This window comes from Mastigoproctus giganteus, chromosome 1 (assembly GCF_048544385.1).
Source record: "Mastigoproctus giganteus isolate SK-2022 chromosome 1, ASM4854438v1, whole genome shotgun sequence".
NCBI classification, from domain to species: domain Eukaryota; kingdom Metazoa; phylum Arthropoda; class Arachnida; order Uropygi; family Thelyphonidae; genus Mastigoproctus; species Mastigoproctus giganteus.
Genome location: NC_143575.1, coordinates 279,281,905 through 279,342,852, shown reverse-complemented (window position 1 = coordinate 279,342,852; position 60,948 = coordinate 279,281,905). Strand labels below are relative to the sequence as shown.

The window sequence follows — 60,948 nt, the reverse complement described above, 5'->3', positions numbered from 1 at the left end:
GGAGCAATAAAAAAAAAAAAAAAAAAAGCAACAAACGATTACCGCTGATCTAAATGACAATTTTCTTAATCTTGCAGCACCCTGAACTGACTTGGTAACTGATTTGTAAATTACTATTTTAAACTCTTTAATTCATATAATGAAAACTAGTTATATGTGATATATTTATTAAGAAAAATAAATAACAGCAGATAAAACTGCTGTTATTATTTTAATAATTTTTCAGTGTAAAATGATTTGCTTAAGATGCTTTGATTAATAAAATCACCTATACAAATACAATTGACTAGCTGTATATGTAGTTGGGCACAATAATTGGCTATTGAGGTCCGAAATAAATGGTTTTGTATTCTTTATCACAAATAGGAAATTGTAGCCTTGTTTAGTGTAAAAAAAATACTTTTAGTAAAACTTTTTAGTTATGTAAAATATGTTCATCACTTTGGGTACGTAAAACCAATTTTTGTCCTCTGCAAGAATAAACACTTCAGCTTCTGAAACTTTATGCACACGAATCTGAAATATTCTTGGTTTCAGTTTTATTTAACTTTTCTTCTAATAAACAAGCATCTGATTTCACAGCAGGACATGGTGCATTCCTCTTGTGTTTCTTCTTTTTGGCAATTAATTTTGGATGCAAAAAGGAATGATATATTGCCTAATGACAAAAGAAAAAACAATATATTATAAAAAGCCTTGCATGTAGTTAACAAAACCAAAGAAATAAGAACTTTATTAAAGTACAGAAATAAAATTTAAAATGAGAGATTAAACGAATAAAGGCAGAGAATAAATAAAACAAATAAAAATGGCGCATGTTTAGTAGCTTTCAAAGCTATGTTGCTCCTTTGTCAAGTATTTAAATAGCATGGCAAATAATAATCACTGTGTAATAGTACACAATATGAACAGAAAGTGTTTTTTTGTAGTCCCATTCACACAGTTGCCAAATCTTGTATTTTGACAGTTACAAGACTTGGTGAATGGGACTACAAAAAAATAAAATAAGTATACACACATATATATGTGCACATACGAGGTTTGGCAATAGAGTTCCTGGACTGTGATCATTCAATGAGTATGAAAATAAACAGAAGTGGTATGTTGTAGTTCAAACTTCCTCCAACAGATGGTGGTATAGAGATTGTCTAGTAAGCTGATAGGTTGCAAGTAACAACCTATTATGTTTCGTTAGTAGCAATAACAATCCACGTCACGATTTTGGAATGGAGCAACAAACGAATATTATTTGCTTTAAATTGGGAAAATCTGCAACAGAAATGCATGAAATGTTAAGAACTATTTATGGTGATGAAATGTCAAGTCGTAACTGTGCTTGAATGGTACAAGTGGTTCAAAGCCGGACAAGAGGATGTTTATGTTGATCCAAGTGAGCATCTGTCGATCTCAAAATGAGGACAGAGTTGCAAAATTTTGGTAAATTGTGGAAAGAGATCATTTGACTGTCATAATAAGCTGATGAAAATGAATAAGGAGATGATGCATAATATTCCACGTGAAGGTTTAGGGAAAAGGAAGGTCTGTGCAAAATTTGTGCTGCCTCATGGATGAGCAGATGCAATGAAGAGTGTCATCATGTGAAAACTTCATCCAGGCTTGTCAACATAATCTTAATTTCCTCTGCCTTGTTGTCACTGGAGATGTGTTGGATGTTTCAGTACATCCCAGAGATGAAGCATCAGAGCATGCAGTGGACCTCAAAATCACCAAGGCCAAAAAGTTTGGTTTACACAAGTCCAGGATGAAGACAATGCTGATCATGTTTTTTGATTCACAAGGAATTTGTACCTGAAAGGAAGAGTTAATGCTGCATTTTACGTACAAGTGCTCCAAAGATTACTGAAGTACATTTTCCGGATGAGGCTGCAATTTCAAGAGAAAGGCAGCTGGTTCTTGTTGTACAACAATGCCCCACCCATTCATGAAGATACATGATGAAACATGGCATTGTACAGATCAATCATTCATACTACTCTCCCGATCTAGCATCAGTGAACTTCTTCCTCTTTCCCAAGGTGAAACTGCACTCAAGGAAAAATATTTCAGGTTGTTGAGGATGTCAAGAAAAACATAACCATTGAACTGAATGTCATCTCTTTGGATGCCTTCACTAACTCTTTTCAGAAACCTTTAGAATGGTGTAATATGTGCATTCAATCAGATGGCGATTACTTTGAATGAAAATAAAAACGTTTTTTAGCTCCACTTGGTTCTTTTTACTGCAGCACTCCAGAAACTTCATTGCCACAGCTCATACATACATGAATGCATGCGCGTGCACACAAACAAGTTAGTATCAAGGGAAACAGGATAACATATTAGACATTGCATACTGATCACCGACAGCCAATGTGCCACAAGATAATGGATTCCATAAAAAGGGTATATGCAAATCCCCCTCCATTGTGATTAACAATTGGACAAGTCATGCACAAATGGAGTCCTTTCAACTAGGAATTAAGATGATAATTGAGTGCAGTCCGAGATTTCAATGTAAAAATTGGCACGTTGCTCTCTATCTAATAATGCTGTGCAACAGCAGAGTATGCAAAATTAGCTTGACAGATAGTCACCCTGTGCTCTGAAACAAGGTCACATGATCTTCAGACAGATTCACCTATATACAGTACACCCTACAACGTGGGTAGGGTGCTCTATATTGGTGAAAAATAAGTTTTCATAACAAAATTAAATTAAGAATAATTACAGATAAAACAAACTGCTGTTACTGTTTTCAGTGTAAAAATAGCCAATAATGATAAGCCATCAAAATCTCAAATAACTGCTTTGTATTCTTTATCATAAGTAGGAAATTGCATCCACAGAAACAATATACAAGACAGGTTCAGTTTAGATAATGAATTTATTTTGATCGTGCATGAACTGACAAAACTATTGTATTGGAATTTTTAAAATTTAAAAGTTAATTCCCTACACACAGCAAAATAAATCTCTTATTACGCATAACAATAACAATGCATAACTAACTCTTTCTGCAGTACACCAGGAAGCAACTAAACACACTTGTCTCTTCATCAGGTGTGTACTCAGATGAAGTTCTCATCATGCCACTACCAATTGCACTATCATCATATTCCATTTCACTTTCTAACGAATTTAGCCATGCTGTGGAGGTACAAGAATTGGCATACTGTCAAGAAGGGTTTTTTTTGTTTTTTTTATGAAAACCCCAAAAACGAGAGGTATTAGAACCTAGAGTACTTAGTACCGTGCATGGGTTGTGGAGGTTGAGAAGATAAAAGAAAATATTTGTTGACATTAGACTTGAACTTCTGTAGACTGTAATTTTCAGGAAATATGTATGAAGGAATGTTGTTCCAGAAAATGGCAGCTGAATGAATAAACAAGGAAGATGAAAAATTCATTCTGTGAGTTTGAAGTTGAACAGTAAATGGATGTTGGCTGGTGGCGGCACATGTTCGGACTGTTTTGAAAGAGAGAGCGGGAATTATACAAGCCAACTCAGAAGAACAGTGCCCATGGAAATACCTGTAGAAGAGGCATGCAGCAGAAACAGTACATCTATGAGACGGCGAGTGGAGAGAGACTGTTAGAGATGAATCATTAATTAACCTAACTGCCCTCTTCTGAACGGAATCAAGAAGCCTGAGAGAGGTTTAGGGTGCACCACCCCAGATGTGGGAACAATATTCCATGGTAGGGTGGATTTGCGATTTGTACAGAGTGAACAGCTGATTGGAAGAAAAGTAATGCCGAGAGTGAAAGAGGAAACCAAGTTTTTTTATATGCAGAGGAAGCAATATTTGTAATGTGCTTGTGCCAAGAGAGATTAGAAGTCAGGGTAATCCCCAAAAGAGATATATCATTTTGTCTAGAAATCGGAGTGTCACTAAAGATAAGCCTAGAAGCAGAAGAATCCTTTTTGCGAGATATAAGACAAGACTGAGTTTTAGAAGGGTTGAAATCAACTAAGTTGTCTTTGCCCCACTGAAGAATTACCTGAAGATCGGCATTTAAGGAATTGGTAGCAGATTTTCGAGAAGTTGAAGCTGATTGAGCAGGGCAAGGTTTCTCAAAATGGAAAGTAGAATGCAATGTGCTATCATCGGCAAAACTATGGATAAGATTTCCAGTCAACGGAAGAAGATCATTAATATACAAGAGGAAAAGAGTGGGGGAAAGAACTAAACCTTGGGGGACACCAGCATTAGTGGAGAAGTTAGAAGACAGGGCAATCTATCATCATCTTCAGTGAGCAGTCAGAGAGAAAACTGGATAACCAATTACAAAAAACAGTTAGCAAACCATAAGATGGAAGCTTTTTTAGAACACCTTTATGCCAAACACAATTGAAAGCCTTTGAGATGTTAAGGGCAACTGCTTGTGTTTCACTGAACTTTTCCATTAATTTGTCCATAAATGGGTAACATAGGCCAGAATATCACCAGTGGAACAACATTGACGAAATCCATACTAGCGATCTTTGATCAGATGGAAGGTTTCTAGGTAGTTTTAAGAGTTAGCGGTGAACTGATTTCTCTGTTACCTTAGAAAGAGTAGAAGTAATTTCAATGGGATGATAATTGAATGGGAAGGATTTGTCACCCTTTTCAGGAACTGGCTAGATATGAGCAAATTTCCAAGCAGATGCAAAAACACCTTTGGAATAAGAAAGTGAAAAAAAGTGGCAAAGAACAGGAGTAAGTTCAGGAGTGCAGGTTTTGAGGACAAGCAGAGAAATACCATCAAAACCCGGAGCTTTCTTAGCATCAAGGTTCGTCAAAATCCTTCTGGCATCCTTTTAACGGAAGACCACAGAAATCATTGAATGGAGCGTGTTGGGAATGGTGGGAGGTGTTTTACCAAGATCATTAATATATGAGTTGGAAGAAAAATGGGACGCTAGCAGGTCAGTTTTATCCTTTACTGACGTGACTAGAACCATCTGGTTTTGACAGAGGTGGGAGCAGAGATGGGCAAAAGTTGTCGCCAAGAACTTTGGCAAGAGACCAGAATGCTTGGCCACCATTAGGGCAAGAAGCAAGTGTTCTACTCTTAGCCTGTTCAAAATCTAGCTTGGACTGATTAATAACTGCCTCACAATTGTTGCAAGCTTTGGTGTAGGCAGAAAATAAAACTGAAGAATTGGAAACAAGCCAATGACAATATGCAACATTCTTCTCTTGAACCACAGCCATAGCACATTTATTAGAAAACCAAGATTTAGATAGTGGAGTGTGGAATAAAGGATTCCATTCCTACAAGAATAATTTCACTGACACAATCTGAGTAAATGTTGACATCAGAAGTTTGAAACAGTAATCCGACCAAGGTAAAGAAATCTCACAGGTCATCCCATTTTGCATTCTTGTAATGCCAAACAACATGAGGTTCGGAATAGCCACGAGATAAGGTTCAATTAGAGAAGAAACCTTCAACAAGTTGTGATCTCAGGTGCCTAAAGGATCACTCACTTCGACCGTGTACTTAAAAGGGTTGTTTGTGAGAAAAATATCAAGCATGTTCGCTGTACTGTTAGGATTGTCCGGTATTCTGGTAAGTAAATGAACAATATGTGTGAGGTCATTAGTAATTGCAAAAGCCTCAGCATCTCGACCAGCTGGGTCTGTGTGACTAGAAAACTGAAGCCTGCTGGAGTTGTGAACATTAAAATCGCCAAGAAAAATTACCTCATTGTTAGGAAAGTTGGACTGGAGAAAGTCAAAGAGCTCAAAGTGATGAGTGAATTTGGGAGATCGGTAGAGACAAGAGATGAATTTGACAGAATGAGGTAGAGAGAATTTAAGCCAGAGAAGATTGAAAAGAGGAGGTTCCAAATTACCAAGTCTCTGACAGGGAATATCGGAATGGACAGATGCACAAGTACCACCTTTGAGGCGAAAGGAATCATACAGCGAATAATTTGGGCAACTGAGATGAGTAGTGGTTGAATCATCCGACAACTGAGATTCTGTCAGAAAAAAGTATGCAAGTGGAAATGGACTCTGTTGAGATTAGAATTGAGACCACGTATATTTGTGAAATGAACTAGGAAGTGTTTGGGAGGTTTAGATCTTAATCTATTAGTTTGACAATTCGTGGTGTATTCAATAGTAAGAAAAGTGGGGGGGGGACATGCTGTAATGAAATTAATGAAAAAAAGTAATAAAAATTAAAGTAATGAAAATGTAATACAGTAATGAAATTTTTGGATATAATGTACACATGGTGAGAATATACCCACATCCTTGACACAATGTAGCCTCGAAAATATCCCTCACATATACAGTACTTGGACTCCCTCCAGTCATTATCTGGCAGAGTAGAGGTAACAAGATTATACACTAGCTGATCCAGAAGCCTCCTGAAGAGTTACCAAGAGGTTCGTTCTGGTGTACTAACTAGCAGCCGGCCTGCGAACACCATTTTAGAGCTGTATCCTTGAAATGTAAGGAAGTTTGGATCTCGCCACGGTGTTCATCATAACCTCAAAAGACATCAATCATACTGCACAATAGAAGAGATGGGGAAGGTTGTCTGGAACTTAGCTCTGGAGACTAAATATGGACTCCACCACTTCAAGCCTCCAATAAGCAAAGCAGTGGCATTGCACTGGTTGATGAGAGTCATCTACCACCTAGGATTGGTTTCATCACTGAATCCAGGTTGAGATAAACAATCTTATGCATATTCTTTGTTGAGAATCCAGTTACTTTCACATTGCAAAAGTAACAATCACTGTATTGGACTTTTCTCTCCCTCCATATCACGTTTATGGAAAATGGTATACATTTTTCCTTTTGTTTAATCATTCACATACATTTAAACAAGGAGTTTGAATAAAACTATGCCCATGCCTTATTCTGATCATCTAGAGGGAAGCCAAAGTATAACTGTTAAATTTTGTGACCATTCCTCATGAATGTATGCCACTGTGATTTAGTTAAGAAAAAGACGCATAAAAATTTTTTTTGGGATCATTTTTATACATTAGAGGCATAACGACAAATGTGTTTCAGTTATTAACTGGAATTCACCTGAAACAATATATAATCAAATAATATGAAGAATTATAGCTCAAAGGCCATAATTCTTTAAAACAACACTTATTTATTCTACATATTTAAATTTTCATATGGTAAATGGTTAAATTAAAAAAGACTTAGAGGGGAACAGGTATCCTGTGTGTTATCAGACACTCAGCCTAAAACACTGATGGATCCAATATCTCTCTATTACAGAAGATTTAGGAGAAGTCCGGTTGGCCTGCCTCCCTAAAATCCACTCATGCACACCTTCTCGTTGGTAAGCCTTGTTACGTCACTTAGGTGGCAATGAACGTGTAGAGTGGTTCTCTTCAAGACGCCTGGTCAGTGTGAAGAGGAAAAGACCAAACCCTCCAGCATATGACAGCACGACAAAACAAATGGCCCTCAGCACCCCAGCAGCTTTCATTCCCCCTCTTACAGCAGCGAGAGAATCAGAGTGGAAACAGAGGGTGCTAAGAATCTCTGGGTACGACCAGGCTGCCATGCGAGGAAACTGAACTTGGCCTGTTATAACGTAAGATCATTCATCAGTGAAGACAAGATATTAGAGCTGGAAAAGGAATTAGAAAATGTGAATTGGAATATCATCGGTTTGGCTGAAACAAGAAGAAGAAATGAATCACTTATAAGTTTATCAAGTGGAAATCTGCTGTACACCAATGGAAACAGTGAAAGGAGTGAAGGTGAAGTTGGGTTTCTGGTCCATAAAGATTTTAAAAACAACATTTTGGAATTCAAAAGTACATCACCAAGGGTGTCAAGACTAATACTCAAGATTTCTAAGAGGTACAAGCTAAAAGTTATAACGATTTATGCACCAACATCGAGCCATGATGATGAAGAGGTTGAGTCTTTTAGATGAGCAGAAAACCCACTACACTATTATTATGGGGGACGTCAGTGCTAAGGTTGGAAAAAGACAAAACAGCGCAGAAAGGGGAACTATAGGAAATTTTGGAATTGGTGAAAGAAATGAAAGAGGTGAAAGACTTGTGGAATTTGCAGAATCTCAAGGATTGTCAGTAATTAACACTTTTTTCAAGAAAAGGGTGAACAGAAAGTGGACATGGAAGAGTCCAAATGGATTAACAACTAATGAAATCGACTTCATCCTCACTAACAGAAGATATATTGTGAATGATGTTACCGTCCTGAATAAGGTAAATGTTGGAAGTGATCACAGAATGGTAAGATGTACACTTGATATAGATGTAGGAAAGGAAAGGAAAAAACTGACTTGAGTAAATAATACAAAGATCTTTGAGATAACAGAGGAGGAGAAAAAGCAGTATGTACTGGAATTTAAGAACAAGTTTGACCTTCTGCAGACTGCTCAGGACCAAGATATCGACGAGGAATATTACAACTTTCTGAAAGTGATAAAGCCCAAGAAACCTATAGGGAAAAAGAAATCCAAAGAAGAAAAAATTAGTCAAGAAACACTTGTTATGATGAACCGAAGGCGAAAAATGAAGAGCAAGATAAACACTGCCAAGGAAAAAAATTTAGTATACTGAGTTATGCAAAGCCATTAGAAAGAGACTCAGTGAGGACATAAGAAGATTTAACACAAGAAAAGTAGAACAAGCATTAAAGGAAAACAAAGGATTTAAATCAGCAGCCATGAGCAGTAATACAGAAAGACAAATGATACTGAAACTGAAGAATAGCGATAGTGTACTTATAAACACCATCGTTATGGTGTTTATAAGTACACCAATAATAGCAGAAGATTCCTAAAGAGAATTATACAAGGAGCGAGGGAATGATGCCAGCAGTGGTGAAGATGGATTGCAAAGTAGCAACACATACAGCATACCCAATATTCTTCCTGATGAGGTAGAACATGCATTGAAGAAAATGAAGAATCAGAAAGCCTGTTCTAAGAATTAAGGTGCGTCTTATACATGGGAGTGTCTTATACATGGGGAAATACGGTAATTTTGCTGGCCACCAATGTAGAAAGATTTACTAATTTATTTCTAGGCCATACAGCTTTTGCTACACAGTCATTTATAAACATCCAGTTTATAAATTTCATATGTCACAAGCAAGAATTTTTTTCACAAAGGAAGGTTGTTCCAGAAAACATAAGTTGAAGGGATAAATGAGAAAGAAAAAAGTTAGTTCTGAATTTGAAGCCAGACAGTAAATGGATGCTTACTGGTTACAGAAAGTATTCAGACTGGTTTGGAAGAAAGAGGGGAGCAATTATAGGTGCCAATTCAGAAAAACAGTACAACCAAGTCTCTCTGTCTCATGGACAGAATATCTATGAGATAGACAGTAAAAGATGGTTCATTAATTAACCTAACTGCCTTCTTTTGAATGGATCTTAGAAGTCTGAGAGATTTTGAGTGCACTATCCCAGATGTGGGAACAGTATTCCATGGTAGGATGGATTTCAAATTGGTACCAAGTAGTTGTTTAGAAGAAAAGTTACTGATAGCAAAAAAAGTAAACCCAGTTTTTTTATGCAGAGGAAGCAATATTTGTAAAGCACTTAAGTCAGGGTAGATTAGAAGTCAGGGCAATCCCTAATAAAGATATGTGATCTTATCTAGAAATCTGAGTGTCATCACAAATGAGTACAGGAACAGCAGACTTTTTTGCAAGAAATAAGACAGTGCTGAGTTTTAGAAAGATTGAAGTTAACTGATTTTTTAACCCACTGGAGAATTACCTGAAGATCAGCATTTAAGTAAGTGGTAGTGGATATTCAAGAAGTTGAAGCAGTTTGAGAAACCCTGATTCTAAACAATTTGAGAAAGCTTGGTTTCTCAAACTGTTTAGAATAAAATCATATATCACATTAGAGCAGCAAAGCAAAAAGTTCAAAGTGATGGAAATATTTTGGCTTGGGGAAGAACTTCCAGGGTCAGTTCTACAAATCAGCCTATTTGCAAAGCTTAAGTTCCCCATGTTTAAAGCCCTTAAAGGTCTCAATTAAACTAAATGCAGAGGATGTTTATAGTTGGTCACAGGACATACACAAGTGGGCATAAATTTAAATTGAGAGGGAATAACTGTATACTGGATGTCTGAAACTTTTCCTTTAATCAAAGGGTGACTAACTGTCAGAATAAACTCACACATACTCTTGTAGAGATGGAAGTTTATCTAAATTTAGGGAGTGATTGGATAAATACTTAAAAAAAAAAATCAGGTAAATGAAAGGAGGGAAGGCAACACATCACTTTTTTTATTTTTTAATTTAATTTAAAATATTTCTGTTTTATCATCTTTATTTTTTGGCTAGTGCTACATAAGCTTGCTTCCTTGCATCATTTTGCTGATACTAATACTATATAAAAATAGTCATATCATGGTTAAAATAAAATATTTACACCATTGTATTTTACCGTGTATCTCAAATTCAGCTTACCTGTACTATCAAGCCAAATGCAAAAGAAAAGAAATGCAAAATCATGGCTGCATCCCTATACCATACACATGAGTCAACGTAGAAAAACCACATACACATTAGGCAGGTATTCTCCATAAATATAACTGTATAAAAGATGAGTTGTCTCCATATGGTAGGTGTATCAACAGGATTCAAATAACAAAAGGTGAATATGTGTGCAAGGACAGCATCATAAAAAGGTTCTAAATATCTGCAATAAAGGAAAATGAAAATTATTTTAGCAACCAATAAATATTTATTGAAAGAACTCAAGAAAATGCACAAACATCTGACCATAAACCCATTTAGCTGATTAATCTGAAATGAGTATTAATAATTTTTTTGACGTAAATGAGAAATTAATGTGTACTAAAAAAAGCACATACTCTTGTTCTATTCCTTCCCACAACCTTCACAATGCAATATATTGTGTACTGATAATTTCTGATTGCTATTTATTCTTAAAATCTTATTGTTTTATTTAGAGAGGAATTTGTTTTATTTGAATTTGTGTGTTTTAAAATTTGATTTATTCCTATTCATACATTTGATATTTTGTCATTTTATACTTCTATATTTATTAATCTTGATATTATTCTTACTTTATACATAACAATTTTTTTTTTATATGTATAGTTCTATACTGTTTTTTGATCTCTTTTGTATATTCATACAATTTATACAGGGTCATTTCCTGTTTCGTATGAGAACTGATAAAAGGATTAACAGGGAGAGGTGGAATAATACCCAAATACATCTGCCAAGTGCAGAAGTTAATGATATTGTAGAACAATTATCTTTTATGGGCATAAAAGGTGATATTGTTGTACATGCAGGTAGTAGTACTACTATTAATAATAATAATGAACACAGACAATCTGAGCTCTTACTTTGTGGTTATGAGGTGACATTGAAAAGCTACAAATTAGAGCTCAATGTGAAAGTGTCTTGAAATCTTATCTTGTTGTTGTTGTTGTTGTTTGGTTTTTAGGAGCATTAGCAACTAAGGCCATATTGCTCCGGGAATATGCGGTGGTCATTCCCTGACCTTTCTGCATCCTCCGTATTCAGTGGTGACGGGCTCGAACCCCGGTCTAATCAAGAAGCGTGTGCTACGCACTGCTGCTCCTTCCCACCTGGCTACGGAGGCGCCTTTGAAATCTTATCTAAGTACAGTAGTGACAGGAGACATTTTATGGCCTGGCAAGAAAGCCCATGAAGTACAATATTTCACAGCATGGCCTGCGCTTGTTGACAGAAAAATTTGCTTTTATAGGGATGCACTTAAATACAAAATGCACAATATTTGCTGATACTAATTGAAGCAATAAGGGAGATGGATAGACAAAAAAAATTTATCACAGATAAAAGGCATAGATATATTTGATTCCTGTACTATTTCAAACTCCTATTGGGACAGTCAGTAATTTGGAAAGCTTTAAGGGAAGCGTAGGGCCTGCTGTAGATGCATATGAAACAGTGACTCATACAGCTGGAACTGGCTGCAAGACTATGGGCAAATAATGGAGAGCTACCAAACATTACAGGAAGTACACTGCCTATTGGTCACTGAAGTTTCTCACACTTATTCTTCCAGTTATGATAGCTAGGGCTGCTACTAGGAGTTTAAAACATCAATGGAGGTCTCATTTGTGAGCCAAGGGAACAAAATTTCAGCAAAGCCCAGTCAATCTGCAACAGCCAAATCCTCTGCTTGCACATTCACAATAATACTGTTAGTAATCATGGCTATACCCCAAGTGAAAAGTCAAAAACTATGCACCAAGTACATTAATGATTACAACCACGTGCCAACTACCAAAGTAATCAGGGATTGAGGTAGGATCCATATCACACAAAGGAACAGCCAACTTTCTTATCATGCTTATTGTAGGAGTGAAATGGTGAAAACCATGCTTATTCTCCAAAGCAAAGTTCCAGCAGCATATCGTCATCTCTTCTTTCATGCAGTGTGACACGCGTCATGGCAAGGACCAATATTTTTTTATATTTCAAGGGTTCAGCTTTAAAATAGTTTTTGCATGCTAGCTGCTAGGTAGTTCATAGGAACTACCTAGCAGCTAGCATTGGTAACTGAACCTATTGGTAACTCTGAGAGGCAGATAAATCAGTTAGTGGATAATTTTGCTGCCTGTACTCTAAGGAGTCAGCGTATATACATGTAGGAGCACTGCCAAGCCATGTTATGTCATTAAGATGAGTATATTCTTACTGCATGTCCCCCCACAAACTTTTACCTCATGTACATAAATGTATTGTGAATAGTCAAATTAACAGAACAAACTTCTCTGTGAAAAGGTCTAAATCTCTTAAAATCTTCCCAATGCATTTCACAAATATATGTGGCCTCAGTTCCAATCTCAATGATGTCCATTTCCACGTACAATTGCCAGGCCCTATTTTTCTGAAAGAATCACAATTATCAGTAGTCTCAACTACCACTCAACACAATTGCCCTAAAAGCCACAATTCAAGGGCTAAATTTAAAAAATGTCGGGAATTTTGCCTAGGAAAGCAATTGATGAGGGCTTTCTTAATCAATTTAGTACTGGGGAGATAATTCAAAGCTCACTACATATAATTTCTCTCAGCATTGCCTGTACCTGTTAACAGGAGGGACTGTTTTTGCAAAGATGGGATACACTTAAATAGAAGAGGTGCAAGAATATTTGTCAATGCTATTAAGGCACTGTTAGGTGGGTTGGAAAACTGCTAGTTTGGAGGGATGTGCAGACTAACAATTTAACCATTTTAGGAGTATATACATAAATTTACATTTTACAAGGTCATTTTCATATACAATTCAAACCAGGCATCTGTTAATGTTCTAAAGCATGTGCTTTAGAACCTTCCAGCATGTGCTGAAATGTTTCTGATTAATAGCAGATGCTGTTTTAATAGCTGGCAGCACAAATATAGCTTTGAAAATCAAAGGAGGAGGTCATGCCTATAGGCTATTGTTGTCTGATTTAGGTATAAAAAAGCTGAAATTCTCTAGAATTCAGATTTAGAAATTAATCAAAGTGAATTAAATGATTAATAGATAGATATAGTGATTATTAGTGTGGTAAAAAATAATAATAACCATGAGCGTTATAATTTTTTGTGATTTAAAAAAAAAATTGAAATTTTTTTATAATTTTTAAAATTTTCAGACTCAATTTTTGGCAATAATTTTGCTTTATATTGGGAAATCAGATAAAAGTAAGAAAAAAAAATAGCATTTAAAAGCATACAAAGCATACAGATACAAAGCTTTCATTAGCATTAGTAGAGGCATTTGATGCAAGAAAGCAAGCTTATGCAACATCAGCCAAAAAAAAAAAAAAAAAAACCACTTCACCATTCTGTTTCGTTCAAAATACCTGTCCAGCTGAGCCTTAAACTTATTTAGGCTATCAACCTCCACCACAAGGGATGGAAGTCTGTTCCACCAACCAACCACCCGCTGGCTAAAGGCAAATTTCCGCACGTCTATCCTACATCTGTCTTTCCTCAATTTGAATTTATGCCCTCTCAGGTGATTTTTCTGAGCTAGAGGAAGAATCCCATCAGCATTGAGCATGCTTAAACCATTCAAGGCTTTATACACCTCTATCAGATCACTTCGCTGGTGCCTAGTCTCCAGACACTGTAATTTGCAAAACTTAAGCCTTTCTTCGTAAGAGCACCCCTTTGTTCCATTCACTAATCTTGTTGCCCTTCTCTGTACTCGTTCCAGCAGCTCTACATCCTTCTTGAAATGAGGCCTCCAGACCTGTATACAGTACTCTAGGTGTGGCCTGACCATCGCCTTATACAATGGAATAATCACCTCCTTATCCCTGCTGGAAAAATTCCTGTATATCATTGACAATACTCCATGAGCTACTCTTGCAGCCCATCTGCACTGCTCAGAGAACTTCATATCTGCCTGCACAACCACCCCCAAGTCCCTTTCATTCTCTACCACTGTCAGTGTTGTACCACAGAGTTGATACGTTGCTCTGGGGTTGCTGTTTCCCATGTGTAGTACTTTACATTTGTCAATGTTAAACTTCATTTGCCACCTCTCAGCCCATCTGCTCAACCTTTCCAGATCCTGTTGCAGCAGCATAGTGTCAGTAGTGTCCTTGACAACACTGCCAACCTTTGTATCGTCTGCAAACTTGGACATTAAGCCTGATATACCATCATCAATATCATTTATAAATACAGAAAACAATAATGGACCCAACACTGAGCCCTGAGGGACTCCACTAATAACATCAGTCCACGATGAGCAGTGTCCATTGATTACCACTCTCTGTCTTCTCCCCCTCAACCACCCCTTTATCCATAGCAGCAATTTGCCTCCAATGTCACACTGCTCCAATTTGTGTAGCAGTCTTCCATGTGCAACAGTATCAAAAGCCTTTCTAAGATCCAAGTATATAATATCAAAGTTATTCCCTGCATCCAGTTCTTTTGTGACTGCATCATAGTATCCAATCAAGTTGGTCAGGCAAGACTTCCCCTTAACAAAACCATGCTGTGTCTGAGCTATAACTGAAGTCTTGTCTAAATGATCCTGCAGTGCTTCTTTAACCAGTGCCTCCATTAATTTTCCTGGAACAGAAGTTAAGCTCACAGGTCTATAATTACTTGTGTCAGCCTTTGATCCCCCTTTGTGAATTGGGGTCACATTTGCACATTTCCAGTCTATGGGTACCTCCCCTGAGTCCAAGGAAGCTCTCATAATTATGGCTAAGGGTTTGCTTACTTCCTTTGCTGCCTCCTTTAATATAACTGGATAGATCCCATCCAGCCCGGGTGCCTTTCTTGTGTTTATCTTCAACAGTTTCTCCTCCACTTTACTCCCAGTTATTTCAAGATTCTGTAGCTTACTGCTAGAGTTGAATACACCTCTGGCATTCCCCTCGCTGAATAACTCCTCATGTGTGAATGTCGATGCAAAATATTCATTTAGTTTGTTAGCTACCTGAGCAGGATCATCAACACTTGACCCATCAATATCAAGTGGACCAATCTGATTCATACCCTTCCTTCTAGAGTTTACATAAGTAAAGAACTCTTTGCTGTTTTTCTTTGCATCCCTTGCCAAGGATTTCTCGTAATCTGCCTTCGCCTGCCTAACCTCCTTTGTAACTTGGCTGCATATCAACTTGTATCTATCATAGGCTTCTGTGTCATGTGTTAATTTGTAAGTATCCCATGCATTTTTCTTCTCTGCCATATGCCTCATTAGTTCATCTGACATCCATTTTGGCCTAAACCTTGAACAATATTTCTTAGTTGGTATGTAAAGCCTAGTAGCTTCCAAGATAAGTTCTTTGAATGCTTCCCATTTTGAATTTGCTGTTGGTAACATCATCAGTTGGTCCCACTGTATAGAATTTAAATACTGTCTCAGTCCATCGTAGTCGCCTTTACGGAAGCAATAACCCTTCCCTTTACCCCTAATGGTAGTTACCTCTTTGAGTAAATCCCACTTCAGCACACTGTGATCACTGCCCCCTAGTGGTTCATTTATCTGCAGATTCTTAATGCATGAAGAATCACTGCTGATAATCAAATCAAGAGTATTACTCCCTCTAGTTGCCTCCCGAACATGCTGATGTAGAAAACAATCATCCAATAAATCCACAAAAGCCCTGCTAGTGTGTGAGTAACCAGCCCCCAAAATCCAGTCAATATCTGGGAAATTAAAATCTCCCATTATAAGACACTCTGATTTACTGGCCCACTCTATTTCCCTGTACAGTTCCTTATTATACTCATCAGAGTCATTAGGCCTATAGCACACTCCTACTCTCAATTTTGATCTCCCAATGTTTATATCACACCAAACTGACTCCACACTGCACTGTCCAGCGATGTCGACTGGCTTCACTTCCTTGGTTTTTATGTGTTTCTTAACTAATAGCATAACACCTCCCCCCTTCCTATCCTGTCTATCCTTTCTGTAGACGTTGTACTCCCCAAATTGCAGTTCCGCATCCCTTATATCTGTGTGACACCACGTCTCTGATATCCCAACAATATCTGCTTTCGATGTTTTGAGCAATACCTCAAATTCATCAAATTTATTTACTAAACTCCTAGCACTGGTGTACACGCAAGTATACCTGCACCTGTTTCTATTCTTAGCTACCCTAACACAACCCATGTGTTTACTTGTACCGCAATGGCTCCCAGCAGTCTCTGAAATACCATGCATCTTGTTTTTCAGGCTTCTGCTCATTCTAATAGAAGCAGTGCAAGAATCTCTTTCACCTCTGCCAGTGGCTACTGTCAATCTATTGGTCTTTGTCTCCCCCCAAGCTAGCAGTTTTCCGACCCATTCTTTAATAAAATAAAATTCTATTCACAACACTGACACTGTTATAAACATAATTCATATTGTTTACTAACCTGACAAATCCTTTCATGTTAGTTAAAAATGTTGTCCTATTATTAGCTTTCTGTCAATTTAAAACACTGCTGTCATTGGCACTTCTTTCCAATATCAGAAGACTGACACTTTTGTGGCCTCCAAACAAGAACCCTTTGACAAGGGTGTACAAACATTATAACTCATACCATCACAAAAATGCATCTGTATTAACACTAACACCCCAACCCCAAATAGCTTCCCTGGGCCATTACATCCTCCTCAAGGATATCAACAAAAGTCCTTGCATTACTTCTGACATCAATAATTTTTATCAAATGTATTCTGTCTCTATAAGAAGCATTTCTTCTATCTACCACAGGCTACTCTGATTAAAAAATTTCCTTCCAAGAAAGCTTGCAAACTCTCATGGCCCTTCTACATAATCCCTCCTACATGCCTGAGCATAACTACAGACATATTTGTATATTATCATCTAACCTCATGGCATATATTAGCATGTCCCTATACTTATCCATCAGGTTGTCAGTTTGTATGCAGTTCATTTCGTTAGTTCCCACATGAATAATAATATTCTTATACTCCCCCTCCCAACTGCAACCTTGAAAACTGACAGCCTTCTGGTAACATCATAAATTTTAGCTACCAGCAGACATATGCTAGTTCTATTCACCCTATCTTTATTACAAAATAATGTTACTCATTTCCCTAAAATACAGAGTCCCAAAATAAAACTAAACCCTTGTGAACTAGAACTATCTGCACTTGAGCATTTTCTACGGCCTCAATCAGGAGTCCATCACCTGACACATCATTAAATGCTTTAGTCCCTGACAACCTTCTAGGACATCGGCTCAATTCTTCAGTGACTCAATTTCATTTAGAAATGCATCATTTGAACTAAGATATCTGATGGATTGACCTGTGAATACACACCACTGGTTGTGCAGGTAACAAACCTATGATTCCCAGGAGTGCAGGTAACAAACCTATGATTCCAGGAGAATCACCCACAGGCATTTCCATCTTGAATCATAATTATCCTATATTAACGAATCTGAAGTCAACCTTGTGCATCATTAAGATAAGAATTAAGCTTACAAAATATTACAGAAAATAGGCAAATAAATTTCTAATCTCTTCTAATCCAAAAGAATACTGGAGCTTGTAAAAACACATCCATTACTACAACTGCTAACTTTTTATCAATAATTTCAGACTGCTAGCTTGTAATAAGAAAAAAAACTTTTAGCAATTTTAGTAGTAAATAGCTACTTCATTCAGTGCAATATTCAAAATATCCTAGAAGAAGCAGAGATCCACCATGTTGTGATATTAATAAGAGATAACTAAAAAACAAAAAAAAAAAAATTCTTTTTTACCAACTAAAACTAATAGTAAAAAGTATAAGTTAAAAACAAAAAACTAACTCCAAATAAGCAACAGATTTTGAACAAAAAATTACCTTTTTAGACAAAAGTCTGTTTTCAGGCTAATTATCCATATGGACATTAATATCCAGTGCACTAAACAAAATATCACAAAGTATAATGGATAGAGGGAAGCAAATAATGCTAAAGCAACAATACGGGCACCAATCACAAAACCTTGTGCAATTACATACACAATAGTTCCTAGCAATGACATCTTGTCTTTGTCATCCTGAGTAACACGCAATGCACGTTGGTATACACCCATTGCCCAAGCCAAGGCCGCAATGGATACCAAGACGGAAATCTTCTGATAGTGTCCTATAAAAAATTTAAATAAAATTATTTAAAAAGTCTACCACAGAAAAACTATTTTAATTAAAATAAAAATGCCAAAATTATTATTTTTTTGATCACAGATTATCTTTGTGTGGCAAAAAGCATCAAATTGCAAATTTTGGCCTCATTTTAGTAAGGATGTAGGGCTGCTGGAACAAATACAGAGAAGGGCAATGAGATTGATGAGAGAAACAAAGGGATACTCTTACCAAGAATGAGCTTCAATTCTGTAGAGTGCAGCTTCTGGAGACTACGCACCTGTGAGGTAATGCTACTGAGGTGTTTCAGGCTTTGAATGAATTGAGCAAGCTCAGTGCTGATGGGGTTCTTCCTCTTGCTCAGACCACACACACACGAAGGGGCATAAATGCAATTGAGGAAGGACAGTTGCAGAATAGATCTGTGGAAGTTTGCCTTTAGCTAGCAAGTGGTTGACTGCTGGAATAAACTTCCATCTATTGTTGTAGAAGTAGATAGCTTAAATAAATTCAAGGAAGAACTAGACAAAGTATTAGAGAAGGGAATGGATAGGTGAGGTAGGAAGGGTTTTTTTTTTTTTTTTTTGGCTGATGCTGTATAAGCTTGCTTTCTTGCATCATATGCCACTACTAATGCTAATTGGTCCCTAAAGCTGCTTCTGACTTTCTTCTAGTATTGATAGCCATGTAGGTCTGACTATGATGTGGTGCCACACCAGGCTGACAAGCAGAAGTCTAAAATGCTGCTGGAGTTGCTATTTAAGTCAAATATAAGTGACAATTTCAGCAATATCTGATCACTTTGCAGCAACCAAATCTTGCCTGTACCATTACCCTGGTGAACCTACATAGTACAGCCACCCTGAGTACAAAATGAATTAAAAGGTCACATAAATGCTTAGTATACTGCATAAACCAATACAGGAAGGGTTTAATTAAGTTGAAAAACCATATCCCATAGAGGAACCTACATAGTACAAAGCAATAGATTAGACCAGTGGTTACCAATCTTTTGTCACTCAAGTCACACTTTAAGTTAAAAGATGAATATTAATGGCACACCGAAATAGTGATTGAACTCAATGGAATTTTTCCTAATCTTGCGGCACACTTGAAAAGGATCGAAGCACACCGGTTGGGAACCACTGCATTAGACAGTACAAGATGTAGCAGTGAAATGAGCTAAGTAGCATATAGTAACCATAGAAAACTGGAACGATGCATACTGCATTAGTAAAACATACTATAAAAATGATAGTAGTATCATGGCTCCTTAATGGCATTTCACCTCCATTTCAATATCAACCAAATAATCTGGTACTACTTACTCATACCATCAGTTAAGAATTGAGAAAACTATTTCTGCATTAAAGAAGCAGCTTTCAGTAAATAAAGAAATGTATTTGTGCTAGAAAACATTGTCAATATCAGAACTTTCCTCAAACAGATTCCATGGCACTTTACATAATATGCCATATAATACAAGGAAGCTGCAGGCTTTGGCCGCACCACCAAAAATTAAGAAATAAATAAATTTTAAAAATAATAATTAAAAAAAAATAATAATAAAATCAATTATAATAATAAAGAAGAATAATAAAAGAATAAAACAATAAATAAATCAAAAATGATAAAAATGTAAAGGGAGATAGAAAAAAATAAGATATATAAAAAGTAGAAAACAAAATAGACTAATTCTATGCTTCTCTCCTCACGTAGTTAACTATCCAGTTCAATTTCTTCTGTCAGCCTCAACTACCTGTAGAGACAACTTATTCCAGTAATCAACAACTGATTGGCTAAAAGAAAACTTCCTACAATTCAGTCTAAAACTCTTCTCCATAATTTGAATTTATGGTCCCTAGTTCTGGAATCCTTTATAACAGTGAAAATTTTATATAGTTGGAGAAGGACATGCCTCCGTAGCTGAGAGGTCAGGAGCGGGAGTGCAGTAGCACACGCTCTTTGGGTAGACCAGGGTTCAAGCCCCTGACTGCTGAATACGGTCGATCTGCCAACTCGCACTAGACCAGCGTGGCAGATTATGGTCCATTTCCCTCAGCATGAATTGTTGAGGAGGCTTCCATCCTGCAGTGGGTTGATAATAGCTGCACTTTATACCTTTTTATTACATGGTAGTTTTCCAACTGAATCTAGATTTTTATAATGACCACTCTTATACCATGTGAATATTAAGAGAGAATACATTAAGGTAATGTTTCAGGAACCTTACCAGAACCCATCCTCAGACCGTACATAGGCTGTTGCCAGCCTCCTGCTTGCCAAATGTCTCAATTCCAACTGCACATGTAAAATGTGCAGTCAGAAACTGAGGTTTTTCATCTGGCAAAACAGACAAATCAACCAGAGAACGCATGCAATTTATGGACCTATAACATATGGGCAAATGAATTAATGAAATGAAATGAATGAATTTTTTTTTATACTCTAATAATGCCTGGCACGGACTTGACAGGAGAAGAAATTAGACTTTTCATCCAAACTGTGTGGAAAGTGTTGTACAAGCTGGTCACTGATTCTTTGGAGATGATTTAATTATTATCAACTTGGGCCCCTATGTGGAATACTAACCAAAATGAACCATTTTACAAATATTAGATGATCAGGTTGTGCTTCTGATGAACATTTGAGAGATACTCATGATTTTGATACTGTTGTATTCTAGGATGACAACTGTCTACAAGGTTCACACAGGCTCTACTGTTTTAAACAGGCATGAAGAACACAAGAGAATGGTAGAATATTTAAATTGGCCAGCCAAGTCACTAGATTTAAGTTCTACAGAGAGTGTATGGAATTATCTTGAATGAAAAGTGAAAACAACAGCATTCATGAAACACGAATCAATTACAAGCTCAACTGTTTCCAGAATGGCCTCATATATGTAAACTATTTAAGGCGTCTACCTGAATCTCTAACAGTGAGAATTCAAAGTAATTGGTGGTAAAGGAAGGATTACACACATTAATTGAAAAATTACATACGTTACATTTTTTTTTTTTTGTCTGATGTCAGTATTTTAGAAATAAACAAGGAGTTACCTTTTATTCAGTCAGCAGGATTTCTTCTTTACCAATTCTCCTTATGCAAATAAATTACAAAATGATACGTTAAAACCAGATTACATAATTTAAAACTCATAATGTGTTTCTCACTATAGACACACAGGCAGTCCAATACTCCAGGATCACAGCGGTGAACCCCAACCCGACCCTAGAAATATCAAAAACCCCCATGCAACCTTTAGTGAAGGAAGACATTTTGTCATAAACTTGAAATACGAAAGAAATAATAATGCAAAGTTTTAGAGATCTTCAAGTACCGTGTTAATAGACTAGTAAAGGATAGCGAATGCTTAGAAAGCGGTACTCACCTTGAATTAATCTGCGATGGCTTACTTAGGCAGCATGGTTAATATTTAGGTTGAATTGTTAAGTTGAATAAAAATTAAAAGGGGGAAATAGGTAAGTGTTGACTGAGTTAAAATAGGCGCAAGGAAACATAAGCATACACATCCAATCCTTGGTTGTTATTGAAGTAAAGAAGCAAAAGAATAATTGAAAACTAAATAGGTGAATACGGTGAAGCCAATAGTTGTTACGGGGACTTTCATTGGTTAAAACGTCTTCAGTTGGCAATGTGTGGAGAGTGAATGCACATGGTATTTAAGAAATAAATTATACTCTCGTGATGCTTTTTTTGACATGTGGGAACTTTAATTGCAAGAGGTTCCAAATTGGGGAGAGATTGAAGGGGAGTTTGGAATTTAGAATTTTGAGGTTTGAGTCGTGCCGGTACCATTCAATAGCTAGAGCTTCATATTGAAGTATTCTGTAGCTGGATTTTAGTTTAATGATGGAAATGGCAGAGTCAATGAGGGAGGTATGGTTGTGGGTCTGGCATGAATTGTAAGTTCTGTAACAGATTGGTTAGATATGAGGCTATGGAAATGATAGTATGCATGGGTGTTGGATGTTTTTGATGAGCCAAATTTGGTACTTCCGATGTAACATGTATTACAGTTTGGTTGACAATTAATGAGATATATTATATTATTGAGATAGTTTGTAGGATATTTGTGTGTGTCTTTATAGGAGCTGAAGAAGGATCCTAATTTGCTGTAGGTGGAAAAAACAAGGGAGTTTTTTCGTTAAATAGATGGCGGAACTGTCCTACGAGTTCATTGTGATAAGGGAGGACTAGGCGGATGTTTGTTTTATTGTTGTCTTTGGTTGGATTGTTAAGTTTAATTTTATTTTTAGCAATGGAGATTGTATTTAAAATAAGTTGGTGGGGGTAACCTCTGGATATAAATTTGTCGGTGAGATATTGGATTTCGTTGTAAACGTCGGTTGGTGAGGAGCTGTACTTTAGTGCATTGTGAATTTGATTATATAATAAAACTGCTTTTTTAGTGTTTAGGGGGTGATGAGAGGCAAAATTTAAGTATTTACCGGTGTTTGTATTTTTTCTGAAAATTTTCGTATTTAATTTTGTGCCTGTTATACAGATAGTGAGATTGAGGAAATTTATCTGATTGTTTTGTCCAATTTCAAGGGTGAATTTAAGTCTGTCGTGTAGAGTTGAGTTTTACGAAGAGGTTATCAATGATGGATCTGTTGCCTATTACAAGAATGTCGTCGGCGTAGTGCATGTATATTGCCAGGAAACTCAGGCAAAATAAGGAAATCAACCTTTCCACACTACAGCAAATCAGAATCTGTAATAACATCCTCCCCCACATGTTTGGGATCATTAAGTTACACAAAACCGACCATCCTTTAAGACCAATTGTTTCATATAGCAAATCAGCTTTCGCTAATTTATCCTCCTTTCTGGTAAAAATTATAACCCCTCTTACTAAATTTTCCACATTCAAGATCAATAACACCAATCAAGCTTTTCAAAAAATCAATAATATTACAATATCCAATACAGACATCTTAGTTTCCTATGACGTCACTTCTCTCTACACTAATGTCCACATCCCATTTACTTTACAAGCCTTACGCAAGTTCTTAGAAACAGACGATACCTTAACAAAACATACCTCCCTTTCTACAGACCATATTCTCGAGCTCACCACCCTTCTATTAGAGGCAAGATATTTTAGATTCAACAAAAAAATTTTTCAACAAATATTTGGCTTACTGATGGGCCTAGGCATTTCGGCCCCATTGTCCGAAATTTACCCAGCCGCCATGAGAGCCAAATTCTACACCCCTTTCCCCCTGAACTAAAACTATACATGTGCTACGTCAATGACATTCTTGTAATAGGCAACAGATTCATCATTGATAACCTCTTCGTAAAACTCAACTCTATACACGACAGACTTAAATTCACCCTTGAAATTGGACAAAACAATCAGACAAATTTCCTCAATCTCACTATCTATATAACAGTCACAAAATTAAATACGAAAATTTTCAGGAAATATACAAACACTGGTAAATACTTACATTTTGCCTCTCATCACCCCCTAAACACTAAAAAAGCAGTTTTATATAATCAAATTCACAATGCACTAAAGTACATCTCCTCAAGGCGCCTCCGCAGCCAGGTGGGAAGGAGCAGCAGTGCGTAGCACACGCTTCTTGATTAGACAGGGGTTCGAGCCCGTCACCACCAAATACGGAAGATGCGGAAAGATCAGAGAATGACCACCGCATATCCTGGAGCAATATGGCCTTAGTTGCTAATGCTCCTTAAAAAAACCAAACAACAACAACAGCTCCTCACCAACCGACGTTTACAATGAAATCCAATATCTCACCGACAAATTTATATCCAGAGGTTACCCCCACCAGAGGTTAATTTTAAACACAATCTCCATTGCTAAAAATAAAATTAAACTTAACAATCCAACCAAAGACAACAATAAAATAAACATCTCCATAGTCCTCCCTTATCACAATGAACTCTTAGGACAGTTCTGCCATCTATTTAACGACACTGATATCTCCCTTGTTTTTTCCACCTACAGCAAATTAGGATCCTTCTTCAGCTCCTATAAAGACACACACAAATATCCTACAAACGACCTCAATAATATAATATACTTCATTAATTGTCAACCAAACTGTAATACATGTTATATCGGAAGTACCACTACCAAATTTGGCTCATCAAAAACATCCAACACCCGTGCATACTATCATTTCCATAGCCTCATGTCTAACCAATCTGTTACAGAACTTACAATTCATGCCCAGACCCACAACCACACCCCCCCCCTCATTGACTCTGCCATTTCCATCATTAAACTAAAATCCAGCTACAGAATACTTCAATATGAAGTCCTAGCTATTGAATGGTACTGGCACCACTCAAACCTCAAAATTCTAAATTCCAAACTCCCCTTCAATCTCTCCCCAATTTGGAACCTCTCGCGATTAAAGTTCCCACATGTCAAAAAAAGCATCACGAGAGTATAATTTATTTCTTAAATACCATGCGCGTTTATTCTCCACACATTGCCAACTGAAGACGTTTTAACCAACGAAAGTCCCCGTCAACGACTATTGGCTTCACCGTATTCACCTATTTAGTTTTCAATTATTCTTTTGCTTCTTTACTTCAATGACAACCAAGGATTGGATGTGTACGCTTATGTTTCCTTGCGCCTATTTTAACTCAGTCAACACTTACCTACTTTTCCTATGGCGCCTCCGTAGCCAGGTGGGAAGGAGCAGCAGTGCGCAGCACATGTTTCTTGATTAGACCGGGGTTCGAGCCCGTCACCACCAAATACGGAGGATGCGGAAAGGTCAGGAAATGACCACCGCATATCCCGGAGCAATATGGCCTTAGTTGCTAATGCTCCTAAAAAAAACCAAATAACCTACTTTTCCCCTTTTGGTTTTTATTCAACTTAACAATTCAACCTAAATATTAACCATGCTGCTTAAGTAAGCCATCGCAGATTAATTCAAGGTGAGTACTGCTTTCTAAGCATTCACTTTCCTTTACTAGAAAGAAATAATATTAAATTCAGATAAAAGTACAACAAAACAATGAATTTAAAATGCACTAAAAATTCCTCCCTTAAGCAGACTAAAACGTTTCGACAAGTGTCATGTTCACAGGGTGGAATGAAACTAACGAACTGTGTGTGTTCGGAATTTTATAAATAGGAGATTAGTCTTTGGTAAGCATGCATTCGAATGACCACGAATCAGATAAGAGAAATGGACGTCGAATGTTAATAGTTTTTTTTTTTTTTTTTTTTTTTTGTAATTTCATTTCTGAAATTTCGGCAATCAATAATTTTGTATAATTATGTGAATATTTAAAATTTTGGCTTCATTAAACAGGAATGTGTGGTTTTCATTTATCACATGGAATGCTATTTCCGATGCATGGATTGATGCTTCATGTTGCTTAACCCTCGAGTTTAAAATGCATCTGGTAGATCTAATGTAAGAAGAATCACAATCCTTACATGAAATGTGGTAGATGAGGTCATGTGTTTGTTCAGAAGTCGATGTTTAGAAGTCGATTTTTTGTGTTGCACATAATTTATGGCCCTGTTTTGCTACTATTTTCATTTCTGTACCTCTCAAAAGGTTGTTAATTTGTCTATACCAGTGTTCAACATACGGCATTGAAATAAAATATTTTTTATTAATCCTGTCAAAACGGCCACCGTAGCCAAGTGGTCAGGCGTGCGGGTGCATAAGTACACGTGCCTTGAGTGACTGGGGTTCAAGCTCGTAACTGCTAAATACGATGCTGTTTCTTGTATTCTGTCAATCTTGTGAACTCCTCTGACCATTTGGTGGTTCCGGAGTATAAATAGAAAATCTATTTATTTATTTATTGATTAATAATTTGTAGTTGGCTTCTAATTTAATGCTATTGAGAGAGGTAATCGGGTATCCTCTATTTAGGAACCTATTCATCAGTTGTATTTTTATCTGTAGAGTAAGTTGTGTGGAAGAGTATTTGAATGCATTTAAGAACTGATTTAAATCAGGAGTCAGTATATAAATGTTTAGTTGTAAAATTTGGATCTCAAAACAAGTGAAACAGCAATTAGCATTAGCAGTGGCATATGATGCAAAAAAGCAAGCTTATACAGCATCAGGCAAAAAAAAAAAAAAAAATCCTTCCCATTTCCCCATCCATTCAAGTGGTAACCATTCAAGGAATTAATCGTGGATGCTACTAAAAGTTTCATACCTATTGGCTTAAATGGTTATCAAATGAACTAATGAGACTTGTGACAGAGAATAAAAATGAATGGGATGCATATAAATTATCAAGTGACTCAGAAGCCTATGACAGATATAAGCTAGTCTGTAATCAGGTCACAAAGGAGGTTAGGCAGGCGAAAGCAGATTACGAAAAATCTTTGGCAAAAGATGCTAAGAAAAACAGCAAGGATTTCTTTACTTGTATAAACTCTAAAAGGAAGAGGATGTATCTGATTGGTCCACTTGATATCGATGGTCCAATTGTTGATGATCCTGCTCAGATAGCAAACAAACTGAATGAGTATTTTGCATCTACATTCACACATGAGGAGTTATTAAGGTTTGAAAATGGCAGAAGGTTATCAAATTGTAGCAGGGTGCTTAATGATTTTGTAATAACTGAGAGCAAAGTGGAGGAGAAATTGTTGAAGTTAAACATAAGAAAGGAACCTGGGGTGGATGGGATCTATCCAGTTATATTAAAGGAGGTGGCAAAGCAACTAAGCAAATCCTTAGCCATAATTATGAGAGCATCCTTGGACTCAAGGGAGGTCCCCACGAACTGGAGATGTGCAAATGTATCCCCAATTCACAAAGGGGGATCGAAGGGTGACACGAGTAATTACAGACCAGTTAGTTTAACTTCTGTTCCGGGTAAAATAACAGAGACACTGGTTAAAGATGCATTGCAGGATCATCTAGACAAGACTGCAGCAATATTTCAGACACAGTGGGTTTGTTAAGGGGAAAGTCTTGTCTGACAAATTTGATAGGATATTATGATGTGGTTACAAAGGAACTGGATGCAAAAAATAATTTTGATATCATATATTTGGATTTCAGGAAAGCTTTTGACACTGTTGCGCATGGAAGACTATTGTACAAATTGGAGCAGAATGGTATTAAGGGTAAGTTGCTACAATGGATAAAAGGATAGTTCAGTGGGAGAAGACAGAGAGTGGTAATCAATGGGTGCTGCTCTTTGTGGACTAATGTTATTAGTGGAATCCCACAGGGTTCCGTGTTGGTTCCTCTGTTGTTTTGTATATTTATCAATGATATTGATGAAGGTATATCAGGCTTAGTGTCGAAGTTTGCAGATGGGCTAAGAAGTGGCAACTGTAGTTTAACCTTGACAAATGCAAAGTACTGCATATGAGGAGCGGGAGTGCAGTAGCACACGCTCTTTGAGTAGACCGGGGTTCAAGCCCCTGACTGCTGAATACGGTCGATCTGCCAACCAGCACTGGACCAGCGTGGCAGATTATGGTCCATTTCCCTCAGCATGAATTGTTGAGGAGGCTTCCATCCTGCAGTGGGTTGATAATGGCTGCACCTTACTTAACTCAAGAGAAACGTACCAACTGTGTAGTGCTATACTTAAGGTGGTAGAAAATGAAAAAGACCTGGGCATAATTGTGCAGTCAGATATGAAGTTTTCTAAGCAATGCAGACAGGCTGCCAGAGCAGGTCATGGGGTTTTGTCAATGATTTATAGGAATTTTGCTAGCAGGGAAAAGGTGGTGATTGTCCCTCTGTATAAGGCAATGGTCAGGCCACGCCGCGTACAGGTCTGGAGGCCTCATTTTAGGAAGGATGTAGATTTGCTTGAGCGTGTACAGAGAAGGGCAACAAGACTGGGGAGGGAAATGAAGGGATCCTCTTACCAAGAGAGGCTTAAGTTCTGCAAATTGCAGTGGCTGGAGACTAGGCAACTGTGCAGTGATCTGATTGAGATGTATAAAGCCTTGAATGGGTTGAGCACGATGAATTCTGATGGGATCCTTCCACTTGTTCAGATTACGAACCTAAGGGGGGCATAAGTTCAAATTAAGAAAAGACGGATGTAGAACAGATGTGCAGAAATTTGCCTTTAGCTAGCGGGTGGTTAATTGCTCGAACAAACTTCCATCTGTCGTTGTGGAAGTTGATAGGTTAAATAAATTTAAGGAGGAACTGGATAGGCATTTGGAGGGAATGGTGTGAGTTTTTTTTTTCTTTTTCTTTCCCTTTGGCTGATGCTGCATAAGCTCATACAATTGCTTTCTTGCATCACATGCCGCCACCACACTACTACTACTACTACATTCACTCCAAAAGGTTGTCCAGTTCTTCATTGAGCTATTTAAGCTATCAACTTCCACAATAACAAATGAAAATTTGTTCCAGCAATCAACCACTCACTAGCTATTTAGCTAGCAAGCCTTTAAAGGAAAGTTTATGCACATCTATTCTACAGTGTCTTTCTTCCATTTGAATTCATGTTCCCTCAAGTGAGAAATTTGAACAAGAAGAATCCCATCAGCATTGAGCTTGCTCAAACTATTTTAAGGTCTTATATACCTCAATCAGATCACCTTGCAGGTGCATAGTCTCCAAAAGCTGCAATTTGCAGACTTACGCCTTTCTTAATAAGAAACAATTTCTCTTGCACTTTCCTCTTGGTTACTACAAAATCATTTAGCTCCCTGTTAGAGTTTGATAAACTTCTGGCCTCCACTTCCATACAGCCCATCACCACCAAATACGGAGCATGCGGAAAGGTCAGGGAATGACCACCGCACCGGAGCAATATGGCCTTTGTTGCTAATGCTCCTAAAAACCAAATAACAACAACAACAACTTCCATACAGAATTCCTCATATGTAAATGTAGATGTAAACTACTCATTCAGTTTGTCAACTACCTGAGCAGGCTCATTAACAGTCATTTAATAGATAGAAGAATAAAAGAATCCATATTCAAAATAGTCTTCGGACACCAGTGGCGTATTGAGGTCATTGTAAGGGGGGGGGACATGGCAACCAGGTCCAGGTATCATCATAAGGGGGAGGGGCATGGTGATCAAGGTTTTGAGTTGTTTTTTTTTTTTTTAGAATGCCTGCTGCATCCTTTTTCTTTAATTTCAAATTTTTGGTTAAGGGGGCATATTCCCCTTCTGCCCACCCGTCAGGCACTACTACATAATATATATTAATTATTGCAAAAATAAATAAAAAATAACAGTGTCTTCAAGCTCTTTAAGAATGCATATTAAAAAAAAAATTACCTGAGAAGTCACTTCTATTGAAGTCATCAATCACCAGGGTATAAAGTAACAAAATAAGCTGAGGTGCAGCCTCTAAAAAAGATTCAAACAGTCTCAAAAATGCAGCATCAGCTTCCTCATATGAAATTTGTTTTTGATATTCTAATAATTGCCGTCGCTTAGTTTTATTATCTATATTTCTTTTTATTTGAACACCATAATATGCAGCCATGAAATACCTAAGAGAAAGAAAAATCAATAATCAGAAAATTTAATTTTTTTTTTAAATTTACAATTAAAATTAGTGAATGTACAATTCAAATATTTTAAATTACTAAATAATTTTCAAATATTTTAAATTACATGGTGCTAGTTACTCCAATAGCAACAAATTTTCCATTAATCTGCATGCACTCACTTGCATTGATTTCATTATATCTAGAATGAAAGAAAATAAATGCAATACACAATTGTATTTCTCAAACCACTATACATCACATGAACCATATGCTGCTATAATTTTGACGATATTTAATTGAAACTGTGACAAAAAATTATTTCAGAAAGCTTCTGAGTGAATAATATTATACTGTATTTGAATGAAGTGAGGAAAAACAAAACATGGAGTCGTATTAACTGTACTTAACCAACAACCTGGTTGTAGTAACGACGATTACATCAACAGCTAAGGAAAATCTGCAAAGAAAGGTAAAGCTATTAATATTTTGGGTGTTCAATGTACTCCTATTTTCAAACATATGATCAGAAAACTTCATATCTGACTGCTGTTTGTTATTTTGGTTTTTTTTTTAGGAGCATTAGCAACTAAGGCCATATTGCTCAGGGAATATGCGATGGTCATTCCCTGACATTTCCGCATCCTCCGTATGTGGTGGTGACGGGCTCGAACCCTGGTCTAATCAAGAAGCGTGTACTATGCACTGCTGCTCCTTCCCACCTGGCTACGGAGGCGCCATATCTAACTGCACGATTACCCCCAGGTCCTTTTCATTCTACACTATTCCAAATGTAGCAACACACAGTTGGCAAGTTACTCTGGGTTACTGCTACCCATACGCAGTACTTTACATTTGTCAATGTTAAACTTCAGTTGCCAGCTCTCAGCCCATCTGCTCAACTTTTCTAGATCCTGTTGCAGTGGTGTACTGTAATTACTGTCATTAACAACCCTGCCAACCTTCATAACAACTATAAACTTGGACATTAACTCTGATATACCTTCATCAATACCACTGATAAAGACAGAAAACAACAGTGGGCCCCAACCCCTGGGGAACTCCACTAATAACATTAGTCCATGAAGAGCAGTGTCCATTGATTACCACTCTTGTCTTCCCCCACTCAACCATCCCTTTATCCATAAGAGCATTTTACCTTTAATGCCATACTGCTTCAATTTGTGCAGTAGTCTTCCACGATCTGATTGAGGTGTATAAAGCCTTGAATGGTTTGAGCATGCTCAATGCCGATGGGATTCTTCCTCTTGCTCAGGATAATCACCTCAGAGGGCTTAAATTCAAACTGAGGAGACAGTTGTAGGATAGATATGTGGAAGCTTGTCTTTAGCCAGCAGGTAGTTAACTGCTGGAACAGACTTCCATCTTTTGTTGTGAAAGTTGATAGCCTAAATAAATTTAAGGCTGAGCTGGACAGGTATTTGGAACGAACTGATGGGTGAAATCGGCGGTTTTTTTTTTTTTTTTTTAGCCAATGCTGCTTTCTTGGTCATAATCTTGATCATAAGCTTGCTTTCTTGCATCATATGCCTCTACTAATGCTAATGTGCAACAGTATCAAAATCTTTCCTAAGATCCAAGTGTATGATATCAAAATTATTTTTTGCATCCAGTTGCTTTGTGACACATCATAGTAAGGAGTATCAACAAATTTTTCAGAGTCAAGTTATTAAAAATATTATCAGACACTAAGCAAAACCCATTAATCCCTGCATTCCAGTTTACCACATGGAGTGCATATGTGGGAGCATGTATATGAGGAGAATACAAGAGCATCTGACTGATTCAATTTGTAAGGGTATATAAGTCAGATCCAGCTTTCCATCTCTCCAATGCAGTCTTTTTGGGATTTTAAGTTTGCAGTTCCACTGACTAGGCATACCACAGATGTGCATTCAAAGAACCATTCTTAATAAAATGCTATAAGGACACTTCTATCAACAGAAACCAAGCAGTGCAGTTCAACCAAAGTTTTTTTTTTTTTTTTTTTTTAAATCTGTTTGAAAACAGGGCAAAATTATATATTATTATATTGGCAGTGTAAAATCATGTCAAAAACCAAGCCAACAGGAATTATACCCAATACAATAATCCCAAGAATAAATGCAAACCACATTCTTAAAACCATATCCTTAAAGTTAAGGTTTAGTCTAGAATTAGTTAAAAAATAGCTATTAGATGAACAAGTTAGTGCAAAGCATTTTAATTTGAAATAAATTACCAAAGTAGATGAAATAAACAGTTTTTGTTACATCTCATATTGTGAATGCCTTCACAAGTAGTTGCTCTGATATTGCACTACCTCAAATAAGCAATGCTTCACCAGCTGAGAAGACTAATGTTATCTATTCTTGGTGGACACCACCACCCATATGGCACCATTTCGAAGCTTGTTAGCCTCTAATCGGTGGGTATGGAAGTATCCCATATATCACTGGGATATTATTATTATTATTATATATTAGCCATATGGTACAAGGAAGCATAAGGCTTTTGCTACCAGGCAAAAAAAAATTTCTAAGTTACCGTGTGAGAGAAAGACAGATGTAGCAGGAAAGAGAAGAATGATGATATCCAGCTGAGGACCCCTGGGTGTGCCAAGCCCATACTCACCAGATGTGAGCCCCTGGGGTTATCTACCTGCATAAACACAATCAGCCTTTCCTTGTACAGTTGCCCATTTGACAATCTCACCATGCAGGCTGCCTGTCTTTTAACCATTTCAAGAAATGGTCAAAGGTCAAACAGCATACTATTACTTTCTTTGAAGAAATCTGTTTTGTATATACTTGGAAGCAGGGTTGTAGTGGAGAGTATATGTGGGAATATGCCAAATACTCCCTAGATTTTTTTTAGGTGAACAGGGTATATCTTCTGGTTTTTGAAAGACTTGAAAAACAAATATTATTAAAATATTTACTGAAAATTAAAAAATAAATTTATTAGAATTTGATTCTTAAGCAATACTTATAGTTTTATTATTTTTAATATATATGACCTATATATAAGTAAGTAAAATATGCCGTGTATATATACATATTATATATATATTTGGGAGTGTCAGGTTTGTAGTGACTCCAACCAACCAGCTAGTTATATTTAAAATTAGACCTGGTATGGATAGCCTCATATAAAAATATATAAGATACATATAAAAGCAACTAAATTAATGAAATTTTAAAGAAAGCTGGAGAAATTGGCAAATGTTAGTCAAAATTAATGAAAATAAATGAAAATTAACATTCCTCCTCATGGTCATACCTCTGCTACTCCTCAGGGGCTTTGAGCAGACATATAGCCATACTGGAGGAATGTATTATACATAACCCGTTTCTGTAATCTCTATACTAGTTTTTCAGGTTAAATACTTGTGGATAATTTGGAATTATAAGAGTAATCTTATTGAATATATTGTACTTAATTTTATATAAGTACTAAATTTTAAGTAAACAGGGTGGTTTTTGTATATTACAGCAAACTGTGATAGGAGAATCAAAGCCCTACAGGTATGTAACATCTTGAAATATAGTATCTAACCTCCATGTCCTGTAGTGGTCATTCTGAAAATGTTCAATTTCCAGCAAAAGTTTAGTTTTGTGTGTGTGTGGTACAGTTTATTGCGCAGACTTATGATGGTTAACCTTGCCGTAGGCAGTCACATGCTTTGCATTCTTGAGTGTGGGCTGGTGTTGATTGTAATTTAAAGCTTGGTGTATTAAGCAGATACAATATGATATCTAACCAGGCTAAAACTGATAGAAAATAAACATAATAATTGACATGGTGGTAGTTAAAATAAAATGGGAAAAGATGGGATGATATTATTAAAATTAAATGTGTTATCCGTAGGGTGTGGACTGGCAATGCTTTTCTAAGGCATGACAGTCCTGTATGTGCCCATGGGGATAACTATTTACAAATATATATAGCCTCTTTCATCGTGAATATTAACCCTGTGTTTCCGTGCTTGTAATTAAATCTCGATTTAGTGGAAATGCACTATATCTGTATGGTAATGATGACCTGTGTATTTACATTCCTGGTGTTAATAACTCTGTTAGTGGGGTATTTTGATTTTGGACATCCAGGTACTGTGCGGATAGGTGTCAAGCCACACCTATGCACAATTAACCTGGGGTTCAAAAGGGGGCCAAATTATAGCTCTAATTAGAGCTTTTATGCTCCGTGGAAAAATTTTTTTCTATGATACTATTAGGACTAATATTAGTTGGTTGCTGTATGAGTTTAGCTTGTGCGGCTGCATTTATATGTTATCTGATGTAATTGTCAGGTATTTTATTTTTGATAAGGGTATTTTTCAGTTTTATTAAAGCTGCTATAATGCTTTCTGGGCTATTGCATATGTGTATAATTTTGTTAGTTTGTTTTGGTTTCTGATAACATTTCCATATATATTTTTGGCTAATTTAGTTTCCCAGTTAGTTAGTTTAATTGCTGGGAAGCCAATTATCGTAGTGTTTTATCGTAGTGTTTGGTGTATAAAAAGTCGTTTGTTATTGTTATACAAAGTTATTGTGATTTGACTGTCTAGGTAGGTGGCTTGCAGGTTGCTTTCTGTGTTGGTTCTTTCTATAGTCAAATCTTCGGGATAGATATTTTTAGCCATGTTGTCGAAGTTTTTTTTTTTTTTTTTTTTGGTAGTTGTTGGCTCATCAGCTACTGTGGCCATAGTGCACCTCCCAAGGTTTTTACAGTACTTTGATCCAACCCCGAGGCGGGATTCAAACCCGCGACCTTTGGGTTGCCAGGCAGGCACTTTTCCCACCTGGCTAGCCCGGTCAGCAGTTGTCGAAGTCTGTATGGTTGATGACTAGTACATCGTCTATGTACTTGTAGTACGTGATGTCTTCTTTAAGCTTATTTTCATAAAAGTGCAAATAGAGGTTGGCTATGGAGCATGAACTACTTGATCCATGGCCACGCCCTCTAATTTGCACATAGATGCTATTACCCAGGCACCTCTGTAGCCAGGTGGGCAGGAGCAGCAGTGCGTAGCACACGCTTCTTGATTATACCAGGGTTCGAGCCCATCACCACCAAATACTGAGGATGCGGAAAGGTCAGGGAATGACCATCGCATATCCCCGGAGCAATATGGCCTTAGTTGCTAATGCTCCAAAAAACCAAATAACAACAACAGCTATTACCCATCTGTATGTTTTTCACATTAAGGTTGATGAGGTTTATCCAGTACTGTTTTTTACGTCCTAGTTTATCTTGATGTTCTATGTAATATTCAGATAGTTCTTTTATAAAATTGCCGTGAGATATACTAGTGAACAAGTTTTTGAAGTCATATGTGTATACTTTGTTAATATGATTGTTTCAATATATTCAATGTACTGCCTGTTATTGGAGATGAATTTTGTGTTTGTGAGATTGCTGGTTATAATATTTAATTTGGATTCCATTATTTTGCTAGACATATTGTTGTAGCTGTTTCTGCAAGTGGTGATGAACCTTTTCCCTGTAGGGACTTGGTGGAATTTGAGAATCCAGTAAATGTATGGATATAGGGTGTTGTCCATTTTTAATTTAATTTTCTTGTGTATTGCTATTAGTTTTTTAGTGATTATGTTAGGGGTGGGGCTGATGAACTTATAAATGTCACTGTGGTCCAATTCCTGTTTTAGGTTGTCTATACAGAATCTCTTACAAATGATGCTAAAGTTGTTATTTGCTTTGTCTATATTGGTGATAACGAACTTGTTTTGTAGGTTTTTGATTTTTTGTTTAATACTATTTAAATTGTATATCTTGTTACATCCTAGTTTAAATTGTATATCTTGTTACATCCGGGTTCGATTCCCGCCTCGGGCTTGGATCAAAGTACTGCAAAAACCTTGGGAGGTGCAATATGGCCACAGAAGCCGATGCGCCAACAACTACCAAATCAAAAAAAAAATCAATCTTGTTACATCCTAGTTTATCTTGATGCTCTATGTAATATTCAGATAGTTCTTTTATCAAATTGTTGTGAGATATACTAGTGAACAAGTTTTTGAAGTCATGTGTATACTTTGTTAATATAATTGTTTCTAATATATTCAATGTACTGCCTGTTATTGGAGATGAATTTTGTGTTTGTGTGTCATATTGGTGTGTCATGATGTCTCTGAATCCAGTTAAGATAAGTTTTGTGGTAATATTAATCCATCTTTGAAAAGCTTCCACTGGGGTGTTGTATTTGTATGCTGTTTTGTATGCGAATTGCAACAGATCCATATTAATGGAGTTGTGTATGTTATTTAAGTAAATTTTGGAGTTGGGTCTGAATTTTGTTCCTTTGCTCATCACTTCTTGTAGGGTATTGTCTTCTATAATTTTAAGGTCGCCGGTTAATATGTGGTTGTGATGTGGATCTATATAATTTTTTTATTTTTCTTCATGACAGAAACAGGGTAGATCTGCAATGGCCATGTTGGCTATTGTGTTTTTGTAGTTATAGATAGTCATTCCTATGGGTCTGTCATATCTATGCCTAATTTCTATATTGTTATTATTTATTGGAAGAAAAGTTTTAGTTTTATGCATAATATTTCTGAGATTAACGTAGTTGTAGACCCGATTCAGAAATTTTATTGTGCAATACTCTGTTTGTATTTTCAGGGTATACTAATCCTATTATGAATTTAATGATATCCTCCAATGTGTGTTTAAGATATATATTTTTGATAGAAATCTTATGGTTTATCCTGTTTAGGGCTTTTAGTTTACTATGTTTTAGTGCAAACAGGGTGTTATGTATGCTTTTTATGTTAATGGGATCTGTATCCCATTCCGTGAGTTTTTCGAAATTGTTAATGTCTTGGGGTCTTGTCCTGTTATAGCTACTATAATCTTGTTTAATTTTATATTTTCTCAAACCGTTACTTTGTACGTTTTTTGTTAATTGAAAAATTGCATTGTTTATAATATTGCATTGTTTATAACTGAAGTAGGTGAAGTTCCTACCATTGAACCTATTATTCAACCCGTTCCCTTTTGTTGGTGTTTTCCATGATGGCTAGTATGGCTATGGTGATATTAGTAAAGTTGTGTTTTTGGTAGTGTCTTAGCTCTATTTCATTGGTGTATTTGTCTGTATCTGTATTTCTGTTTTTTTGGTGGATTTTCCCCGTATTTCTTTATTTGAGATCGGTGCAGATTTAGTCTTATGTGTAGTTCAGTACTGGTTTGTCCTATATACTGGTTGTTGTTGTTGTTGTTGTTATTTGGTTTTTAGGAGCATTAGCAACTAAGGCTATATTGTTCTGGGGATGACAGGCTCGATCCTTGGTCTAATCAAGAAGCATGTGCTATGCACTGCAGCTCCTGCCCACCTGGCTGCGAAGGCGCCCCTATATACTGGATGCCGCATTCTTTACATGTTATCAGGTATATTACTCCTTTTGTGTGGCAAAAAATCGGTGAATTTTCTGTGTTATGGTTGTGCTGGCTATGCATGTATGGACATGTTTTTCATAATTTACTCTTACATTTATTAAATTTTAGTAGATTTTGCAGTTGTATATAATCTATATAGTCTTCAACGTATGGGATGTCCTCGTGTCTTATGTTTCTTTGGAGTCTCAATGTATTCACATGAGGTGTGGCAGCACTGCACGCTATGCAACCGTTTTCAGCAAGATTCGGGTCCTGCGAGGTCATGTTTAAGCCCGGGGGTGCAATTTATGCTGTGGTACCCATACAGCATTTTTCTCTATTTCGTTGTAGTATTCATGGTGCTAACTTATTTATACGCAATATTGGCTATGGTCCGTACTGTTGCCTAATACTTCCGTAGTATGATGTATTATTTAATTTTTTTACTTACTCCTTTATAATTTATAATTACTACTTTGCCTATGGCAAGGTTAACCACCACGCCACGGATACGTCTGCGCAATAAACTGTACCACACACACACACACACATAAAACTAAACTTTGGCGGGAAATTGAACATTTTCAGACTGACCAACACAGGACATGGAGGTGAGATACTATGATATTTCAATATGTTACATACCCATAGGGCTTTGATTCTCCTATCACAGTTTGCTGTAATACACGAAAACCACCCTGTTTACTTAAAATTTAGTACTTATATAAAATTAAGTAGATATATTCAATAAGATTACTCTTATAATTCCAAATTATCCACCAAGTATTTAACTTGCAAAACTGGTATAGAGATTACAGAAACGGGTTATGTATAATACATTCCTCCAGTATGGCTATATGTCTGCTCAAAGCCCCTGAGGCGTAGCTTGTTTGTTTGTTATTTGGTTTATAGGAGCATTAGTAACTAAGGCCATATTGCTCCGGGGATATGCGGTGGTCATTTCCTGACCTTTCCGCATCCTCCGTATTTGGTGGTCACGGGCTCGAACCCCGGTCTAATCAAGAAGCATGTGCTACGCACTGCTGCTCCTGCCCACCTGGCTACGGAGGCGCCCTGAGGAGTAGCAGAGGTATGGCCATGAGGAGGAATGTTAATTTTCATTAATTTTAACTAACAATTGGCAATTTCTCCAGCTTTCTTTAAAATTTCATTAATTTAGTTGCTTTTATATATATGTATCTTATATATTTTTATATATAAGGCTATCCATACCAGGGCTAGTTTTAAATATAACTAGCGGGTTGGTTGGGGTCACTACAAACCTGACACTCCCAAGTAGTACCACAATTTAAAAATAATAATGTATAAATAAGTTAAGTACATATACAACCCATGCATGTGTAATGTCTAATTGTCCACAGACAATAGCACTAACGCTGGAACCAATATTTATTTATTTAAACCTAAACGTCATTTGACATAATTCCAATATATATACCCTCTGGAATTTGATTAATAAGCCTGATATGCATAGTATAGTCTGTTTTTCGTGACATTCCAGGGACTCACATCCGGTGAGTATGGGCTCGGCACACCTAGGGTTCTGAGCTGGATATCATCATTCTTCTCTTGGTGATTCCCTTCTACTTCTCTCTCTCTCTCTCTCTCTCTCTCTCTCTGGGTAATTCAGAATTTTTTTTTTTTTTTGGCTGGTGCAGCATAAGCCTCAGGTTTCCTTGCACCATATGGCTGATAATAATAATAACATTCATAAAGTATACCTTCTGCCACTTTACGACTACAGCACTGCTTGAAAGTATCCGTGACTTTTTGTATAATCGTGTCAGATCAATATAAAAACATGTTCTAATTTATACTCTGGCACAACCACTAGGCTAGAGGAGTTTACAATTAATTATTCTAACAAAGAATACAATTGTTAACCATATTTAGCAACTGTGTGGAAGAACCACACTATTTGAGTAGACAGTATACTTGAACCACAGTCCACTCAAACACACATGCATTTCAGCACTCACACTCTTCACACTAGGCTATCCTAATAAGTTAATCTTAAGAGTTCATGTAGAGAGCTAAGGAAAGGCTGAGTGACTAGTTACAAAGATATGTATGAAAAATTGAGAATTCAATCTTCTATTTCATAGATACATACATAATAGCTTGCTAATTTTCTGCTGTTAAATTCATTAATAATAGGAACAGAATGACACACATTGCCACAGCTTACCTTGGTATCGGTTCCAAGAACAAAAGCAGACAGAAAATTCGAACACTCCACATCCATTTTGGTGGTGGCAATATATTGCTATTATTGTAGTCTTCAAAATACCAAACCCAACTAAACATATTAACTATTACAGCAGAAACAAGGATCGACGCTAGAGTTAAGTAAAAATACCACATATTAGAATCTGTAAAATGACCATACACAACTGCTATATCAGCCCCCATGTCACCGATATAAAAGCCAACTGCACCAATATTAAATAAAATATCCCAATATGAAATTTTCAACTCTTCATCCCAAATTTTCTGTTTCTTTACTACACCAGCGTTTTCATTTGGTTCGCCAGCACCACGAGGGTCCTGAGTCTCTCTTGACAGTACTGAAGTACCATTTTCATCATTTGGTTCGCTAGCACCACGAGGGTCCTGAGCTTGTCGTGACAGTACTGATGTGCCATTTTCATCACTCAATTTCAATTCATTAAGTGTCATTTTCTCTAAGTTAATAATAATCCAACAAAACAATCAATAAAAAAAAACAATACGTGATGTACACAACCTCCGACCTAACATACACACGATGGCACATATTCACTCTTGCCCAAACGTTCACGTTTGACAAGTAAAAAATCGTGCCTATTCTCACTGTCGTCGAATTCTCCTCCTCTCTTCATAATCTAAAGAAATAAACACTGGGGTTAGTCTATTAAAAATTAGTTACAATTTGTCATGCCTGAAAACATTTCTTCCATTACGTTATCATGATGGACAGATTCTCAGAGTGTGCAATTTTCATTATTATATAATTTATAACATACACATCTATCATTATTTTTGTCACTTCCTTTTAAATTCCACAGCATAAGTTTTTGACATATAACTCAAACGTAATCACTGAACCTACATAACGGTAACAAATCACTCCATTACCCCATATTTACTACTGTCCACTAACGATAATTTTTAGTTCATTAAAAATATCACATGATCAAAAAATCTGAATGATAGGGGCGCTCGGCAGGGATTAATTACAGTGTTATGTTATTAATACAGAATGTACCAAATCGATTGCACTTTTTAAAAAAATCATAATGAAAAAAATATGCATTTTAAAAAACAAATTATTTATGAAAGAAATTCTACATTTAATACAAAATTATTTCTAAAAATCAGATCACCGAGATGACGTCCTTCACGACGACGGCACTTAGATAGCATTAGCACTAGTAGAGGCATACGATGCAAGAAAGCAAGCTTATGCATCATCAGCCAAAAAAAAAACTCCCATTTCGCTCATCCATTCGTTCCAAATGCCTGTCCAGCTCAGCCTTAAATTTATTTAGGCTATTAGCTTCCACAACAAAAGATGGAAGTCTGTTCCACCAATCAATGTGACATTGGAGGCAAATTGCTGCTATGGATAAAGGGGTGGTTGAGGGGGAGAAGACAGAGAGTGGTAATCAATGGACACTGCTCATCGTGGACTGATGTTATTAGTGGAGTCCCTCAGGGCTCAGTGTTGGGTCCATTATTGTTTTCTGTATTTATAAATGATATTGATGATGGTATATCGAGCTTAATGTCCAAGTTTGCAGACGATACAAAGGTTGGCAGGGTTGTCAAGGACACTACTGACACTATGTTGCTGCAACAGGATCTGGAAAGGTTGAGCAGATGGGCTGAGAGGTGGCAAATGAAGTTTAACATTGACAAATGTAAAGTACTACACATGGGAAACAGCAACCCCAGAGCAACGTATCAACTCTGTGGTACTACACTGACAGTGGTAGAGAATGAAAGGGACTTGGGGGTGGTTGTGCAGGCAGATATGAAGTTCTCTGAGCAGTGCAGACGGGCTGCAAGAGTAGCTCATGGAGTATTGTCAATGATATACAGGAATTTTTCCAGCAGGGATAAGGAGGTGATTATTCCATTGTATAAGGCGATGGTCAGGCCACACCTAGAGTACTGTATACAGGTCTGGAGGCCTCATTTCAAGAAGGATGTAGAGATGCTGGAACGAGTACAGAGAAGGGCAACAAGATTAGTGAATGGAACAAAGGGGCGCTCTTACGAAGAAAGGCTTAAGTTTTGCAAATTACAGTGTCTGGAGACTAGGCACCAGCGAGGTGATCTGATAGAGGTGTATAAAGCCTTGAATGGTTTAAGCATGCTCAATGCTGATGGGATTCTTCCTCTAGCTCAGAAAAATCACCTGAGAGGGCATAAATTCAAATTGAGGAAAGACAGATGTAGGATAGACGTGCGGAAATTTGCCTTTAGCCAGCGGGTGGTTGGTTGGTGTAACAGACTTCCATCCCTTGTGGTGGAGGTTGATAGCCTAAATAAGTTTAAGGCTCAGCTGGACAGGTATTTTGAACGAACAGAGGGGTGAAGTGGAAGTGGTTTTTTTTTTTTTTTTTTTTTGGCTGATGCTGCATACGCTTGCTTTCTTGCATCAAATGCCTCTACTAATGCTAATGCTAATTTGTCGGTAAGTGATTAGTCTTTTCTAAAACGACACAAATCCAACAATTCGAAGTTAATTACACTTTCCCCTTGCCTTTAATTCACACGCACTGACCTCTCTTCTCATAAAAATCATTCTGACAATTGTGTATCTACTTTTCATAATTCGAATTGAACAGTTAACGCGACCCGACCAATCAGTTGTTTTAATACTCATTATAATTGTTTAGTTGACATATGTATTCCTATACCAAATAGTAGAACAATTGTATGGCATGACTGCCACCAGTGATTGTGAATTTTTGCAAGAGAAATAGTGGAAAAACCACAATAAGAACATTACAAAATTGTAACACTACTAACAGCAAGATAATGCTTCCTATTCAGTTAATTTACCAAGCAACTACATACCGATTAATCTAAAGCTTTGACCAGTTTCATTGTACTCTTTTGTATAACTTATATATTTAATAAAACTTGTTTTGTTCATCATTTTGCCTTGTGACAATTCTCTGTTACACATAATTCACATAATTTTCTGAGTTGATTTTGAGTTCGCGTTGTGATTAACTCAAAGGAGAACCTTTGAGTTAATCACAACGCGATCATGATCCTGCGAGCTCACTCTTATTTAAGGCTGAGTGGGTTTGAGAGTGCAAGATTTTTGTCCTAATCCAACTACTGGACTATCATATAAAACCCAGGTCTTCTGGAAACATGCATTAGCGTGCAGCCTTGTCGGAAGCCGAGTGATTCACAGAGAACATTATATAGGCAAGCACGCACGCTAAAACAGAAGAAAAACCATGTAGAACAACAGTTTCAAATTGAGAAAAGATAGTTGTAGAATAGATGTGCGAAAATTTGCCTTTAGCCAGCGGGTAGTTGATTGGTGGAACAGGCTTCTATCTTTTGTTGTGGAAGCTAATAGCCTAAATAAATTTAAAGCTAAGCTGGACAGGCATTTGGAAAGAATGGAGGGATGAAATGGGAGGGTGTTTTTTTTTTTTTCGGCTGATGCTGAATAAGCTTACTTTCTTGTATCGTATGCCTCTACTAATGCTAATGCTATTATCTTTATTATTAAACCTGATAAACCTTCATCAATATCAATGATAAATACACAAAACAACAATGGTCCCAAAACCGAACCCTGGGAAACTCCACTAATAACATTTGTCCACGAAGAACAGTGTCCATTGATTACCACTCTCTGTCGTCTCACATTCAACTATCCCTTTATCAATTGTAGCAACTTACCCTTAACGCCATTTCTCTTCAATTTGTACAGCAGTCTTCCGTGTGCAACAGTATCAAAAGCTTTCCTGAAATCCAAGTACATCATATTAAAAAAATTTTGTCCGTTACCTTACGTACCGCAATCCTCTATTCTGTCACTCAGTGTATTATGAATCGCTGTGTGATTACCTTCATCTGAGGCCTCTGTGCACTAGAAGAGTTACTGCTGACATCGCCCTCCTAGCCAAAGAAATCACTGGAATTTATGAAGCATCTGATATCCTGAGTAAAATAAACTTCAATGCTCCCTGTAGACAAGTCAGGAACCTTACACCGTTTCGCCTTGACTCTGCCAACACGGACTTTATGAAGTTCAGTCCACTGAACAGAATCAGCAAATCAGCAAATGACTCTCTCATTGACTTCTTTGACAACTCCCAATCACTGATGAACTCCATCCACAAGTTTGCCTCTTCTCTTAAACTGCAAAGTGACTAGCTGACATCTAATTATTGTAGAATATTATTTGTTATATTATTTTTCTATTCTTTAACTAATTAATTTATCATTTGTTTTACCGGTAACTTAACTTAATACAATCCTCTTTTGTACATATGCTTTTATTGTTTGAATCTATATCAATGTTTATCGTCCTGTTGGATTTCATATTATTGTTATTATGTTTATTGATCTGATCTCAGATACACTGTTAATGGTTACCTGTTGTGTATCTTGCTATTAATAAAATAAAAAATAAAATAAAAATATACTTGGATTTCAGGAAAGCCTTCCTGAAAAGTATATGATATATCAATTATTTTTGGCATTCAGTTCCTTTGTGACCACATCATAGTATCCAATCAAATTGATCAGACGAGATTTCCCTTTAACAAACCCATGTTGTGTCTTAACTGTTACTGCAGTCTTGTCTAGATGATCCTGAAATGCTTCTTTAACCAGTGATCACATTATTTTCCCCAGAACGCAAGTTAAACTAACAGGTCTGTAGTTACTTGTGTCACCTTTTGAATCCCTTTGTGAATTTATGATACATATCCACTCCTCAAATCTATAGGGACCCTCCCTTAATCCAAGGAAACTCTCATAATTATGGCTAAGGGTTTGCTTACTTCCTTTGCTGCCTCCTTAAATATAACTGGATAGGTCCCGTCCACACCAGGTGCCTTCCTTATGTTTAACTTCAACAATTTCTCCTCCACTTTGCTCTCAGTTATTACAAAATCACTTAGCTCCCTGTTATCGTTCGACAGTGGCGGATTTAGCACTTGAGAGGCCCCAGGCGCAATTCAATTTTGTAGCCTCCCTCTAAATATTTTCGGTACCACTACATTCTACGCGCACGTTTTTACTATAGCACGCGCTCTAGATTTGGTGTTGCAGTTTTAATCATTTTGGTTGCGCAATTCTTTCATACATATTTTAACTAATGTTTAAATGAAAAAATGGCACAACTAAGCATTAATGATAATACGTATTCTACTCCAGATTCACTTAGTTCGCATAGATATTTCATATAATATGTAGGGATATTCGCATAAGAGTTTACTAACTTCTCATATTAAATTATAGTTTTATTCAGTAACGGTAATAATGATGAGTGTAAAAATTAAAAATGAAACAATTTTATTTTTTTTTAGACCTGAGATTTGAGGCCCCCTCTATTTAAGAGGCCCCAGGCGTGCGCCTCGTGCGCCTGTGTGGAAATCCGCCACTGGCATTCGATAAACTTCTGGCACTCCCCTCATTGAATAACTCCTTATGTGTGAAGGTAGATGCAAAATACGCATTCAGTTTATCAGCTACCTGAGCATGATCATCAATAGTCAACCCTTTTATATTAAGTGCTCCAATCTGATTCATCCCTTTTCTTCAAGAGTTTGAACAACCCACAAGTTCCAGTCAATATCGGGAAAGTTAAAATCCCCATTATAAGACATTCTGATTTACTGACCCACTCTGTTTCTCTGCACAATTGCTCATTATACTCCTCAGATTCATTAGGCCTATAACATACACCTAGTCTCATTTTTCCTTTCCCAGTGCTTATGTCACACCAAACAGACTCAACATTGCATTGTTCACCAACATCAATTGGATGCACTTCCTTAGATTTTATGTGTTTCTTAACTAATAACAGCATAACCCCTACTCCCTTCCTGTCCTGTCTATCCTTCCTGTACACATTGTACTTCCCAAATTCCAAATCTGCACTGCCCATATCTCTGTGACACTATGTCTCTGACCTAACACTTTTCAAACGTAACCCTTAAATTTTCGAAGACGCGCCAGAAGCGCCGACACATTACCGGCGGAATGCTTGCGATTTCGTGGTGGATATTTTCTTTTAATCGCTCCCTTGTTGTTGGATTACTGGAGTAAACACGGCTCTCGAGATAAAGCTAACCCCAATAAAAAATAAAATAAATAATTAAATTCCATTTAATTATTTATTTTCTTTTATTTATCTTTTTTTCCCTCGGGTTGGGCAGCCTGAGGGCTCCTGTCCTTTGGTATTGCGCTCCTTCCACTGGACGACAAATTGGTGCAGCAACACTAGATAATAGAACCAGGCACAACTACTCATCTTTAGAAATGGGCTGTGGTTGACCAGTAATCGCTGTAGAGTGTAGACACAGTTACTCTCTCTCCGCTTCATATTGGTGGTTCGACTATTGATGATCCTGGTCAGACAGCTGACAAACTGAATGAGCATTTTGCATTTACATTCAACAACAAGAAGTTATTCAATGAGGGGAATGCCAGAAGTTTATCAAACTCTAACAGGGAGTTAGTTTGGTACTTGCATGTATTAATGTTCTTGGTAAAACACCTCCCATCAATCTCAACACGCTCCATTCGATGCCTACTATGGTCTTCCGCCAAAGGATTTCGACGAATCTTGATGCTCAGAAAGCTCCAGGGTCTGAGTGTATTTCTCCACTTGTTTCCAAAACAAGGTGGAACAGAACCAGGGTATGTCTGCCAGGGGCAAAGGTTGATGACGTTGTAGAGCGGATATCATCTTTTAAGGGCACAAAAGGTGATATAGTTGTACACGTTGGCACAAATGATATTAAGAGTAGGAGACCAGTGGAATTACTTAACAAGTACAGGTCACTGTTGAAAAAAAGCCGTGAAGTAGGGTTGAATTTGAAAGTGTCTGCAATTCTGCCCAGACACGATAGGAGGGAGTATATGATGAGAGCCGTCCGATCAATTCGGCCCTGGAAAGATTGTGCAAGGCTCAAGGGGTAGAATTTTTTTCAGCCTGAACTGTACTTGTTAACAGGAGAGATTGCTTCGACACGGATAGGATACACTTAAATAGAGAGGGTGCAAGACTATTTCCTGATGCTATAGAGGCAGTGTTAGGTGGGTCGGAAAACTGCTAGCTTGGGGGGAAATAAAGACGAATAGATTAACAGTAGCCACTGGCAGAGGTGAAAGAGATTCTTGCACTGCTTCTATTGGAATGAGCAGAAGCCTGAAAAACAATATGCAGGATATTTCAGAGACTGCTGGAAGTCATTGCGGTACAAGTAAACACATGGGTTGTGTTAGGGTAGCTAAGAATAGAAACAGGTGCATATATACTTGCGTGTACACCAATGCTAGTAGTTTAGTAAATAAATTTGATGAATTTGAGGTTTTGCTCAAAATATCAAAGGCAGATATTGTTGCGATATCAGAGACGTGGTGTCACACAGATATAAGGAAAGGAACTGGAATTTGGGGAGTACAACGTCTATAGAAAGGACAGACTGGATAGGAAGGGAGGAGGGGTTATGCTATTAGTTAAAAAACACATAAAATCCAAGGAAGTGAAGCCAGTCGACATCGATGGACAGGGCAGTGTCGAGTCAGTTTGGTGTAACATAAGTATGGGTAAATCAAAATTGAGAGTAGGAGAGTGCTATAAGCCTATTGACTCTGATGAGTATAATAAGATACTGTACAGGGAAATAGAATGGGCCAGTAAATCAGGGAGTCTTATAATGGGGGATTTTAATTTCCCAGATATTAACTGGAATTTGTGGGTTGGTCACTTACACACTAGCAAGGCTTTTGTGGATTTATTGGATGATTGTTTTCTAAACCAGCATGTTCGGGAGGAAATTAGAGGAAGTAATACTCTTGATCTGATTATCAGCAGTGATTCTTCATGCATTAAGAGTCTGCAGATAAAGGAACCACTAGGTGGCAGTGATCACAGTGTGCTGAAGTGGGATTTACCCAAGGAGGTAACTACCATCAGAGGTAAAGGGAAGGGTTTTTGCTTTCGTAAAGGCGACTATGATGGGCTGATACAGTATTTAAATTCTATACAGTGGGACCAACTGATGATGTTACCAACAGCAAATTCAAAATGGGAAGCATTCGAGGAACTAATCTTGGAAACTACCAGGCTTTACATACCAACCAAGAAATATTGTTCAACGTTCAGGATGAAATGGTTGTCAGATGAACTAATGAGACATATGGCAGAGAAGAAAAATGCATGGGATACATACAAATTAATGGGTAACATGGAAGCCTATGATAGATATAAATTGGTCTGTAACCAAGTCACAAAGGAGATTAGGCAGGCAAAGGCAGATTATGAGAAATCCTTGGCAAAGATGCAAAGAAAAACAGAAAAGAGTTCTTTACCTATTTAAACTCAAGAAGGAAAGGGATGAATCAGATTGGTCCACTGGATGTTGATGGTTCAACAGTTGAGGATCCTGTTCAGGTGGCAAACAATCTAAACGAGTATTTTGCATCTACATTCACACATGAGGAGTTATTCAGGAAGGGGTATGTCGTAGGTGAAGTAAACATTGGCAGTGAGCTAGATGATTTTCTAATAACTGAGAGGAAAGTGGAAGAGAAATTGTTGAGGATAAACATAAAAAAGGCACCCGGGGTGGATGGGATCTATCCAGTTATATTAAAGGAGGCAGCAAAGGAAGTAAGCAAACCCCTGGCCATAATTATGAGAGCTGCTTTGGATTCAGGGCAGGTACCCATAGACTGGAGATGTTCAAATGTAACCCCAATTCACAAAGGAGGATCAAAGTCTGACACAAGTAATTATAGACCTGTTAGTTTAATCTCGGTTCCAGGAAAATTAATGGAGGCACTGGTTAAAGAAGCACTGCAGGATCATCTGGACAAGAATTCAGTTATAGCGCAGACACAGCATGGTTTTGTTAAGGGCAGGTCTTGTCTGAACAATTTGGTTGTACAAGTACAATCAAATTGTTCTTAAAATTGTTAAATCAAATTGATTTAACAAGTACAGGTCACTGTTGAACAAAAGCCGAGAATTAGGGTTGAATTTGAAAGTGTCTGCAATTCTGCCCAGACACGATAGGAGGGAGTATATGATGAGAGCCTTGTCGATTAATTCGGCCCTGGAAAGATTGTGCAAGGCTTAAGGGGTAGAATTTTTTTCAGCCTGGACTGTACTTGTTAACAGGAGAAATTGCTTCTACAGGGATGGAATACACTTAAATAAAAAGGGCGCAAGAATATTTGCTGATGCTATCGAGGCAGTGTTAGGTGGGCCGGAAAACTGCTAGCTTGGAGGAAGACAAAGACCAGTAGATTGACAGTAGCCACTGGCAGAGGGGAAAGAGATTCTTGCACTGCTTCTATTAGAATGAGCAGAAGCCTGAAAAACAAGGGGCATGATATTTCAGAGACTGCTAGGAGCCATTGCGGTACAACTAAACACATGGGTTGTGTTAGGGTAGTTAAGAATAGAAACAGGTGCAGATATACTTGCGTGTTCACCAATGCTAAGAGTTTTGTAAATAAATTTGATGAATTTGAGGTATTGCTCAAAACATCAAAGGCAGATATTGTTGGGATATCAGAGACGTGGTGTCACACAGATATAAGTATTGCAGAACTGGAATTTGGGGAGTACGTATACAGAAAGGATAGACAGGATAGGAAGGGAGGAGGGAAGTGAAGCCAGTCGACATCGCTGGACAGTGCAGTGATGAGTCAGTTTGGTGTGACATAAGCATTGGGAGATGAAAATTGAGAGTAGGAGTGTGCTATAGGCCTAATGACTCTGATGAGTATAATAAGAAACTGTACAGGGAAATAGAGTGGGCCAGTAAATCAGAGAGTCTTATAATGGGAGATTTTAATTTCCCAGATATTGGCTGGAATTTAGGGGCTGGTCACTCACACACTAGCAGGGCTTTTGTGGATTTATTGGATGATTCTTTTCTACATCAGCATGTTCGGGAGACAACTAGAGGGAGTAATACTCTTGATTTGATTATCAGCAGTGATTCTTCATGCATTAAGAATCTGCAGATAAATGAACCACTAGGTGGCAGTGATCACAGTGTGCTGAAGTGGGATTTACTCAAAGAGGTAACTACCATTAGGGGTCAAGGGAAGGGTTATTGCTTCCGTAAAGGCGACTACGATGGACTGAGCCAGTATTTAAATTCTATACAGTGGGACCAACTGATGATGTTACCAACAGCAAATTCAAAATGGGAAGCATTCAAAGAATTAATCTTGGAAGCTACTAGGCTTTAATTACCAACTAAGAAATATTGTTCAAGGTTTAGGCCAAAATGGTTGTCAGATGAACTAATGAGGCATATGGCAGAGAAGAAAAATGCATGGGATACTTACAAATTAACACATGACACAGAAGCCTATGATAGATACAAGTTAATATGCAACCAAGTTACAAAGGAGGTTATGCAGGCGAAGGCAGATTATGAGAAATCCTTGGCAAGGCATGCAAAGAAAAACAGCAAAGTGTTCTTTACTTATGTAAACTCTAGAAGGAAGGGGATGAATCAGATTGGTCCACTTGATATTGATGGGTCAACTGTTGATGATCCTGCTCAGGTAGCTAACAAACTAAATGAATATTTTGCATCGACATTCACACATGAGGAGTTATTCAGCGAGGGGAATGCCAGGGGTGTATTCAACTCTAGCAGTAAGGTACAGAATCATGAAATAACTGGGAGTAAAGTGGAGGAGAAACTGTTGAAGATAAACACAAGAAAGGCACCCGGGGTGGATGGGATCTATCCAGTTATATTAAAGGAGGCAGCAAAGGAAGTAAGCAAACCCTTAGCCATAATTATGAGAGCTTCCTTGGACTCAGGGGAGGTACCCATAGACTGGAGATGTGCAAATGTGACTCCAATTCACAAAGGAGGATCAAAGGCTGACACAAGTAATTATAGACCTGTGAGCTTAACTTCTGTTCCAGGAAAGTTAATGGAGGCATTGGTTAAAGAAGCACTGCACGATCATTTAGACAAGACTTCAGTTATAGCAAGGACACAGCATGGTTTTGTTGAGGGGAAGTCTTGCCTGACCAATTTGATTGGATATTATGATGCAGTCACAAAAGAACTGGATCCAGGGAATAGCTTTGATATTATATACTTGGATCTTTGAAAGGCTTTTGATACTGTTGCACATGAAAGACTGCTACACAAATTGGAGCAGTGTGACATTGGAGGCAAATTGCTGCTATGGATAAAGGGATGGTTGAGGGGGAGAAGGCGGAGAGTGGTAATCAGTGAACACTGCTCATCGTGGACTAATGTTGTTATTACTGGAGTCCCTCAGGGCTCAGTGTTGGGTCCATTATTGTTTTCTGTATTTATAAATGATATTGATGATGGTATATCAAGCTTAATGTCCAAGTTTACAGACGATACAAAGGCTGGCAGGGTTGTCAAGGACACTACTGACACTATGCTGCTGAAACAGGATCTGGAAAGGTTGAGCAGATGGACTGAGAGGTGGCAAATGAAGTTTAACATTGACAAATGTAAAGTACTACATATGGGAAACAGCAACCCCAGAGCAACGTATCAACTCTGTGGTACTACACTGACAGTGGTAGAGAATGAAAGGGACTTGGGGGTGGTTGTGCAGGCAGATATGAAGTTCTCTGAGCAGTGCAGATGGGCAGCAAGAGTAGCTCATGGTGTATTGTCAATGATATATAGGAATTTTTCTAGCATCGATAAGGAGGTGATTATTCCCTTGTATATGGCAATGGTCAGGCTACACCTAGAGTACTGTATACAGGTCTGGAGGCCTCATTTCAAGAAGGATGTAGAGCTGCTGGAACGAGTACAGGGAAGGGCAACAAGATTAGTGAAAAGAACAAAGGGGTGCTCTTATGAAGAAAGGGTTAAGTTTTGCAAATTACAGTGTTTGGAGGCTAGGCACCAACGAGGTGATCTGATAGAGGTGTGTATAAGGCCTTGAATGGTTTGAGCACGCTCAATACTGATGGGATTCTTCCTCTTCCTCAGAATAATCACCAGAGAGGGCATAAATTCAGATTGAGGAAAAACAGATGTAGGTAGATGTGTGGAAATTTGCCTTTAGCCAGCGGGTGGTTGGTTGGTGGGACAGACTTCCATCCCTTGTCGTGGAAGTTGATAGCATAATTAAGTTTAAGGTTCAGCTGGACCGGTATTTCGAACGAACAGAGGGGTAAAGTGGAAGTGGTTAGTTTTTATTTATTTATTTTATTTATTTATTTATTTTTTTTTTTTTTGGCTGATGTTGCATAAGATTGCTTTCTTGCATCAAATGCCTCTGCTAATGCTTACTGTTTTTTGTAATAGGTTATCCAATTTTCTCTCTATTCGCTCATCGAGAGTGATGGTAGATGGCTCTTTGTCTTGTAACTTCTGCACTAATTCTGGTGTCCCCCAAGGTTCATTTCCTTCCCCCAATCTTTTCCTCTCATATATCAATCACATTCTTCCACTGACAGGAAATCCTATTCATACTTTTGCCAATGGTAGCATTTTGCATTCCACTTTCCATTTTGAGAAACTTTGCCCTGCTCAATCAGCTTCAACTGCTCGAATATCCGCTACCAATTCCTTAAATGCCGATCTCCAGGTAATTCTCCAGTCGGGCAAAGACAACTTAGTTTTAATTTCTTTACTTATATAAACTCTAAAAGGAAGGGGATGTATCTGATTGGTCCACTTGATATCGATGGTTCGACTGTTGATGATCCTGCTTATATAGCAAACAAACTGAATCAGTATTTTGCATCTACATTCACACGTGAGGAATTATTAAGGTTTGAAAATGGCAGAAGGTTATCAAATTGTAGCTGGGTGCTTAATGATTTTGTAATAACTGAGAACAAAGTGGAGAAGAAATTGTTGAAGTTAAACATAAGAAAGGCACCTGGGGTGGGTGGAATCTATGCAATTATATTAAAGGAGGCGGCAAAGGAAGTAAGCAAACCCTTACCCATAATTATGAGAGCATCCTTGGACTCAGGGGAGGTCCCCACGGACTGGAGATGTGCAAATGTATCCCCAATTCGCAAAGGGGGATCGAAAGTTACACGAGTAATTACAGATCAGTTAGTTTAACTTCTGTTTGGAGTAAAATAATGGTGTCAGTGGTTAAGGATGCATTGCGGAATCATCTAGACAAGACTGCAGCAATAATTCAGACACAGCATGGGTTTGTTAAGGGAAAGCCTTTTCTGACAAATTTGATTGGATATTATGATGTGGTTACAAAGGAAATGGATGCAACAAATAATTTTGATATCATATATTTGAATTTCAGAAAAGCTTTTGACACTGTTGCGCATGGAAGACTATTATACAAATTGGAGCAGAATGGTATTAACGGTAATTTGCTACCATGGATAAAAGAAATGTTGAGTGGGAGAAGGCAGAGAGTGATTATTAATGGGTGCTGCTCTTCGTGGACTAATGTTATTAGTGGCGTCCCACAGGGTTCGGTGTTGGGTCCTTGGTGCAGGGTTGTTAATGACAGTAATGGCAGTGCGCTACTGCAACAGGATCTAGATAATTTGGGCAGATGGGCTAAGAAGTGGCAACCGAAGTTTACCTTGACAAATGCAACCTACTGCATATGGGTAGAAGTAACCCCAGAGAAACGTACCAACTGTTTCGTTCTACACTTAAGGTGGTAGAAAATGAAAAAGGCCTGGGAGTAATTGTCCAGTTAGATATGAAGTTTTCTGAGCAAAGCAGACAGGCTGCCTGGGGCAGGTCATTTCTATATATCATTTTGTCAATGATATATAGGAATTTTTTTAGCAGGGAAAAGGAGGTGATTATCCCTCTGTATAAGCAATGGTCAGGCCACGCCTTGAGTACTACGTACAGGTCTGGAGGCCTCATTTTAGGAAGGATGTAGATTTGCATGAGCGTGTACAGAGAAGAGCAATAAGATTGTTGAGGGGACTGAAGGGATCCTCTTACCAAGAGAAGCTTAAGTTCTGAAAATTGCAGTGGCTGGAGACTAGGAATCTGCGCGGTGATCTGATTGAGGTGTATAAGGCCTTGAATGGGTTGAGCATGCTGACTTCTGATGGGATCCTTCCACTTGTTCACATTACGAATCTAAAGGGGCATAAATTCAAATTAAGAAAAGACAGATGTAGAATAGATACGCGGAAATTTGCCTTTAGCCAGCGGGTGGTTAATTGCTGGAACAAACTTCTGTTCCACAGGCTTTTCCGTCATATTATGCTCTTGCCTATCAATATACTCGTGAATCCTCGCTATAGCAAGTCAGCACAATATCATGTGAATTCCAGAAAAGCCTGGGTTTCGAATGATCTATCTAGTGGTTCAAATTAGGACAAAATCCTGCGCCCTCAAGTCTCACTCAACATGTCACAGTGAGCGTACTCGCAGCGACAGAATTGCGTTGTGTTTTTCATCCCGAAACAACTCTTAGCTAAAGGCTGGTTCGAAATGCCGCCATAAATGATTCTTAAAAATAATTATTGTTCAGTGAATTGTATGTAATTTAGGAAGAATGATCAGAACGCAAAATATTAACAAACAAAATAAGGTTTATTTAACATATATGTATACAAGTGAGTACAATATAACTGGTAAATAAGTTAGATTAATTGGTATTTAATTGTTAGACAAATTAATTGAATGCAAGCATTATCTTGCTGTTAGCTATATTACAATGTTGTAATATTCTTCATATGGTTTTTCCACTAATTCCTTAGCAAGTGCAAAATAATTAGTGTTTGTCAGAGCATACCACTGTTCAAAATATGAAACAGGTAATTATATTATCTTAATAGTGTGATTAGTAATTGACAATTAAATTAATAAGTCGCATTTTCCATTAAAACTGAATACTAAGAAAATAATACAATTGTCGGGGTATATTTATATATATTTATGTGAGGAATGATGTCTTATAAATGCATTAAACGTATGCAGGTAATGGATTCGGCTTTTGGGTGATTTAATACTGTTTGTTATCAAACAATAGGGGTTGACTTACCCGAAAATATTCTGCAACGCCTCGGGGGGGGGGGGGAATCTGTATTCAGACATCAATACGATTCTTTTCTCATCTTTTCCTATTAATTATTAATTTACCTCTTCTTCACATAATGACAAAAATCGGCCAAAACTATCACTGATCTTTCTTCAGTCATGTCTTGCACAAAGATCACTGTGTCTGTGTGTCCGTCTCTCTTCCCCTTTTCCAATATATATCTCCGCATCCCCTCAACTGCGCTCCCTAAGAATTGTCTTATTCTCACGAGTCAACTATGTGGGGGGGGGAAGAATTAAATGGATACTGTACCATGCACGGCGTCGTAGTGACAATTAATATCTTTATAAAGGTCTTGTTATGCAAGACCTGCTGTGTCTTGTTCTGTAATTTCTACTCATATACAATTCACCGTTCTTCGGACCTTTGCATTCGATCAACATTCTTGTCCGCTCAGGAGAACGGGTGACGTCACTGTAGTGTAGTATTACGGCGAGCGCACCCCTGGGGTGTTTGAATTCGAAAGTAAAAGCTTAGCTCAAGTGACGCTATCGTTATATAATTTAGTTGTATAGGCCGTGAAAAATATATCAGGCATTATTAGGCCAAATACCTCTTGAAAATAAGTGAAAGGGCTGAAAATGAAAAATATTTTTCACACACCTTCCCCCTACGGATAAGAAATTCTGAGCGCCGAGAATTTCACAAGCTCAAAATTTCTCAAGTTTTTTTTTTTTTTTTTTTTAAAAAAAAACGTGTAACATGAATTCTACCGGTGTAAAAAAAAATGAAGTGACAGACATCTTTCCTCTTACAGAATTCGGATTGTTCTCCACTATGATAAATGGTACCCCAAACAAAAAGAAATAATGTGTCTACATACACTTTTCAAAATCTTCTGAGTCCTCTAATAACAACAACGATAACTTTATGTAAATTTTCACATTCAACAACCCTACCTTGGTTGATCCGCAACTTGGTCTCCACAGACCTTAAACAAAATCCCATATTAGCAAGTAAATTTTCACAAGAGGTGTTTATCATATATGCAATGTCTATATTGTAGCAATGTTTATTTTTGTATTAACACAAATTGTTGTAGTATGTTGCACTGAATGTTCTCTACACAACGTCTGAACTGGACGTTTGAAGCACTGGAATACTGATAGGATTGTTCATTGTTGATCAGGGAAAAATACTGAAACTTCTTCTCAAAGAATTCTTTGGTCACATTTCCTTTATCACCATTGCTCAACACAATAGTATTACATGCAACAAAAAAAAATCAAAGAATCAGTATCTATTCCTTTTAACATAATTAGTATAATATGACAGTAGATATACTATTCATTATGACAATTAACAACTGAGACAACACAAATATTCAATACATAAGACATCCTTTTATAATGAATGTATTTAAAATATATCAAGCAAACAGCAAAAAAAAATATTCTTCTAACATGTGAACATTTTTTTACTTATTCTATTTTATTTATTTTTTTTTTAAAGGAAAATATAGCAAACATCAAACATTAAATGATTATATAATATAAATCCTCACATATAATTAAATTCCTGCAACTAATATACAGAATTTGCAATAAGAACAAAAAAATCAAAGAATACATTGAATAAATATGGCTGCAAGTTCCAACTTATACTTGCAATGTTATAAGACTACAAACTGAACTGTAAAAATTTAGGCAGTTATATCAACTGACCAATTGTATAGTTTTAACTGTTCAGCACCTTCTGATGGTGCAACCATCATCTGTGGAGAATATCTCACTAACTCTCCAGACATAGAGAGAGTTCTTGGGTTCACAAATCCTTAAAGTTTAAGGCCACTGAGTACACTTGTCAGCTGTGAAGACTGCATCATATTCCTTGAGTGATTTCATGGAGATAGTCCTTCACTATTAACTGGAACACCATGTCAGAGCATGAGAAAGACTAAATGTTCACTACAGTTCTGAATGGGAGAACTTTTTTGCATGCCTTCAGAGGAAGGACAACCATCATGCACATAAAACTGAGACATCCTAAAAAAAATATCCTCTAAGCAACTGAGCAAGAAGATAGTAAAATGTTAAGTGGATCTCATTTTCTCTTTTTGTCTTTCTTTTTTTTTTTCCTGGACAATTTGTTCAACTGAGAGGTTCACAAACTTTATTCATCTTTTCAGATTTGTTTTGACTTGTAGGAGAGGGGGTGAGGTCTCATGCCATTTACCCTTCATCTATAGACTTTCCACTCACTTTTCTTGTACTTGTTCACTTTCCAAAACTGTCACCTCCTTATTTCCTTTCATTTCTTTTTAAAAAATGGGTTTTTCTCTCTATTTTCAAAACAGAAACACACAAGTCACTCATGCCAGATAAACAAGATTCCCATAAAAGGAATTGGTAACCAATCTCTAAACTTGAAAATGAGCTCTGATCTGCTCAATCAGTGCACTATTTTAATCATCAGCTATTTGGATTATCAAAGGCAAGAGCACAAGATTGATACTTCAACAGTTTGCTTACTGTTCCCTTTTCATTATTGCAGTTGATATAGTCTAAATATGCATACCATCCAAACTCTCTTTACATTAATACAATATCATTAACCTTTCTAATGTCATACATGATAAAGTTCCAATTGGTGGATAAATTTCTTTCCAAAAAAAAAATATTTGTGGAACTAGAACTCTGATTTATATGGTATCAAAACTTTAGCTCCGGATGAGGCTGAGTATTCTTTTTCAAAATGCTACAAGGAAAGATTCTCCTATCTTCATCTAGAAACACAGGTGTTACTATTTATTACACTCTACTCTTCTCTTCGGAGGAACGACAAAACAAGCAGTAACTGGGCGGAACCAGCCGTCCTCAGGCCACTTATTTCATCCGATCTTCAAAAGAAAAAGCCTAAATATATATATAGACATATTTATATTTTTTTCCAGAATCTTTTCTCTTGTAGTGAAATTTTAGTCAGGCAATGAGAGAGAAGAAAACAAAAGAAACTAGGGGGTGCACCCAAAAGGCCCTAGTATCCACTGCAACCTTCCTCTCAAAATTGGCCTATACAATTGCAACATGTTTTGTGGGATGAGGGTGATAATATAGGTTCCATAAGAAAATATTTTCTTCAATGGTCAAATTTGAATAAGAGTTCTAGTATTTATCTTCTTTTACCTTCTCTTTTTTTTTTTTTTTTTTTTTTTAAAACAACTCCTGAAAATAACTCTTGTTTTTATTTGAATTCCAGATTCTCTTTCCATGTTCTCTACCTGTATCCTTTAATTCTCTGTGCTCACTACATCATCCCTAACATAACTGCTGATAAACACAATGATAGAGTTTGATGAGAACTAACCTTTCTGTTCCCTTTATAAGTAAAAACTTCATGGGTCTGATACTCTAATTAATCAGAAACTTCATTTAATGTATCTCTTAGCTTATAATCAAATCATCTTCAACCGAATGCAATATTCATCTCATGACACTATGCATCAATTTAGCATGATACTGGAATCATTATTCTTATATAACTTTCCCTCTCCAAGAACTGACTTCTTTTCTTTATAGATGGAGGAAACACAATAACAAACTTTTCCTCATACTGTTTTCTCTTTCTCACAAATTTCAATTTTGCTTCTTTATAGTTTTAATCTCTCCACGCATCTCTTATAAGACCTGCCAAATCAAGGCCTCTGTCATCATTTGGTGTATTTAACCTCGCGGTAAGTGGACTTCCCAACATCCACTGAATAGTCCTATCTAATCCACTGGGTTGATCAGCGTGATCAGCACTTCCATGTTCTTCTGTATTTTGATCAGAAGATTCGCCTCTCTGCATCTCTGTTTCATGAGAGGAGCTTCCATGTTCTGTTCCTACTCTACTGTCAGAAGCTGATTCGTGAATTCTCACTTCATTTTGTGACGGTGGATTGAGGGTTACCACATATGGTGTGTGAGTTACACGACTACGACTGCGCAAATTATAGTCATGTGTCTGTGCTGGCTTATGGGTAGATTCAACTGTCTCTTCAGACTGTTTTATCACTGACGGCCTATTTTGGTTCTCATTTGAAGATGTCGTCAAAGGTTCTGGAATAGGTGCAGTTCTGGTTGGCTGCAAATACACAGGTTGGGGGTCTATGGGTGGGATTAAATCACATTCTTCTATTATGGGGTCATCAAAGATCCATGTTTCTTTTGGCACTTTTGGCACCGTCTCTGTACCAGATTGATCTTGTATTTCACCATCTTCTGATTCTTCTGACTCTTCTACTCTAAGTTCAGGAAACACTTTCCTATTTACCACCTTTGTCAATCTGTCAACATGCACTAACTGCTTGTCCTTAGGTTTCTTTATATTCTGTATTTCAAAATTGACTGGAGAGGTCTGATTGATCACACGGTAAGGTCCTGTACTCAATCGAGCCAGTTTCTTCGTGGTACCGGCTTTCACCTTGGGAGTAAAAAGGTAAACAAGGTTTCCTACTCGAATATTCTTATCCACAGCCACTGCTGCTCTACGTTGTTCTTGTTTCTGCACTGCTTCTTCTAAATGTTCAGAGACCATTTCATAAGCTCTACGGAGTCGTGCACACATTTCTTCTGAATAGTTCTCTAAGGATGCGTAACTTGGCCTTAATTTTGCATGCCATAAATCTGAAGGTAACACTAAATCTCTGCCATAGATTAAAAAGTTGGGTGTTTCTTGAGTAGAACTGTGAGTTGCAGCATGATATACAGCCACAGCCAATGGAATCATTTCGTCCCAGTCAGTCTGAGTCTGATTTATGACATGGGATAATATGTTCGCTAAGGTACGATTTATACGTTCGACTTTTCCGTTTGCTTGTGCATGGAAGCTAGATGTATGTAGTTGATGAATGCTCAACTTCTCACACACTTGTCGCAATAATGAGGACATGAAATTTGTACCTTGATCTGTGAGTATGTATTTAGGAATTCCATGTCTCGCTATCACATTGTTTATAAATGCTGTGGCTACTTCATCTGCCTTCTGGGTTTTGAGTGGAACTGCTTCAACATAACGCGTGAAATTATCCACTGCTAACAATAAATATTTGTGTCCTCTCAAGGACATAGGAAGTGGTCCTAGGATATCTAATGATACTCGCACCCAAGGTGAATTTTCACTGGGAACTCTCATCAGAGCTGCTTTGGCTTTCGGATTGTATCCTTTTCGTTCCAAACACGATGGACATGACTCAATATAATTCTTAATGTCGCTGTAAATCCCAATCCAGAAAAAATTCTTTCTGAGTTTCTCCAACGTCTTCTGTAGCCCAAGATGGCCGCCAGAAAGAGCGTTCTCGTGGGATGCTTTCAATACTTCTGTCTTTAGGCCAACGGGGACCACTAATTGTTCTGTTGGCTCTTCTCTTGTCGCTCCAGGGTCAGATAAAGTGTAATGATATAGTATTCCCTCTTTCGATAAATAGAAGGAATCTGGGATTTTTGCTGATGCCTGGGGTATTCCTTCCAATTGTTCAATTAAGTTTTGCAAAATTGGATCTTCTCTTTGCAGGGTTTTAATTAAATTTCTGGTTTGTTGCTGGGGCATCACCAATGACTCCATGGTTAAATCAGCTGATATGGGAGCTACTAACTCAGTTGTTTTAGCCTTTCTTAGCCCTTTTTTCTTTTCATCCTCTTCTAACACTGGCCTTGAAAGAAAGTCTGCGTTCGAATGTACTTTACCAGGACGGTACTGAATTTGGAAGTCGTATTCTTGTAAAAGCATACTCCATCTCGCTAAGCGGGGAGAAGGATTCTTCAGATTGAGCAAATAACTCAAGGGTTGGTGATCTGTTATCAGGGTGAAATGATTGGACACTAAAAAAGGTCTGAACTTTGTGACTGCGAAAACAATAGCCAAAGCTTCTTTCTCTGTCGTACTATAATTCAATTCTGACTCCTTTAATAGCCTAGAAGCATAGGCAACTGGCTGTCTTGTATCTTCATCCATCTGAAGCTCGAGACAGGCCCCTACACAGTACGCTGAGGCATCAGTAGATAAGAGAAATGGTTTTGTAAAGTCAGGAAAAACCAACAGAGGTTCAGTTGTCAAGGCAGTTTTCAGTTGATCGAAAGCGTGCTGCGTGGAACAGTCCCAAACAAAAGGTTTTTCTTTTTTTGTTAGCGAAGTGAGAGGTCTTGCTATCTCTGCATAATTGGGAATAAATTTCC

At 37.4% G+C, this 60,948-nt stretch overlaps 1 protein-coding gene across 2 annotated transcripts; it reads right to left on the bottom strand.

Annotated features, from left to right (window-relative positions):
* Positions 1–492: 492 nt before the first annotated feature.
* Positions 493–40,487, bottom strand: LOC150092031 (XK-related protein 6-like). Of its 2 annotated transcripts, none has more exons than XM_090386698.1 (5): positions 39,699–40,487; positions 29,868–30,085; positions 18,318–18,603; positions 10,438–10,669; positions 493–658 (listed from the first exon to the last, which is right to left on the bottom strand). In XM_090386698.1, the coding sequence occupies exons 1-5, from the start codon at positions 40,187–40,189 to the stop codon at positions 503–505; spliced, it is 1,383 nt and encodes a 460-aa protein (XP_090242824.1). In that variant the 5' UTR covers positions 40,190–40,487; the 3' UTR covers positions 493–502. The 2 variants fall into 2 exon arrangements, with proteins under 2 accessions (XP_090242824.1, XP_090242833.1); XM_090386707.1 differs by having other exon boundaries at positions 18,477–18,603.
* Positions 40,488–60,948: the final 20,461 nt, after the last annotated feature.

Bases quoted from the DNA above. Each gene is read 5' to 3' on its own strand.
- LOC150092031 (XM_090386698.1), bottom strand. From the start codon at position 40,189: ATGACACTTAATGAATTGAAATTGAGTGATGAAAATGGCACATCAGTA. The intron at 30,086-39,698 runs GTAAGCTGTGGC...TCTTTCTCTTAG, and splicing joins TTCTTGGAACCGATACCAAG to GTATTTCATGGCTGCATATT. The intron at 18,604-29,867 runs GTAATTTTTTTT...AATTTTTTATAG, and splicing joins CAATAGAAGTGACTTCTCAG to GACACTATCAGAAGATTTCC.